The 72,089-nt window shown below is 42.5% G+C and overlaps 1 protein-coding gene and 1 non-coding gene across 2 annotated transcripts; both read right to left on the bottom strand.

The window, feature by feature from the left end:
- Positions 1–18,077: 18,077 nt before the first annotated feature.
- Positions 18,078–19,169, bottom strand: LOC127313200 (uncharacterized). The gene is made up of 3 exons (XR_011749568.1): positions 18,821–19,169; positions 18,580–18,730; positions 18,078–18,497 (listed from the first exon to the last, which is right to left on the bottom strand). It is a non-coding gene; the product is annotated as an uncharacterized protein (transcript).
- Positions 19,170–20,533: 1,364 nt separating this feature from the next.
- On the bottom strand, positions 20,534–25,832 carry LOC127317428 (pyrophosphate--fructose 6-phosphate 1-phosphotransferase subunit beta). Its single transcript, XM_051347988.2, has 16 exons — positions 25,545–25,832; positions 25,255–25,410; positions 24,820–24,941; positions 24,600–24,653; positions 24,383–24,489; positions 23,806–23,911; positions 23,185–23,248; positions 22,580–22,668; positions 22,205–22,336; positions 21,956–22,126; positions 21,760–21,875; positions 21,572–21,683; positions 21,213–21,297; positions 21,004–21,048; positions 20,848–20,916; positions 20,534–20,766 (listed from the first exon to the last, which is right to left on the bottom strand). The coding sequence occupies exons 1-16, from the start codon at positions 25,729–25,731 to the stop codon at positions 20,690–20,692; spliced, it is 1,692 nt and encodes a 563-aa protein (XP_051203948.1). The 5' UTR covers positions 25,732–25,832; the 3' UTR covers positions 20,534–20,689.
- Between the last annotated feature and the right edge of the window lie 46,257 nt (positions 25,833–72,089).

Consider the following 72,089-nt stretch of genomic DNA (forward strand, 5'->3'; position numbering starts at 1 on the left):
CAAGAGGGTGTAGAGTCTAGCATCTATCTATTTATTCTGTTATGTGATCAATGTTGAGAGTGTCCACTAGTGAAAGTATGATCCCTAGGCCTTGTTTCCAATACTGCTATCGCTACTTGTTTACTGTTCTACTGCATCTGTACTGTCCGCAATATTACCACCATCAACCACACGCCAGTCCTGGATAGCAAAGCACTTTTCTGGTGCTGTTATTACTACTCATACTTATTCATACCACTTGTATTTCACTATCTCTTCGCCGAACTAGTGCACCTATTAGGTGTGTTGGGGACACAAGAGACTTCTTGCTTTGTGGTTGCAGGGTTGCATGAGAGGGATATATTTGACCTCTTCCTCCCTGAGATCGATAAACCTTGGGTGATCCACTTAAGGGAAACTTGCTGTTGTTCTACAACCCTCTGCTCTTGGAGGCCCAACACTGTCTAAAAGAATAGAAGCTCCCGTAGACATCAGTATGTCTTTAGTTGCTACTATGGAGCTATGAATGAAAGAAGGTTCCATGATCACATGCTCTAACCTAGGGTTTAGGTTAGAAGCAATTTAGGGTTCACATGTAATAATGGAGCTAGGGTTCCTTATTGGATTAGGGTTTTAGGTTTCACATGAAATGATGGGGTGTAATGTCATCCACTATGGATTTAGGGTTTGCTATTTACTATATAGTCCTATGATTAATAACTTCAATTTAAAGTTGAAGTTATTAGTAACTTGTAAATAAAATAATATTTAATTTGGCATTTCATTCATTTTAAACAATTAATAATTAAGGTAATTATTAATCAGGGTTTAAATCTCTCTGATAATGATTTAACAAATAAATAAAATTAGTTTTAATGTTTTCTTTATTTATTTAATGGTTTTTTATTTAATTTGGAAATTTTTCCTAATTATTGAATTTTAATTGCACTTAGAATAAAAGAAAAGGTTTAAATAATGAGTTTTAAATAACTAAATTTTATTAAAAGTAAAAATTCCATATTACATTTTTCTTGGATAGATTTTATTTTTAGGAACATTTTGATATCTTATTTGTAATTTTCCGAGTTAAAATGAATTTTCTATGAATTTGTAAAGCTTAAACTATTTTCTGGATTTTTAATTAAATGGAATTATTAAACACACCCGGCCCTGTGCTACCCCAGACACAGACATGTGGGACCAGCATCCACGTCGGCTGCCACGCGGACGAAGACTGGTCAATTTGACCGGGCGTTTGACCTCGCCGACGGTTAAACGCCGGCGAGATAGCACGCGGTGGCGCCGCCGATTTCTGGCGCCCCTGGATACGCAGCTAGCACTACTCGAACCCCCTTGACACGCTGAAGCCGATGGTGCGCTCGCCTCTCTTAGGAAATCACCGGAACATCGCCGGCGACAACCATCTGCGGCGGCGGGCTCCGGCCAAACCTCTAAATTGAGCTACGATGGATGATTTGAGGAGATAAAGAATGCTACGGATGCGCAATCATACCCTGAGTCTTCTCAGATGGTCGGCGACGACGATTGTGGAGGAATACGTCGAGGATTTCGCTGATTCCGACGAGGTACTGCGGGAGGAGATGTTGAAATTGGGCTGGTTCCCAGATCCCCTGGATGCGTAGCTTGGCCAGAATGAGGAAGACGTCGAGGCGCACCTCCTCGATCTAACCCTGGGCTCCGGCATGGCTCCAGTCGTCGGATCCTTGCTCGACTCCGGCGGCCAGTAAGTGGGGATTGTGAGAGATTGAGAGGGTTTGGGGAAGGATGGAGTGGCTTCGCAGAACAACGAGTTCACGGAGATCGTTCTGGCCTATTTATAGCTCTCGGTGTTCATGGTGATGGCGGTACGACGGCGGCGACTGGCCGGGATGCTCGGCTATGTTGCTGCTCATTTTGGGCATGAATCTTAGCGATGCCGGATAAGGTGGACGCGATGGAGATTACGGGCAGCTTTGGCTTGGTCTCTGGCGTTCGGGGCATCCATATCCTCGACGAGGAGGTGGCCGGCGAACTCGAGCACGTCTTCGCCGTGGCGTTCATGCGCAGGAGGAAGAAGACGAGGCCCTCCTGTGAAGCAGTATGCTGGGTCGACGTTTGGGCTGCGGCCTGGGCCGCGTTGGGCTGTGTTGCGGGGCTGTGGCTTGGGCTGCTGGGCAGGCTGCTGCTGGGCTCCTCGAATCTGCCAGGTAAGCCCTCCTTTCTCTTCCTTTTCTATATTTATTGTTTTTCTGTTTTCTAATTTGAATTCTGTTTTGAATTCTCTTTTGCAGGTTTTTCTTATTTCAAGTTGATGGAAACTAATAAAAATTGTTAATAGTAATATTGTTGGATTAGGGTTCTATATGTGTGTATTAACACATAACACATAGTTAACAGTATTGGGTTGAGGATATATTTGATTTTATAATTCAACTATAAAAGGTTCTAAATTATTTTCCAAAAGGGCCTTACTAATTATGTAGTGATGGTTATTGTTTCATGTGGTATTTCTTTGTAAGAAATTATCTGCAAAGTAAAGCCAACTATTTGGTTTCTTATTTAGGATTATAGTTTTATGGGCATGATTTCATGTGCCCCAATATTTATAAATATTGGAGATTATGTTTGGTTTGTTCCCATGGCTATTGGTATTACCTTCTTAAGTCTTGGATTTGAATGATTAGGGTAGATCTTACTCCACTCAGGAGAATTTTATTTGTTTGAGAAAGTAGTTGGGTGTGCCTAAACATACATGGGTTGAAACTCAAATGTGGACTAGGTTTTAATTGTGATCACCCAAGTGATACATAAACTAGAATTAAGATATGGTTTAGTGTTTAACTTGTGATTATCAAGTAATTCACAAGTTAGTTTGAGATATGGTTATAGGTTCCATATGTGATTTAACACCATATTACTTTAGCTAGAGTTGCTCTTCCTCGCCACACATAGGATGGTTCAATCCAAGATCATTTGGATTGATATAAGGCTGGACTAGACAAAGGTTTGTTACTATTCAGTTGTCTCTCTAATTGTCATATGGGAAATGGTTTAGGTTTTCTCATAGTTCCCCTATGATTTTATGTGTTGGATAATATCTACTTATCCTATTAGGACTTACTTATCCTCACATACCTCAAGAGCATGATCATGGATTAGACATGATCAACTTGTTCTTAATATTTCTACCTCAAGTTCTTAGGGTTTATGATCATCACTCAATTTATAATGATCAAAGTTTGGCTTCCAAAGGATCTCTCATTAAATGGAATTCTCACTTCCATGATCAAGCATTGTCTTGATCAATTAAGATATAGCACTTCTATTTTACTTTCTAGGATGGGACTTCTATGGTTGCCTCATTAGTTTATATCCCAGGAAAATGTCTGAGATAATTACTTAGGGTTTTACTTAAGAAATGTTGATATACTCATCTGGGTATATGGATAGTTCTCTCCCTCCAATTTCAAGTGTTGCCTCAACTAACTTGAGTGTAGCACCAAAGCTTGAGCTTTCTCTCATAGGAATAGTTATTCTAGGGTTTATGGTGTGTTCACAATATCTCAATAGGTATCTAGTCTAAAACTCCACTTGGTTATCTTGATTGAATTAATCTCCTCCTTACTTTATCAATTCATGGATATAGTCTTGTTCCATTTGATATTAGGTTATCTCACCCCTCCAAGGTGAAATGGTTTACAACCTAATACTTTAGTTCAAGATTTGTTATTGGTTCTTAAATAGGTAAATCTAGAATTGGTAAGAATGGTCTCTCTCATTTGGGAAGGTCTTTAATACTAACCTGAGGTTAGGCTCTATAGAGATTGATGTGATCATCAATACCTATGTTTAACATAAATGGTTTCTCTCTCTAGGGATTGTCTTGAATAACATCCTAGGGTTTCTCTTAGGGATGGTAATTTGGATACATGGATGCATATCCAAGTTTTAGCTCAAAGTTTGTCATTGCTTCTCTTATAATTATAATAGAACTCTCACTCTAGGTTTGATGCATAATAATTTGGAATAGAGAATAATTATATTCCTTAGTTGGATCTCCTTGTCTTATTTCCAAAATTAAAGTAGAATGGATATCATAGGGTTTATGATAAGGGCATGGATTAGTTTAGGACATGGAGAGGATAAGTGAAGAATAGTTTCTCCAATTGTTGTTACTTGATTTCCAATTAAATGGATGTTCATATGTTATGGAAAGGAATATCATGTTGTGATCTTTAATAAGATCAAGTAGTTGATCTTTGATTAATAAGTTCTTGTGTTGATTTTACTTCCATTTGATCTAACCCCTTAGATCAAATCATCTCTACCCAAAACAAGGTTTTAACAAAGTCACATTGAGGTTTATAGCGCTTGACTTGATGAGCTACTTCAATTCCACCAAGGTCAAGTGAAACTTCAGTTACTGTGACTGTTTTACTTTAAAGCGCGAAAATTCCCCAGATTTTCTATGCATGAATGCAATGCACACATCTGTTTCCTATATTTTTGTAACCCCATTACCTGGGATATTACAGGTGGGTTTAAACTTTGTGTCTTGGTGGGTACACTCCCCTGTCACCGGTCTAGCCTTCCCCCATGCCCGTACCACCAGCTTTTGGCCCTAGGGTCCCATCCCTCGGTACCTAGAGGGATTCCTCGCGCCCTCAGGTCATCCTCCATCTTCTGCCACTTAGGCTTAGAAAGGCGGTATCCTCCTGGCCCCATAATATGATTGTACTGCTTCTTAGCCGCATTTGCCTTATTTTTATCCGATATGGCCTTGAATTCCTCTGATTTCTTTTGCCTCACAAATTCGGGCCAATCATCTTTCAGCTTCTCATACTGTCCGGTGAAATCCGGAGTCTTCCCCTTCTCGACGTATTGAGCCGCTAAATTTTTCTTGTATGTGCGGAATGTTGTGGCCAGCCTCCTCCTCTTACGTCCCTCCGGATCATCGTTACCGAATTCATCTTTTTTGTGGTATTCCGGAGGTAGAACGAAATGCTCCATAAGCGTTCTCCAGCATTCATTTTTCTTTCTCTTGCTGACAAAACTGGAACCAACACGTGCCTTCACTGGCTCATGCCATTCCTGGACGGTGATCGGGACGCTGTCTCTAACAACGACTCCGCATTGGTTGATGAACTTGGTGTACGCCTCTTCGGGCTCCAGCGGCTTGCCTTTTGGACTGATAACATCAATGGTATATATCACTCCTTGTTTCAGCGTCTTGGTTTTGCCACGCTTTGTCTTCACCGATTTTTTCGACGATCCGCTGGCCGAGGGCTAAAATAAGAAAGAGAGTCGAGTTAATACACATATTTATTGAAATCGGTAAATTTGTATCAACAGAGGCTCAATGTATATATATACCTCGCCGGAGGTGGTGATTGCTAATTGCTTATCAACATCGCCGGAGGTGTTTGTCGACGGTTCACCTCCATCAACAGTACCCGTTCCTTCGTCATCACATCGCTGACGACCTTCATCTTCACCGCCAAGGTTCAGATAAGAAGAGATATCGTCTTCTTCATCTTCTTGGGGCGGCGGCACATAAAGAATGTCGCCGTTTCTGATGCCGAAAATATGTGCCTCGGCTTCCGGATTATAGTTATCCCTAATCGGGTCGGCTCTATCGTCCGCCATATGTGTCACTCCTGAAAACATGTAGTAAAAACTAATTAATTGTGTATATGCCAGCATTATATCACATCTCTTCTACATATAAAGAGAGAGGGCGACGAGGGAGGCGAGAGGGGGGACGCGTATTAGATGTGTATATGCGGACGATCGACCTCGCCTCGCAGTGACCGCGTGACCGAGAGACCGGTGGCGGTGGCGAAAGGGCGATGGCGGTGACGGTGGCGGTGCCGATCCTCTCTCTCGTAAAAAAACAAAAAAAAACCCGCGCGTATACGGAGGGGGCGGCGAGGGCCTCTCGCCGCCCCCTCCGTATACACGCGGGGTCGGTGGCGAAAGGGCGGTGGCGGTGACGGTGGCGGTCGCGGTGCCTATCCTCTCTCGCCGCCCCCTCCGTATACACGCGGGGTCGGTGGCGAAAGGGCGGTGACGGTGGCGGTGGCGGTCCCTCCTTTCTCTCTCTTTCTCTCTGGCGCGCGAGAGGGTCGCGCGGCGCCCCCTCCGTATACACGCGGGGTCGATCGGTGCCCCCTCCTTAACATATATTGTTTTGTTAATAGTGTAGCTCACATCAAGTTTTACTTTTTTTTGTTAATTATCAAGTTTTACTTTTTTTTGTTAATTTACACCGTTTTTGTTAAACTAATTAACTAGTTAAAATTAAAAAGAAAAAAAAACACAAAGAAAAGAAAAAAAATCCGGCCCGGCGCCCCTCTGCTCAGACGTGCGCGCATGCGCGGCGTGCGCGTCGTCCGCGGGCGCGTGCGGAGGCGCGTCTGGCGGCGCGCCGCGCAAGGGGCGACATCGCGGCGGCGCGGGAAGAAAAACGGCGGACGGCGGCCCTCTCCCGTACGTGCGGACGCGCGGCTGCAGCGTGTCGTCCGGCGGCGCGTACGGAGGCGCGTCGGGCGGCGGCGCGTCTAGCGGCGCGTCTGGCGGCGCGTGCGGAGGCGCGTGCGGGAGGCGCGTACGGGCGGCGTCTCGCGGCGGTGGGAAGAACTTAACACGGCGCGGCCGACGCGCGCGGCGAGAGAGCTAGACGACGACGTACGGGAGGCGCGTGCGGGCGGCGACAGACGATGGCGAGGCGAGGCGAGGCGGCGACAGACGACGGTAGCGAGGCGACAGACGGCGGCGGCGAGGCGTCGGCGTTTTCGAGAGACTGGATCGAGGAAGAAGAAGGGGAAACACGCCAGGACCGCGCGCGAAATATATAGGCAGGGGCCTTTAGTCGCGGTTCGGTTGGCCAAGCGCGACTAAAGGGGTACCTTTAGTCGCGGTTGGCCAACCCAACTGCGACTAAAAGTCTTTTCGGCGAATTCCAGATTCTTTTAATTTCTGAATCTTCAAAATACAAATAATATATGAAAAAAATCAGAAAAATAAAACTAATTCATTTCTGAATCTTCAAAATACAAATAATATATGAAAAAATTCAGAAAAATAAAACTAATTCATTTCTGAATCTTTAAAATACAAATAATATATCAAAAAATTCAGAAAAATAAAACTAATTCAATTCAAAATCTTAAAAATACAAATAATATATCAAGAAATTCAGAAAAATAAAACTAATTCAATTCAAAATCTTAAAAATACAAATAATATATCAAGAAATTCAGAAAAATAAAACTAATTCAATTCAATATGTTAAAAATACAAATAATATATCAAAAAATTCAGAAAAATAAAACTAATTCAATTCAAAATTCTAAAAATACAAATCTATACCTAATAATAAAGAAAATAAGGTTTCTTGTTGGTCCAACACTTTTTTGGACCGATTTGCCCTTCCACCAATCTAAGTATTACCAGGAATACCACCAGTAAATTAAAAACAAAAACCCAAATCCTCTGTCACACGTTTTGGTTGGGCTTCTTTTCTCGTGAACAAAAATATCTCCGTCCTTTTGCTACGTACTCTGCCCGTTCTCCTCCAGAGTCGAGATCCCGATTAGAACTCCTTCAGTCGTGACCTACTCGAACTGTACATCGACTTGATCAGGAGCGTAACCTATCTATCTATACCTAATAATAAAGGAGCTAACGTTTCCTTGGTTTGGTCCGTCGCTTTGCGTTAAGATTTCTGCCAAAACTTTCGTCAACAACATTTTTTTGTACCGTTTTACCCTCCCACTAAATCACATAATACTGCCCCTGCCACCAAGGTACCGATTCGTTGACTAAGCCACCGAACCCTGCCCCGCCCTCTCCTCCCGGTGCTTTGGGGCGATGGGCGCGCGTGGGATGCGGGGAGCAGGACGGCGATAGCGAGCAGGTCGGAGTACGCGCTCCTACACGTCAAGCTCCAATCACAGCTACTCACAGCCCTCCTGGCCTGCCCGCGTTCGGATCCACAGTCTCGATTCCGTTCGCGACGCCATCCCCTACCTCCGCGAGCAGAGCCGGAGAGGCCCCGGCCATCTCCCATTTGCCTGGCCGACGCGCCAGTCCTCGCCACGCTCCACCGGCCCCGACGAAGGGGCCGCTCCAGGCGAGCCACTACGAGACCCGCGCGCCGCTCCAGCAATTCACGCGCGCCGCCATGGCTGATTTGGCTACTCGGCGCCCCTAGGTCGGCGAGCGCAGTCGCAAGATCAAATGCGTGCGGCGGCTACGAATGGCTCTCCCGTGTCGGGCAGTGCGTGGAGAGGAGCAGGCCGGGGCCTATCGAGATGCGGGCCGCTCACCTTCGTTGGTCTAGGCGCTCGCATGCGTCAAGCAGCCTTCCGCCGTGACGTTGCTATGCTCCCAGCTCTGCTCTCCTCCTCGCGCGTGTACTTGGTCCGCTGACTTTTCTTGCTCCTTGACGTTTGTTGATTAGTTTGTGCCTATGGAGGTGATTGCCATCCGATTCCTAGCTGATTGCGTGGAGATGACTACAAGTGCAAAGAATTGATTTGCAATGTCTTTTTGAATAGATTTATTGGAAGTCTGGAACGCATTTGGTACCTTTGCACTATATAATTGGCGATCTACAAAAAAAAAATTGAATAGATTGCTAAGTTTATTTATGTGCAATTATTAATTTATAAGTAGAATACAGAATAACGAAATGTCAATAATAAAAGGAAAAAAATAAAATATACAAAATGAACATGTCCGCAAACAATTTGGGAGTGTCATTCGGGCACGGGGCTAAGTTTTTGCAGACTCATTTCCGAACACCACCAAATAGATTAAATAAGACAAAAAAGGGAGGGATGCCCATTGGAATTGCTCTAATATTGGATGGAACTACCACTCTTTGGATTCTGAATTTTGCGTTGAAATCTTAATTTTTTTTACCAATCATTGAATATTGAAATGATGATGTTGAATTATTCTTATCAATCCATCTCCTACTCCATTAAATCATCACAGATGAGCGTTCGAGTTTTTGTGTCTCCTGATGCAACGCACAGGCACATTTCCTAGTACCTAATAATAAAAGCAAAAGTGTTTCCGTGGTTTGGTTTGGTTTGGTCGTCGCAAAATCGCAGCCGTTCGCTCGTAAAATCGCGTCCGTCCGTCCATGTTAGGTGTCGTACGTCCGTCTCTGCCTATGCTCGTTTAGCGTCGGTCATCGCGGAGGCCGTGTTCTATTAGAATTGTTTCGTCCATCTAACGTGAGAACCGTGTCCTACTAGAACAGAAACAAATTAGGCATCAGGTATAAACATACACGCTGTACACGGCCTTCCCAAAGAAGCATACGACGTGAGTTTGTTTCGTCTTGAACTCTCTCCCGACAGCAAATTCAGTCCACGTGAAAGAAATTCAGAGGTGATCTCATGCCAACGCCTGTCTGGTCATTGTTTTCCGTCCGTCATCATCAATAGCAAAAATTCAGTTTGGGAACTCGGCGATCAGTGCATGCGTTGTTTCCGGAAATCTACCAAACAATCGTAGGCTGTAAGAGCATCTCCAGCCGTTGGCCCCTCCAGGCCGAAATCCGGCGCTAAATAGCGTCGGATGGATGTAAAAATTAGTCTGGAGAGGCCTATTTTTCCAGCCGCGAGCCCAGGATGGATGTAAGTAGTTTGATGTAATACGGCGAATTCAGACAAAATTAGGCGAAGCAAGTTCAAACATAAACGAAATTTAATGATATTTAACATATAGAGGCGAGTTCGTACAAAAAAAGGGCGAATTCGTACATATATTTGAATTCGCCAAGGGATAACTTAAACTTAAACTAAAACCGGCCTCCTACATGCCGAAATGATGGTAGAAGGCCGTGTAGTCGCCACCGTCATCGTCGTCGCTCGAGCCGACGTCGTCCTGGGGCGGCGGCGCCTCGTACTAGCGGCTCGTATCCTGGCCAGCGTCGTCGGCGCGTGGCGGCGACGACCGGGAGATGTCGTCGTCACTGCTCTCCTCGAGCTTGATCACCTCCCTGGGCGCGGCATTCCTTCCGGCGGCTGGTGTGGCTGCGCGGGCGGTGAGTTGACGCGCGGCGGCCAGATCCAGAAGCTGACTCTGCTGCTCCGCCTCCTAGCGCTCCCAGTCGCACCTGGACCACTCCAGTGCGGCGTCGATGGGGAGGCTGTTGTCGGCGGGCACCAGGTCCTTCAGTGACCTGGCGATCGCCTCCGCCACCGCGGCGTCCTCCGCGCGCTTCGCCTCCTCCTCGGCGAGCTGGTTGGCGGCGGCCGCGGCGGCCTCCTTCTTCGCCGACTTCCTCTTCCGCCCGCGCTGTGGAGAGGAGGGTCGGTCGCAGATGACGAGGGCGCCGCTGCTGCGCCCTCTGGTCGGCGGTGGAGACGCCGGTTCCTTCTTGACGAAGGCCGGTGTCGACGGAGACGCCGGCTCCTTCTTAACGAAGACCGACGTCGACCCGCTGGACCTGGACGCCGACCTTGACCCAAACGAGGAGGAGGACGGCGCCATCCACCTCGGCAGCCAGGAGCTACCGCACCGGCGCGACACAGTAGCTGCCTCCGGCGGCGGCATTTGCAGGACGGGGGAATTCCCGCCCTCGATGTGCGCGAGCACATTCGGGAGGGTGCGGCCAGGCGCGCTCCACCACCGGCGGCGACCGGCGGCGACCGGCGGCGTTGTTCCTTGCCGGAGGAGGAGGGCCATCATACGCGGTGAGTTCGCGCTCGTACCTGCGCCGGAAGAACTCGGTCCATGAGTCGTATGCGTCGGGGAAGAAGAGCGGCTCCGCGCGCTGCTCGTCGGTGAAAGTGGCGAGCACGGCGTCGATCTCCGCCTCCAGGGCAGCCCGACCCATTGGTGGCGGCGGGATCGACATGCCGCCCGCGCTTAGTCTCCATCCTCCCGGCGCGCGGAAGTTCGGTGGCGCCGGGTAGCCCGCGCTGTGGAGGAGCCATCCCTCCCATTGGTGGAGAGAGCGGCGGCCGAAGCCATTGTTGGCCGCACCGTCGTTCGCCATTGCTTGATCGCCGCTGGTTCGTTCGAGATCGCGGAAGATTTGGGGGAAAGCGAGCAAGGTGAATGTGGGGCAGGCACGGTAGTTCGGCGATAAATAGAGGTAGGCGTGCGTGATACCGAGGCAACGGCATTAACTCGCCGCGTGGAAGCTACGCGGCCGGCGAATACTGACCGGCGGCAGGCTTTTACAGCGCGCGGAAGACGATGCGATGAGGATGACGATCGGTGTCTCTCGCCGACAAGTTGGGGCCACCAGACGCGCGAGAAGTTTTCTCGGCGTTTCCCGCGCTTACGTTTCGTCCGGAGTCCCGAGCGCTCCCCGGGGGGCCGGGGATGGCCTGGGCTCTCCGGACGGATGAAAGGCCTATTCCGGACGAAAACGAGGAACCAGGGACGCGACTGGGCCGTTTTCGTCCATCCGGATGATAAAACGCGGTCCTGGGGGTCTCGTCGGGGAGACGGCTGGGATGCTCTAACAAGTAGGAGCCTATGTCTGGATGACGATTCATTTATACAATCCAATGAAGAAAGGCAATAATCAAGATCAACGGAAGACTAGGACTCGCAGGAGGTGAGGAAAGACGAAGCGGCAATGCCAGCCCTAGAACAGTTCCCAAAGTCCCAGGCGGCGGCACCCGCCGACCCGCGAGAGCGTTCCAGCCGCGAGCCTCTGCACACTCGCGCCCACACAAGTCTGGCAAGCTTATGATGGCCACCATCTAGGCCCCACGGTTTAACAACGCCAGGAATGGGGCCCGGACATTGAACCTGCTCCCGATGGTGGAAGACGACTAGACGAGTAGGCGTCAACAGCTTCTGAGGTTGCCCATGCTCGAAGCCGCCGACGCTGCCTCTGCCACTGGTCCGGTCGCAGCCGCCCGGGTTGGGAACTCATCACGTTATCTCTCTGTATGTTCACTTGAACTTGGTGCATGTTGTGTTAGTAAAGGTCGCATCTTCTATGTACATGTTCTGTTACCTACGTCATGGCATGACATTGTAGTGTTAACTAAGTTCGATCCTGGTGTATTGTTCGGCTGCTCTCACGTACGAGTTGCAGATTCTTCTATCTTCGCTCCATAGTGTCTACTGAATCTAGGTGAGTTTGGTTCTGAACATGTACTGACAATATCGCGTACCGGCGTGCAACTCCTCCTATTTTCCCCCTGTTGCTGGTACACTGGGTTCCGTCGTTACCACCACCATTTTTGGACTTGACTCTCCTGAGGAGGAGAACACCGTGCGAGCGACAAGCTTGGTAGCCTGCGAGCAGACCCCCGGCGAGTACAACCCCGACGCATCCGAGACGAGCTTGTCCATCGCTTAGGAACACTGTCCGACGACTTGCATCCACTGTCCTGCTCACCATCATTACCACGGAGGGCGGTCGTCAACGTTCTGTGCTTACCACATCGTCATAGAAGGTCCTCATGATCTGACCCTCCCGCTCGTCCCCGCCACTGGTACCGGAGGGGCAGTTGTGGTCGTTTAGTTGTTCAACCCGTAGCAACGCACGGGCATGCTTACTAGTAATATATCAAAAAAATTAGAAAAATAAAACTAATTCAATTCAAAATCTTAAAAATACAAATAATATATCAAAAAATTAAGAAAAGTAAAACTAATTCAATTCAAAATGTTAAAAATACAAATAGTATATCAAAAAATTCAGAAAAATAGAACTAATTCAATTCAAAATGTTAAAAATACAAATAATATATCAAAAAAATCAGAAAAATCCAATGTCTTCCCTCATCTGTCTTCCTGCCCCCCGCTTCCCACCAGTTCTTCCCGGTCACCTATGTCTTCCCACAAGTTCTCCCCGGCCCGTCTTCCCGCTAGTTCTTTCCCGCCTATGTCTTCCCGCCATTTCTTCACGCCTCTGTCTTCTCGCCTCTGTCTTTCATGGGTTTGCAGGAAAAAATCCCGAGGAGCAACTTCCGAAGATGCCGTAGGGCGTGTGCACCGACGACATCTTCGAGAAGTTGCGCCACGGGAGATTTTCCAACCCTTTACCCAACACTGTGAGAGGAGATGGAGTCTTTCATGGGCATGCAGGAAAATTTTCCCGAGGAGCAACTTCCGAAGATGTCGTAGGACGTGTGCACCGACGACATCTTCGAGAAGTTGCGCCACGGGAGATTTTCCAACCCTTTACTCCATCCATGGGGATGAAACTCTCCCTACCTGGTAGGTTGGCTTGTTGGTCTGCTTGCCAAGGCGTATCGATGCTCCTTTTATAGGCACGGCGCCGCTGCTGCTTTGTCTTGTTCCTCCGACAGGGCGTCGTGCGCTACATGCTTTATCTCATCGAGCAGTGCGTCCACCCACGCGTCCTTATCCTGCCGACAGCTTTAGTCACGGTTCCACCCTCCAGCCGGGACTAAAGCTTACCCAAACATCCTTATCCCACCGACAGTTTTCTTAGATGACACAAAAACCACATTTAGTCCCGGTTGCACCCACCAGCCGGGACTAAAGCTTACCCAGACGTGCTTATCCCACCGACAGTTTTGTTAGATGATACAAAACCACCTTTAGTCCCGGTTGCACCCACCAGCCGGGACTAAAGCTTACCCAAACGTCCTTATCCCGCCATTTCTTCCCTGTCTTCCCGCCTCTTTCTCCCCGCCTCCTGTCTTCCCGCTCCCATTTTCCCGCCATTTCTCACTACATATATGTAGCCCGGCTTGGCCAGCATTATCACATCTCTACAATCTCTCATCACTCTCTCATGGCTTCCACCGCACCCACTCTAACCTACCAGCAGGTGGAGGAGCTTTGCGCCTCGAACTACCCTTGCCCACCGGGCTACCGCATCCCCGCCGGCTGGAGCCTAAGCGCCGGAGGCGTGCCGGTCCCTCCCGTCCCTCAGGGTACTGCACGCCGGGCGGCCATCACAAACCACTACTACCTCGATCTCACGCCGGAGTAGCGGATGAATCCCCGCTGGCATCCCGATAACCAGCATACTTGGGACGCCTTCTTCATCAATCGGCGTGATAGGGCGCTCGCCAGGTATGAGGAGGACGGTCTGCCTCCTAGGAACTTCCATGAGGCCGGCCGTCGGCTATGGTGGTACGGCCGGACTCTACAGAGCGTCATGGACTACATCACGGCCGGCGATATCCCCCGCCTGCGCTACCCTCTGTTCGAGCCACGAGCGCCGCCCGACGACAGCGACGACGACAGCAGCGACGACAACGGCGGCAACTTAGAAGGCGACGACTACCAGTACAACAGCGGCGACTATGAAGACTATGAGTATGCATATTATACGCCTAGGCAGGAGTATGACTAAGTCACTCCAAATTTCATATGTATCATCAGTGGTATTTATGGCATGGCCAATCAATTTCGGCAATGCTAGATCCACCAAATCCCATGCAATTACGGCTCCTCTAGTCCTTTTCCTATTATACGCCTAGGCAGGAGTATGACTTAGTCACTCCAAATTTCATGTATCATCAGTGGTATCTCGAATCAATCGAATCATTCGAAAATGGACACCAAACACATCACAGATAATATAATTCACATGATCCATTCAACAAAGTTTGGTACAATAAATTATTACACGTCATTTCTTCCCTTGTGTCCCTGCTTGCTTACGATTGAGCCGTATCCATGGAGCATCCTCATCATTTAACTTAATGCTTGGGTCGGTGTTCACTTTGAAGGGCGGAATTTCACCAAACATATTATAATCTTCTGACATGTCTGTCTTGCCCTCCACTCCCACGATATTTCTTTTCCCTGAAAGAACAATGTGGCGCTTTGGATCATCGCATGATGTATTGATCGTTTTCTTATCTTTCTGTTTCCTCGGTTTGCTACTCATGTCCTTCACATAGAAAACCTGAGCGACATCTTTCGCTAGGACGAATGGTTCGTCAAGGTAACCAAGATTGTTGAAATCCACCATTGTCATTCCGTATTGCTGGTCCACCTTTACCCCACCTCCTGTTAGCTTGAACCATTTGCACCGGAACAAAGGGACCTTAAAGGAGGGTCCATAGTCAAGTTCCCATATCTCCTCTATGTAACCATAATATGTGACTTTTTGCCCATTCTCGGTTGCTGCATCAAAGCGGACACCACTGTTTTGGTTGGTGCTCTTTTTATCTTGGGCGATCGTGTAAAATGTATTCCCATTTATCTCGTACCCTTGGAAAGTCGTTATAGTCGAAGATGGTGTCTTGGCCAACATGTACAGCTGATCTACAACATGATCATCATTCATTAAATGTTTTCTCAACCAACTGCCGAAACCATTCCGGATGTCGGTCATTAGGGTCTTTCAAACGTTGCTGGTCCTGCCGTGCTTCCTTTGTATCATTTGTCTTTCCATACACGCCCAAGAAGCTTAGGAGGTTCACGCAAATATTCTTCGTAACATGCATCACATCGATTGCAGAGCGGACATCTAGGACTTTCCAATATTCTAGCTCCCAGAATATAGATTTCTTCTTCCACATGGGTGCGCGCCCGTCAGCTCCCTGCGGAACTGATTGTCCGCCAGGACCCTTTCCAAAGATGACTTTCAAATCCTTGACCATATCAAATACCTCAGCACCAGTACGTTCCGCAGGCTTCGGCCGGTGATCTGTCTTGCCGTTGTAATGCTTGCCTTTCTTTCTTACTGGATGAATTTTCGGAAGAAATCGACGATGCCCAAGGTACACGTTCTTCTTACAATTTGGCAAATATACACTTTCAGTCTCATGTAAGCAGTGCGTGCATGCATTGTATCCCTTATTTGACAGTCTGGAAAGGTTACTAAGAGCAGGCCAATCGTTGATGGTTACGAAAAGCAATGCTCGTAGGTCAAATTCCTCTTCTTTGTGCTCATCCCACACACGTACACCAGGTCTGCCCCACAACAGTAAAATTTCATCAACTAATGGCCTTAGGTACACATCGATGTCGTTGCCGGGTTGCTTTTGACCTTGGATGAGCATTGGCATCATAATGAACTTCCGCTTCATGCACAACCAAGGAGGAAGGTTGTAGATGCATAGAGTCACGGGCCAGGTGCTATGGCTGGAGCTCTGCTCGCCAAAAGGATTCATGCCATCTGTACTTAGACCAAATCTTATGTTCCTTGCGTCAGCTGCAAAATCTTTGAACTCTCTGTCGATCTTTCTCCATTGTGTTCCATCTGCGGGGTGTCTCAACTGCCCGTCCGACTTACGGTCCTCTTTGTGCCATCGCAACAACTTGGCATGCTCTTTTTTCCTGAACAGACGTTTCAACCGTGGTATTATAGGAGCATACCACATCACCTTGGCGGGAACCCTCTTCCTGGGTTTCTGGCCCTCAACATCGTCACCAGGGTCATCGCCTCTGATCTTATAACGCAATGCAGTGCATACCGGGCATTCATTCAAATTCTCGTATTCACCGCGGTAGAGGATGCAGTCGTTGATGCATGCATGTATCTTCAGAACCTCTAAACCTAGAGGGCAGACAACCTTCTTTGCTTCGTACGTACTGGCGGGCAACTCGTTATTCTTTGGAAACATATTCTTCAACATTTTCAGCAAGTTTTCAAATCCTGGGTCAGCTACACCTTCCTGTGCCTTCCATTTCAGCAAATCCAGTGTGCAGCCCAGCTTTTTCAGACCATTATCGCATCCGGGGTACAGCGACTTTTTGTGATCCTCTAACATGCGATCCAAATTCTCCCTCTCCTTTTCAGTTTCGCAGCTTCTCCGTGCATCAGCAATGGTCCGACCAAGATCATCAACGGGCTCATCACGTGCCTCTTCGTCACCTTCCCCTTCACCTTCCCCTTCACCTTCCCCACCTTCAGCATCCTCCATGAAAGTATCACCGAAATGATCAAGATAGTTGTCATCGATGAAATCATCCCCTTCTTCATCTTCTTCCATTATAACCCCTCTTTCTCCATGCTTGGTCCAACAATTATAGCTTGGCATGAAACCCTGCCAAAGCAGGTGCATGTGAACATCCCTTGAGGAAGAGTAACCCTTCTGATTCTAACAGGCAACACATGGACAGATAACAAAACCCCCCCTGCTTGTTCACATTAGCCACTACGAGGAAATCTTTCAAACCCGTAGTGAACTCGCCGGAGAGTCGGTTACCGTACATCCATTGCCGATTCATCTACATTATTATAATATAAAATATATAATTAACCATCATGCATTTGTTAAACTAATTAACTAACTACAAACAATAGAAATTAAATAATGAACTACACACATATGCATATTTTATCAATGACACATGAAAGGTTCAAGTTGCTAACCGCGATCGAGGAGGAAAAAATAAATGAGGAAGCTCAAGTGTGGCTCCGACACTTCATATCATGTTTGTTTCATGCTTTTGGGGCATTTCATCAAACACCTTGTGTGCATAAGATGAACCAAAAGCAAACCTAACACCCACTTGTGAAGTTTGTGAAGAGAATGGCTCCAAATGGCTAAGTGCTGGCTGCTGGATGGGTATATATAGGGGAGGGGCTTTAGTCGCGGTTGGCCTGGCAAACCGTGACTAAAGGTGCCCGAAGGCCTTTAGTCGCGGTTGGCCTGGCCAACCGCGACTAAAGCCCCTCACGTGCACCAGCTGGCCAGCGAGCGCCCTGGGCCCAGGCCTTTGGTCGCGGTTCTCCTCCCGAACCGCGGCTAAAGGTCCCATTAGTCACGGTTCCAAATATTTGGGGACTAATGGGGCTGGATGGAGGGCCCTTTTTCCACCAGTGATTTCAAAAGCCAAAGTAACCAAATACCACAATTAGTCTCGCTATATCCATCCAAAAGTTCAATGTCTACATTAAACATTTGATGGGTTCATTTCGTCTTGCCGGCGGAAGTCGATTTCATGAAGGATTAGGTTTTGGGAACTGAACTTAGACACGTCGTCTAATTGATCACACCTAGAAAGGTATACCACAAGTGTTTCCAAGACTATGTTATCGAGAGTTGCACTTCTACTCCCTACATCAAGAGTAATATTTAGAGGTTGTATACCACCGTTCTTGTAGTGTAGTAGAAATTATCAATGCTACCCTTCAGATCAGTAAAAAAAAAGGACATCCCACATCAAAGTGCTCACAGAAAAATAAACTACATATACAGCACTTAAGTTTGTGCACTATACAACATGTACGGTATCATTGATTCCACAGTGTGACAGTGGCTAGGTACAAAACAGATAGAATGAAAGAAAAGCTATCTACCAGTTATGATAGATATGGTCAAACTACTAGCACTGTATGGCTGAGTAGCAAGGGTTGCCTCTTCATTGCCTACACTTAAATTGAAATATGCTGGGTGCTTAGGCTCACTTAGGACCATAGTCTTGCTGCTTAGCATCGCAGCAACATCCAACATGGTCGGCCGATCAACTGCATTCTCTTGTACACACAACAGTGCAATGTTAAAGCACCTCATCACTTCCGTGGAGTGAATGGGAAGCAATGGCGCATCAACAAGTTCGATCCATCTACCCTCCTTAAATAATTGCCAAGCCTATATAAAAATTTATAACATAGTTAGATAGACCACCAATTAAACAAAAAAAATCATGTTGTTTAGATATCTGTGCACTCACATATCCAAGGAGATTGATGTAAGCTCCACATTGATGGTTACCAAAATTCCTTTTCCCGCTAAGGATCTCGAGAACTAAAACACCGAAGCTGAATACATCTGATTTGATTGAGAAGTGTCCCTGGGAAGCATACTCCGGAGCCATGTAGCCACTAAAACGATGTAACAATATACATCCAATTACTGTATGGTTGACATTTATTATAAGTGTTCAAAGACAGATCAATTGAATTGTAACTTACTATGTACCAACCACTCTTCTCGTAGTGTCACCTTCTGTGTTATCTGAGCAGAATATTTTTGCGAGTCCAAAATCTGAAATTTTAGGATTCATTTCATTGTCCAAGAGAATATTGCTTGGCTTAAGATCTCTATGTATCACGAGCAACCGAGAATGCTTATGAAGGTAAACAAGACCATGTGCTACTCCTTCAATTATTGCTACTTGTTTAGACCAATCCAGTAAAGCTCTTTTATTCCCATCTACACATCAATTACATATTAGTATAGCAGGAGAAAATGAACAAAAAAAATAGGCAATCGAAATATACTCAGAGATGTGAAAATAAATTATCAGTAATATTTAGTCGTTATGGTTCTTCAGCAGTATTTAAAGAAAAATAAGACATGAAAACATGTACCAAAAATGAAGAAATCCAGGCTTTTATTTGGCAAGTATTCATAGACCAATATTTTCTCCTCTTCCTGAGAGCAACACCCCAGCGAAAATAGGCACGCATGTTTTTGGATGTTCTTCCTTGAAAGGACCAATAGGGCTATCATCACCGGCTGGATTTTCTAGTATGGGCGACTGGAAATGCCTGGAAGTGTTCTTTCTTGTCAGCGAACACACAAAATATACGATGCCAACACTAGTTAGGTTTCCTTATTTTCCAATGTTTTAATTTGTGTCAACCATGGTTCAAACTATGCATGTTCTAAACTATGTCTTAGTTTGTGTAAACCATGTTCTGAATTATGTATTAATTTGTGGAATGTTTCTTCTCTATTGAAATAAAAAATGCAAAAAAAAGTATTTTAATGTTTAAAAAGTTTGGGACGGTGTTTGGGGGATGCGGCTGCGGAGCGACGTCCCCCAAACGCGACACGAACAATACACGTTCCCCAAACATTCGATCCGGCGCCGTTTGGGAGACGCTGTTGGAGATGTTCTTAGCTTCCTCCACCAATATGACCACTAAGAGCATGAGCTCATCCTCCTCGCTAGCACCTCCGCCACCCCTATCATATATTTTTATAAAGTGGATATATTAATATCAAGATAATATTAATTACACCCGGACTCCACACCAACAGGATATCGAGAGCCAGTCAAGATGTCAATAAAACAACTCTATCACACTTTAGCATCAAACACCAATGGTGGTAATACGATGGTAACAGTCTACAGTGAGGGGCTCAAACAACGACAGAAGGGGACGATGCACGACCCTGACGTTGTTAGATCCTACCACCGAGATCGGTCATGGGTTTTCGCCTCAATGTCTTCATCAAGGGTAGCCCACCCAGTTTTAGTTTTCACGTAATACCAAGCTAAATTTTCTTCACAAAGTGTGCTATGGCTCGAGGTCTCCACCTTGGCAAATACACGCTCAAGCTTATGCTAGGGCTTCAGGTCTGTTTCTTTCAGCCGGACGGAATTATGAGGGTCCAATGTAAATCTTTTTCATCTAGTAACTCATATTCCATATTACTACCTTTGTTCCAAAATTTTAGTATTTAAACCAAAACATATTTATATTTAGAAATGGAGGGTATACTTGTACCTTAGCAGCCCATGCTTCTTTACTAGAAACCATCTTTGGGATGCTAAAAGCCCAACTGCACACAGACAACCCCGACCTAGAACTGGAAACCATCTTTGGGATGCTAAATTTACAAGCATGTCAAGGTGGGCAAAACCAACCTAGGTGTAAATATAATTGGACCATACAAAAGCTAAAATCAGTTATTATTGCTACCATCCACTCCAGAAGCTCTTATTAAACATTCCACAATGTGGAGACTCAGCTCATGGAGCTTTTCGTCTCCACTCTCAAAACTGCAAGGACAGAAAAAATTAAAGAGGTGCACTCTACAACGCAGCATCTCTATATCTGAGCACCAAGCTCCAACATCAAGGTGTGGTTCGACGCATCGCTTCCAGGGCCGCTGAACTGGATGGGACCTGTGTGGTAAAAGAGACCAATGAGTTAATTTGGTTTCTTTAGCTGTTATAGTTATTTCTGGCAATCTCCTCACTACATACCAGGGCTGATGTATCTGTTCTTGATGGCCCATTCATCTCGCATGGAAGCAAACTTCTTGAATGGTGCAGCTGAAAATTGAAGATTGAAGAAATAAGATTATCGTACATGGACATAAGTGGCCTAATTGTTAGTAAAGGAACAAAAAGTGTGCATACCATCAAGTTCCACCATAGCCTTCTTGATCACTGGCTTGAACTTGCCTGTTCACAGAGAGAACGTATGAGGTTAAATTGTGACACTATTAGTACAGGAATATAAGAAGATAAATTTATAACCTTTCTCAACAAGTCAAAAAAGCTTTGTTGCAAATAATCTTCATGTTGAAGGAAGAAAACCCCTAAATGCAAAAAAAGAAGAAAATTACCATGTCGCCTCTCAACATCCATCAACGCAGTCAATGGAGTTCCTCCAACGGTCCATTCTTCCACAGGAGCAGCAAGGTTACCAACCTAAGTCAGCAGAAAAAAACAAAGGTAAAACTCAAATCATGGAACATTATCATATTCTGCTTCATTTGTTTAACTTCTATGCCATAACCCCAGTGCCGAATATGAGGTGGAAACTGGAAGGAATTTATGACAGAGATTGCATGATTGAGAAATGGGTCAATACAGAATTGAGAAGGTATAAACAATGTAAATACGCCTCCAGAAAGACAGTTAATCTGGGTTCAATGCACAAGCATCTATGAAGTAATGTGACACGAAAATACAGCAAGCATACCGAAGAAATAAGTCCTGTCTTTCCAAATTGGAGAAGAGCCCCAGCACCATAGCCTAATGCATAGCAGTAGCTAGAATCAAAATTGGTAGGAAGGCCGCATCTTCCTTCATATCTGCAATATTAAATAGCAACAGCAATGAGAGAGTGTTGGTTAACTTGGAAAATGGGAATATATTATATATACTTACCCAAAGAAGTGAGACTGGCCTCTGAAATGTGCAGAGTATTTCCCTGCAGCTCTTCTCTTCTCCAATTCAGTTTCAACCATGGCAATAAGCATCTTCTCAGTTTCAATTTTCGCAACCTAAAAACAGAATATTCAACGTTAGTCAGTTCCACAGAACTATACAAAGGTAATGGTTCAACAATTTTCCCTATTTATACCTGAACATTGCCATGTGGATCTCTTTCAAGCAAAAGCTGCTCCTGAATGGTGTTAGGCAGGAAGTCAAACAGTTGCCTAGATTCTGGTTGAAGCTTGCTTTTCCAAGCACCTGCCTCATCAACAACATCATGTGCCAAAATTTCATTCAATTCTGCAATGAGCTTTTGAACCTGTAGAAGACATATAATGGTATTGGTAACACAGCCGGTGAAAATAAAATGCAAAAAAGCGTAAAAAATATGTCAAACCTCTGGAATGAAATCAATAAGTCCCTCTGGGATAAGGATAACTCCATAGTTGTAACCAAGTTCTGCACGTTTGCAGATAACATCGGTAATGTAGTCTGTGACTTGCTTGAGTGTTTCCTTCTTCTCAGCAACCTACATGAATGCATCAAAAATAATGAAACAAATTATTGACAGACATTTCACCAAAATAGATTATGCAACCTATAGTTCCAGAAACTTTATCTTAGAACAAAACAGTGTGAGCTACATACATGACCTGAAGTTTGGTAGAAAAAGATGAAACTCAAGAGTGCATTACATTAAATATGGGTAATCTAACTAGAAAAAGGCTGGAACAAGATGGTGCTAGTTCAACTTAGAATGAGTGTTCCTAACCTCTTCGCCAATGAGTGAAACGTTAGGGTGTGTTTGCAGAGCACACTCTAATGTAATGTGAGAAGCAGCACGCCCCATAAGCCTCACAACTGAATGGACATAACAAAGACATGTTAGGGAGTGGATAAAAAATAATATAAATGTAATAAAATGGATCATCTAACTGTTTGCAGTATCAAACATTCATGAGAATATTGGTATCATGGATTATGTAGGCTTCCAGTGTGCCATACAGCGCTGCCATGAGAATGTTGGCATTGTAGATATGGCTTAGAAGATAGAAAGGATCGATTCAACCAAATGTTACAACACCAAACAAGTTTCTCAAAAGTAATTATGATTAAAAAATGCTGAAGTTGCAGTTACGGGGTTTATGTATGTTGTAGAGCTTTACGGGGCTGTTTGTGAATGTCAAGAATCTGACAACTCTGTTCTAAATTTAATTAAGACAATGAATAACTGAATACAGTCTGATTTTAGGGTTATGTGCTTCAACAGTACTGGTAAATTTTGGTTGTTGGCACTTAGCAACCATGACAACTTCATCTATTTACCTATTTTCGACTCTTGGGCACTTTGTGTAAACAACTGATAGAGAAACTTACAGTGGTAGTATTTGCCTGTTGACCGAGCATCAGTCATCACATTGCCAATCATTTCAGAGTATATCTGCAAAGTAGAATATAGATTGTCATGACATCATACTAGATCTCCATATGGGTGAAATGTTCTAATTTCACGCAGAGAATGACATGAGCAAGAAATGACCTACTCCGGTAGCTTGGGGAACTTTGGTGTACATATTCAATACATGCTGATGCACGGGATACCGGCAGTATTGGGATAGTTCGGTTTTCAAATATAAATAAAATAAATCCAAGTGGAAATCCTTTCATTTCAAGAACAAGCCAAGACAAGATCCATGCACACACTACAACCCTAGCAACAGTCTTCTCATGCTCCATAGTTGTCTATCCAATCTAACTGATCTGATAAAATGTTATAGTAGTTCTGGTCTACTGAAAGCATGATTTTTTATTTGGTTGACTATCATTTACTAATTTACATGAGTGCAATAGATTTTAAGATCGGTCCACTTTGTTAGTAAGTTATATTTTATCTTTCCACCCCTTAATGTGTCGCTGCATCAGTGTAATATAAATTGAGCAATCTATTCTATAATTTGCAGATGAGGGATTGATGGATAAGAACAGAACAACAAATACCTTGCAAGCAGTGTCAAATCCAAAGCTTGTTGGGACCTCCTTGCATTTAAGATCTCCATCAATGGTCTTGGGGCAACCAATAACACGAGTCTTCAAATTCCTTCCCCTGTGACGTAAAAAAATCATGACTTAGAAACTATTGTCAGCAGATACTCTGTTTCATATTATAAGGTGTGAATGCAAATCTATTGATGTTTTTCCTTGTTTGCCCTTACTTTCTCACAAACTGATGCTGGTATTTAAGTATGTGTAACATGGTCATTTGATCTTCTCTATCTCTTAGTTTTATAAGCGCCTAAATCTTTGTGCCCACTCAGAATATGCATTATAATTTGGAACGGAGGAAGCAAATATCAATGTAGCATAGAAGGTAACAACTAAAATCCATATTGAGCTCTTACTAGTTTGTTATGGCCTAATAATTCAAGACAAAAATGTAGACAATCAAGAAAAGACGTTACAGCATTGTAGAATCAAAATAAAAAGATTTAACAGTACAAAGCTTCAGGTATTGATAGCAACCAAATAAAATCCTCTAGGTCAAGCAAAAGAACGAGTTATGGTTTTAGCAGCCAACCTGAAGTATTCACCAAGGAGGCATGCGTTAGTGTTTGAATCATCACCGCCAATGACAACAAGTCCATCGAGATCAAGTTTGGTGACCGTGTCTTCAGCTTGCTTGAACTGCAGAAACACCAAATAGAATTAAAATCACAAGATAACAAGATATCGAGTAAAGAAAGGGAATAGAGGATTCAGTAAGCATTTCCGCATAGGCGCACTGAAAGACAGACCTGCTCTGGTGTTTCAATCTTGTCCCTTCCACTGCAGATCATATCAAATCCACCCTGTTGAACAAAAAGAGGAAAGTTGAAAACGCATCACCAGAGAGTAATTAAAGGACGTTGTGGCCAACAGTACTTTCTTCCATGGTTTACACAAGAGTGAACACACTTTTGATTTTTGAAATTTCAAATAAGACATGCTCGGCAACAAAGGTTATGGGTGCCATACCTGGTTCCTGTAGGGGTAGACGAAATCCGCATTGAGCTCGACGTACTTGCCCTTCATGACCCCAGCTGGGCCTCCCTTGAATCCGTACATGGTGCTGCCCTTGGCACGTTCTTGCAGGTAATCTGGTCATGACAAATTAAAAGTCAACGGCAAGAAAACTTCAGGAGACCCCCTGAAAACAACACAGTCTGGCAAGATCTACGAGTGTGCAACTTCAGTGTCGAAGCTCAGTTAAAGATACACCAGTTTTAACTGAGTAACAAATATTTCACAGCCGTCCTCAGATCTTCCAGCACGGAAGAGAGACTAGCTATCACTCATATCAAACACACCACAATTCAACTAAAATCGTCTCTGCTAGAGTGCTATTGCTAAAACTGGGCTTCTGCGGATTTCATTAAGCGGACAGAGAGGTGTGAGATCAGACGCACTCACCAAAGATGCCGCAGATGACATTGTGGCCGCCTGGCGCCTGGCCGCCGGAGAGCACGACGCCGATCTTGAGCGGCTTGGTGGCGACCGGCTGGGCCGAGGGCACCACGGCCGCGGACGGCTGGCCGTACAGGTTGGGGAAGAGCTTGGCGATCTCCTCTGCAAAACAAACAGATCGGGCCCGGCCCAGCACCCGTCGTCAAATCTCGAGTTAAGCATGCAAATCCGGACCAGCCCGCGATGCGCGGGGAGGGCGAGATCCGGAGAGGAGGGCGTTCATTGGTGCCACTCACCGGGGTTGCCCGTGGCGGAGCTGGCGGCCCCGTCGGCGAGCGTGAAGTGGGAGCGGAGGACGGAGGGGAGGGGCAGCGCGTGCGCGATGCGGCTCGTCTGCACCTCGCTGTACACTGAGGCGAGGCGCCCGGGCGTCGGCCCGTTGGCCGAGGCCCCGTTGGAGGTGGCCACCGCGGCGGCCGCCATGCGATGCGATGCGCCGGCGAGGGTGGTGACGCGAGATTTGGAGGAATATGCTTTTGGGCGGAGAGACGGAGGCAGGTGAGTCGGGTGGGCGCCGGGCGTGTCGCGGCGGGGTTTTATGATGTGCGACGAGATCGATGTGGTCTGCTGGTGCGCTGCCCCTTTTGCGGGTTCGCCCCTAGGTTCGTGGCCGCCTGACCTAAACTTAGCAGACGGTATTGGAGTACCCTCCAAGAAGAACTCTCAACATCAGCTCCCTAGCAAGTTTTTACAAAGTTTGCACCTGCCGCCTACGATACATGAATTGTATGTTTCCTCCTTGAGTTAATCAATAGCATCAAACCACCACTTTTCAACTCAAATTTACCAAACACCACCACTTTACAATTTGTGGGACATAAAACCACCACATTTTGCTAAGATTTTTCAAAAAAAAAAAAAACATTAAACATGAATTGACACGAAATCTAGCAGGTGGGACCCACCATAAGATTAAAAAATAATGAACTCGCTGACGTGGAGAGAGGGGCCCGTTTGTCAGTCCAGTTTAAGAAATAAAAAAACAATATCATAAAATAGGGAGGCTCTCCCATGACCACAAACCGGAGCCTAAAACTGATCCGTGCAGGCTATGGCGCCGCCTCCCCTAGCCTCCGGCGTCGGACACCCCGCATCCAGCTGCAGGCCCACCTTGCCTCCCCCTCCAGCCCTCCAACCACGTCGTCATCTCCGTACATCATGCAGGTCGCGCAAGGCTCGCCACCGTAGGTGCTCCATGTGGACCCTCTGTCCACATGAGCAATTTCATTAGTTTTTTTGCCACATCGTCACTTACAGCGGGCCCAACTAGTCAGAAACAGTGTCAATTTGGGATCAAGTCGCCTTTAGTGTTTTCTGCTAACAACTTAACAAATTGTGGTGGTTTTTTGTCCTGTAAACGTAATGTGGTGGTGTTTGGTAAGTTTCAACTATAAAGTGGTGGTTTATGCTATTAACTCTTCCTCCTTTGATAGTTGAACACATGCTAGTGGCAAAAGCATTTGGAAAGATATGTGCATGTATTGAGAACCTTGTTGTGGATGGCTAGGAGGTTCGTTGTACCATCAGCTCACTAGAGTTTAAACCTCCCGTTTTAAGAGTTATGTGTTTCATAAAGTGAAATATCTTTTCGATACGAGATGCTGTTCCTATCGTTAGTGAGACATACGCGGTAACTTTGTCAATTTAAGACTCGATCCATCGGCTTGGTCTTTTGAAGATGTTTATAGAATAGGTAGGTAGGATGTGTACATGTATTTATAGAGGTGATGTATTTTTAGACAAAATGAATATATTAATATCGTGAAGATATCAATTACACCTAGCATCTGCAGCAATGCAGTGCTCTAATGGAAATACGAATGCATACAACTAAAAAGAACTATTACGGAAAAGAAAAATTCCGCTACACTAGTCTTCCTTGTAGCAGCTGACCGAAACCACCAAGACATCACCAGAAATCCATATTCCCCAAAAGCGACGCCTTAAAGAAGGGAATGGTGCACAAGCATCGGCATCACCCTGATCATAGATCATAAGTTTTCACCCATGAGAGAGTTCATGCTCACAAAACAATATCTTCAACAAGACCATTGACAGGCACAATCAATTAAGGTAAGACCTTAAATTTTCATCCTACAAGTTTAGGCTGTGAATTTCTCCTAGGTTGTCGCCACCACTTGTGATGCCGCTGCTCCAAGTTTAGAGGTGGGTGTATGTGGGTGTCTATTGTGTTTCTAGAAAATTGTGGACATATGGTTGATGCGACCAGAGACCTTCATGGCGTAGCTAATGCAAGTTTTAGTTTGACCAGAGACTTTCAGTATTTATTTTATTTCCCTTTTCCTAGAGGGCAAGCACAGAAATGGAAACCAATTGGATGGAGCTTGGAAAGAAATGTTTCGGCCGCGTTCACTAGGGTAACATGAATTGTATGTTTCCTCTTTTGATTGTTGAACACATGACGGTGGCAAAAGCATTTGGAAAGATATGTCGATGTTGGGAGAGCCTGGCCTTGAATGGCTAGGAGATTCCTTGTACCATCACCCCGCTAGAGTTTAAACCCCTGGTTCGACACCTTGTGTTTCATAAAGCAGGATGTTTTTCATTGTCTCATTAATAGTGAGACGTCTATCTTAACTTCGCTAATCTAAAACCTGACTAGTCGATTCAAACTTTTGAAGTTGTCCATGGAGTATGCCCATAGGGTGTGTAACATGTGTACTGTGCTTATAAGCGTGAGTGCATGTGTGTGTACGTGAGTATATGTATTCATACTGGGTATCTAAAACGAAACGGTACGGTAGGAGAGACCTGGACGAGGCGATTCTAAGGCGGCGCTAAGAACCCATCTAGGGTTTCGTCTCTCTCGCCGACGACGCTGCTGGTCCGCTCCGCCTCCGATGGCCTTAGGGCCTTGAGGTGTGGCGGACGGCAGCCTCTCGCCGGCGGGAAGGTTTTTGTTTTTTTGTTTAGCTTATTTTTCAGTGTCTTCTTCGGGATGGTGAGGCGACGGCTACATCGATGTCAGAGTAAGGTCCTCCCCACCCTATCCTCGCTCCGGTGGTGCGTCTAGCACCAGCGGAGGGCGCGTGGAGTCGTCTGTCCGGCGGATCTCCTGGGATCCGATCGGTTTCTATGTTCATTGGTGTGATTTCGGATCAGTCTCTTCTGATCTACAATTGTCATTATTGGCGACGGTTGCTGCTCTGGTGCGCTGGTTCTTTGAAGCCTTAGCACGACAACTTCCTGTATGTCTACTACAACAAGCTCTACTATGACAAGGTTTGCCTGACTCCAGTGATAGAGGGGCGAGGACTACGGCGCGCCTTCGGCTCGCGCTAGTGTTTGTAGTCATCGCTAGGTGGTCCAATAGCCTCTTTGTATTTTTTATTACTTTTAGGATTTTTTGTACTACTGTTGATGATTATTAATAGATCGGTCAAATTTTCGCAAAAAAATATTGGGTTTCTAAAAGAACTTGCCGACATGTGGTTGATACGACCAAAGACCTCATGACGTAACTAATGCAAGATTCAATTTGACCAGAGACTTTTCCGTATTCATTCAGTTCAAAAAAGGGGACTTTCGGTGTTTTTTTTTCCAAAATGGGAAGCACCAAAACGGAAATCAATTGGATGGAGCTTGGAGAAAAAAATGTTTCGTCCGCGTCCACTAGATCATACGATCGTGATTGCGTATATAGAGGTTTTGATGGGTACGTACATGCATTTGGCAGGACCTACGACGCCCACTCGCGTACGTTGTGGCGGCGTTTTTGTCGACCTTGGCCTGCCTGTCTCTTGCAACCTCGGCCGGCCGTGGTATTTCGGCTCCATGTCGCTGCCGATCTGCTGCTGCTGGTGGTTTTTCTGAGTGCGGCGGGTGGCCCCGACTTGACACTCTTCAAGCTCGACACTGATCCGATCTTTGGATAGTTCGATTGATTGGATCGGGGCGTCTTTGGTTACCTGTTTCGGATAGCCAGCCAGACCAGCCGCAAGGCAACATCGCCACCGGCTGTCCTTCGCTTTCATTACATGGACCTGGATTACCTCTAAAGATGTAGCAACAGAGCTTTTTCAGCTAGTTTTAGTTCGCGATTGAATCACGAGTTGTGCCGCCATCCACCTTCGGTCGCGCAGTCGCTCTGCACTATTCGCTGGCCGCATCAGCTGCCCAGTCGCGCCACAACATCGCCGGCCATCGATCAAGAACAAGAACACAACGGACGAGTTTGGTAGGTTGGGAGTCATTTGGCTCGGGTCGGCCAGCAAAAATCGGTCATTTGGTTGCATATAAAAGCTTCACGTTGTGGCTCAACCAATTCTCAAAGCACCTCTACGATAGGTCTGGAGAAACATCCGAACCGGCAGTTTCCAGCGAGCATGTCCTGTTGTCGTGCCATTTTACACGCTCTTGTGCAACGGTTGCACGCGTGGAGAAGCGAGAGACACCGCGTTGTCTTGGTCCTCGCTCCCCACTTCCAGGCACCGGTTCCCTCCTCTCTCCCCATTCACTCCTCTCATTGACAGTCACCGCCATGTCACATCAACCGCCGCCATGGCCTCCTCGCCTCCTCGCCTCCTCCGCCGCCTTCCTCTCCAGCGCCGACAGATCCAGCCGTCCGGTCGACGGCCACGAGGTCCAACGAGCGGCGCAGATCGATGTTGGTCGCGTGCCGATGTTGAATCGGCCGTCGCCTTTCGTGAATACGAGGCTCGCCGGCATGGTAACTCGCAGCGTCGCCGTCGTCGCTCTTCAAGCCGCCGGGATTTGACCGGGGGATCCCTCGACAACGGGGTTTTTTACCCCCTCCCCAGTAGGGTTTCCGACAGCGAGGGCGGTCGCAATGGCGGCAGGTGCACCGGGCTCCAGCGAGGGTTTCCTTGAAGAAGCTCGACTTGTCGAGAAGTTGTTTACGATAAAGTTCAAAGAGTTGACTACGATAAGATTAGATCTTCCGTAGCGATGCTTATAGTCTATGTGGATTATTCTAGTAATCGCTACATATTTCTTTTATGAGATATGCTAGTAGGATGGCAAAATACATTACTTAACAGAAGTGTGTATTAAAGCTGTATACAAGATACAACTGAGAGTTTTGCTAGTCCGTAGAATACTAAAAAGGTATACAAACTTCACTGGATGAAGTGAGTATCACGGAGTTGGAATCTTCACCGGATGAAATAGTCAAAGAGTTTTTGATTTCATCAAAAACGATGAAGATGCTTGCATTTGCAAGAAATTAAGTGGGAGTGCTGAGACATATTTATAATACTTTATGTAAATGACATATAGTTGATTATAAATAATGTAATCATGTGATTAGAAGATTTCATTGAGAATTAATTTCAATGAAAGAATATGAACTGAAACATATTTAGTGTCAAGATCTATGAAGATAGATTGAAACACATAATAAGTTTAAGTTAAAGTACATAGAATGAATATTGAAGTAGTTCAATATAAAAATATTAAGAAGGTGTTCTTTTCCATGTAAAGGTTTAAGAAGACTTGAGTGTATTTGACACTCGATGAGTAAAAACACATGAGTGATTTTAGATCACGAATAATATGTACAAAATTAGATGTCATGTGCTCTAAAGAGTTAGGAGCATATACCAGAATGATTCATGTGATGATCATTGGACGACAGTAAGAATATCCCTGAGTGCTTTAGAAGAACCAAGGATGTATATAGTTTTATATGGGGTAATGACAAACAAATCGCTGCAAAGATGTTGCACCGATATTAGTTTGGTCACATATAAAATCTCAATTAGGCTAAGTGTTGTTTGAAAGGTAGCACAATGAGCTAGAAGAAGTCTATGCTAGATTTAGATGAGTTTTAAATATTGTGACGGATTCTACAAACGAAGGTAGAGTATGTCATTGTTTTGACAATGACTGAGGATGTTAAGTTGAGAAGTTCTTTGAGAACTTGGTGTAGTTCCGATAGTGTCAGAACTTTGAAGCTATATTGTGTGTGACAATATTAGTGACATATTTCAGACCGCGGAATTAAAGTTCCACCAGAAGACTGAACATATATGATTAATGCCGACTCATTTGGAAAATGAGTGATGCATGAAGACGCAAATGAATTGCAAAATACATACGTTTCTGAGTGTGTCAGATTCGTTGACTGAAATCTCACCCATGAGCAAAACATGATAAGCACCAGAAGGCCAAGGTGTTATATCTTTACAAATGTAAACTAGATTATTGACTCTAGTGCAAGTGGGAGACTGTTGGAGATATGTCCGAGAGGCAATAATAAATTAGTTATTGTTATATCTTAGTGTTCATGATATATGTTTACACTCCATGCTATAATTGTATTGACCGGAAACATTAATACATGTGTGTTGTGTGAACAACCAGAGTCCCTAGTAAGCCTCTTTAACTAGCTTGTTGATTAATAGATGATCATGGTTTCCTGATCATGAACATAGGATGTTATTAATAACAAGATCATATCATTAGATGAATGATGTGATGGACACACCCAAATAAGCATAGCATAAGATCACGTCATTAAGTTCAATTTGCTATAAGATTTCGATACATAGTTACCTAGTCCTTCGACCATGAGATCATGTAAATCACTTATACCGGAAGGGTACTTTGATTACATCAAACGCCACTGCGTAAATGGGTGGTTATAAATATGGGATTAAGTATTCGGAAAGTATGAGTTGAGGCATATGGATCAAGAGTGGGATTTGTCCATCCCGATGACGGATAGATATACTCTGGGCCCTCTCGGTGGAATATCGTCTGATTAGCTTGCTGATACGTCCAAAACGTATCTACTTTCCCGAACACTTTTGCTATTGTTTTGCCTCTAATTTGTGTATTTTGGATGCAACTAACACGGACTAACACTGTTTTCAGCAGAACTGTTCTGGTGTCTCGTTTTTGTGCAGAAATCCAACTTTCAGGAAAATCCTCGGAATTTATGCAGAAGGTCCTATTTTCCCAGAATATTGGCGGAGCCAGAAGGGTAAGCCAGGTGGGGGCCCGAGGGCCCCACACCATAGGCCGGCGCGGCCCAGGAGGGGCCCACGCGGCCCTATGGTGTGGTGGCCTCGGTTAGCCCCCGACGCCCTCCTTCGAACTATTTATTGCCTTCGACCTAAAAACGCACGAAGAAAAGTCGAAGTCGCCAGAAAGCCTCCAGAACGCCGCCACATCGCGAAACTCCGTCTCGGGAGCCAGAAGTCTCCGTTCTGGCACTCCGTCGGGATGGGGAATTGGAGGAGATCATCGCCATCATCACCACCGACGCCTCTCCATCAACCAGCCATGTTTCCCCCATCCATGTGTGAGCAATTCCCCCGCTGTAGGCCGAAGGGGATGGTAGGGATTGGATGAGATTGGTCATGTAATAGCATAAGATTGTTAGGGCATAGTGCCTAGTGTCCGTAATTGGTACTTTGATGATATTGTTGCAACTTGCTATGCTTAATGCTTGTCACTAGGGCCCGAGAGCCATGATCTCAGATCTGAACATGTTATTATTTCATCATGATATTCATTGTTTATGGTCTTACCTGCAAGTTGTATACACATGTCGCTGTCCGGAACCAATGGCCCCGAAGTGACAAGAATCGGGACAACCGGAGGGGATGGTAGTGATGTGAGGATCACATGTGTTCACGGAGTGTTAATGCTTTGCTCCGGTACTCTATTAAAAGGAGTACCTTAATATCCAGTAGATTCCCTTGAGGCCCGGCTGCCACCGGCTGGTAGGACAAAAGATGGTGTGCAAGTTTCTCATTGCGAGCACGTACGACTATAATTGGAACACATGCCTATTGATTGCTTTGTACTTGGACACCGTTTTATTATTATCTGCAAATGCCCTGCTATGATTGTTACATGAGTTTCTCTCATCCATGCAACGCCCGTTATCCGTCCCCGTGCCTACAGTATTTTAATCCTGCTGTTTACTATAATCACTACTGCTTGTCTGTTACTCACTGCTTTGTTATTTCACTATCGCCATCTGCTATAAACTCACATTATCGATAAACTCTTGCGAGCAAGTCTGTTTCCAGGTGCAGCTAAATTGACAACTCCGCTATTAAGGCTTTCAAGTAATCTTTGTCTCCCCTTGTGTCGAATCAATAAATTGGGTTATACTACCCGCGAAGACTGCTGCGATCCCCTATACTTGTGGGTCATCAAGACTGTTTTCTGGCGCCGTTGCCAGGGAGCATAGCTTTATTTGGAAGTTCACTTGGATTGATATTGTTCGCTGCAAATTCTCCATCATGGGTAAACCTCGCGATTCTAAAGTCACCATATTACCATCCACTACAAGAAAAGGTACAACTCTGAGTACCTCTGCTACTCTTGATTCACCATCTGTGATAAGTCAACTTGTTTCACCGCCACAAGCTTCACTTGCTGGTACTACTGCTGAATCTGAAAATTCTCATAATATTGATAATGTTTCTGCTGTGCTTGATGATAGTGGTTCATTGGGATCCTTTCTAGATGCTACAATTGCTAGGTCTAGGCAAATTGAAAATGCTGAAACTCCTAATGAAAATGCCACTACACCTGTTAATTCACCTGAACTTGATTATTCTAGTGATGATCCTGATGAGGATTATGTGGAGCTTAATGATGATTTTATTAATAGATGTAATGCTACTGCTGATGCAAGTAAAATTAAAAAGTTTCTCACACAATATACTGTTAGACATAAGTTATCTCCTGATCCTAAATTTGCCACATCTCCTATATGCATTAAGGATAAAGATTATGATTTTTCTCTTGATCTATCTCATATAGCTATTGTAGAGAAAGCACCCTTCTGTGGTACTGAAAAAGAAAGTGCTGTATAGCACATGATTGAACTTTCTTCTATGAGTAGCTTGTTTTCTGATGATACAAGATGCGTACTTACTTTGTCATTAAAAATTTTCCTTTCTCATTAAAGGATGATGCTAAAACTTGGTATAATAATTTGCCTCCTGGTTCTATTAAAAGTCCAGCTGATTTGCGTGATGTTTTCTTTCGGAAATACTTTCCTGCTAGTGCTCAACATATTGCTCTACAGAAAATTTACAGGTTTGACCAGGGAGATGAAGAGAAATTGCCTGAGGCATGGGCAAGATTTTGTTCTCTTATCACAGCTCGACCTGGACATGATTTAGAAAAGAATGATTTACTTGATATATTTTATAGTGGACTAACCATTGAATCTAGAGCATATTTGGATAGTTGTGCTGGTTGTGTTTTCAGGAAAAGAACTCTGCATTTAAGTCAAGAATTATTGGCTAGAATAAGCCGGAATCATGATGATTGGAATACACCTGGACCAACTCCAACGCCAATATTGAAGAAGAGGGGTTTAATTGAATTGAATGATGAAGATATGAGGGAAGCTAAGAAGTCTCTCAATGAGAAAGGTATTAAATCCGAAGATGTGAAGAATCTACCTCCCATAGAGGATATATGTGAGATAATTCCCCCTTCACCCATGATTGAGGTAAACTCCCTTCAACGCTTTACTAGGGAAGATATTCCGTATTCAAAACCTCCTGCGCAATGCTTAGATGAGTTTGATAATTATATTGTTAAGTAAGAAAATTTTAATATGAGAGTAGAGAATCATCTAATGGAAAATTCTCAAGCTATTAGCAATTTGCATGATATTGTGGAGAGAACCTCCAATGATGTTAAGATGCTTGTTAAACATTTTCAAATGATTCAAACTCAAATTGATCAACTCACTAAAGTGCAAAATGACTTGCTAAATAATAATTCTAAAGAGAAACATGCTTATGAAGTAACAACTAGAGGTGGTGTCTCTACCCAGGATCCTCTATATCCTGAAGGGCATCCCAAAAGAATTGAACAAGATTCTCAACGCATTGAACCTAGTGCTCCTTCTAAGAAGAAAAAGAAGAAGAAACATAAAAATGTTGTAGAATCCTCTGAACCTGTTAATGATCCTAATAGTATTTCTATTTCCGATGCTGAAACTGAAAGTGGTAATGAACATGATAATGGTAATGATAATGATAAGAATGATGCTTCTGATAAAGAAGAAGTTGAAGATGAACTTGAAAAGCATGCTAAAAATAAAAAGTATACTAAAGAAGATTTTATTGCTAAGAAACATGGTAATGAAAGAGAACCTTGGGTGCAAAAGCAAATGCCTTTTCCTGCTAAGAAACTAAAATCAAAGGAAGAAGAACATTATAATAAATTTTGCGATTGGATGAAACCTTTATTCTTGCAAATCCCTTTGACTGATGCTATTAAATTGCCTCCTTATTCAAAGTATATGAAAGATATTGTTACTAACAAAAGAAAAATCCCCAATGAGGAAATTTCCACTATGCTTGCTAATTACTCTTTCAATGGCAAAGTGCCGAAGAAGCTGGGCGACCCAGGTATACCTACTATTCCTTGTTCTATTAAGAATAATTATGTTAAAACTGCTTTATGTGATTTGGGAGCCGGTGTTAGTGTTATGCCTTTTTCTCTTTATAAGAGACTTTATTTAGATAAGTTGATACCTACTGATATATCTTTGCAAATGGCTGATAAATCTACTGCTATTCCTGTTGGTATATGTGAGGATGTTCCTGTTCAAGTTACTAATAACTGCTTGATATTAACTGATTTTGTTGTGTTGGAAATGCCTGAAGATGATAATATGTCTATTATTCTTGGGAGACCTTTTCTTAACACTGCAGGGGCTGTTATTGATTGCAATAAAGGAAAGGTTACTTTCAATGTTGATGATAAGGAGCATACCGTTTATTTCCCCAAGAGGATTGATAAAGTATGTGGAGTCAATACTATTTCTAATGTAAGAACTATCAAAGTTGGAACTATCGATTGTCCTATATATGAGCATAAAGAAGGATATCAAAATCTTATGATTGGATCCATATCAATACAATTCAAGGTAGCATGATTGATTTGAGGTTTATTTCTTCATATGCTATGTAAAATTTATTTGGTGGCAAGATTGATCAACCTTGTTAACAAATACCTTTTATATGCATAGAGGAGGTAAACAACATCTCTTTCTCCCTCCACTTGCCTTATTTGCTGTAGCACTTTTGATTTGCAAAGTTTCTTAGTTAATTAGAGACTTCAAAAAATTTCCTGGCCAGTAATAATAAATTTAATACCCAGAAATGTGCATTTTTCAAAGTTTTCAAAAATTCACAAAAATTATACCGTTGGTCCTATTTTTCGAAAATGCACCTGGGAGCACCTGGAGATGACCTGTGGGGCACCCCAGGGTGGCACCCCACAGGCCGGCGCGGCCTGGAAGGGGGGCGCGCCACCCTGGCGTGTGGGCCCCCCTTTGCCCCACTTTAGCATCTCTTTCTCCCAGACTCTTCTCTCTCCCGAAAAAATCAACATCAGCTTCCTCTCACTCGCGTTTTTGCTCAAGAGCTCAGGATTTTTCGATCTCTTTGCTCAGCCCAGATTTCTGTCTGAAATTTGGCACATTTGCTCTCCGGTATGTGACTCCTCCGATTATCCAAGTAGAATTTTGTTTGGTTGAGTATATCTTGAATATTTTGCTGCTGTAGGTAACATGTTTAGAGAGCTTGCATGCTTGTTCTAAGTTGTATAAACTAGTTTTGATGCATGATTAGTACTCTAGCAAGTTCATATAGTAGTTCCCCTTGATTATATGTCACCAAATCAAATTTTATATTGTATGTTGAAAAATTTCAGAAAATGGAGTGGAATAGATATCAACTAAACCAACAAGAATTGGAGGTGCAACAAGTCATGAGAGTGAACCGTGAAGAGGGAGTATAACCCTCTTACTACCCGTGCGCAGATTTCATGAGAAGCGCAGGAATATTGGAAGATGTTCAGAATCTAATTTCTCGTGCAGGGTTGAATGATTTTGTTGATGGAGAACCATGCCAATATGGAAAATTGACTATGTCTGTTGTGCAGGATTTTAAGTTCAATTGGTCGCGATCTAACCCCACGGTTCAGTATAAGATTTATAATAAAACTATCAACTTGCCATTCAATGATTTTTGTACAACAATTAGAGTACCGCAATGGGGATCGTGCGAGAAGATAAGGGGATCGCCGCGTGAGCTCTTAAGCCTCTTCGAGATGATTTGTTATGGAAGGAGTTTCTCAGAGTATGGTGGTAAAATTACTAGCATTCAACTCCCAGCTATCCGCTACTTTGCTTATTTCATTACTAAATGCGTTCTTGCTAGAAAGAGTGGTGGTAAACTATCTATCCAGGATTTAGCTTTTCTAGCTGCTGCACTGCAAGGTAGTAAAACTTATAATTTGGGGGCATTGATAGCTTATAGACTTGCTACTAACCGTGAGAAAGGTGGAATTTGTGGAGGTCTCATCGCCTCTCGTTTACTAGCTTTGCATAATGTAGAACCTCATCATCTTGATATTCAACTTTCCATAGAAAAACTTGACATAGTCTCTATGATTAAACATGAATTTGTTTCTGATTCATCTAATTTGGGTAACCTGTTCTACAAGATGACATTTTATAAGAAAGTTTGGAGAATAACTAAGAAAACTGAAAAACTAGTAAGATTGCCTGCGCCTGTTCTATTTAACCTTGATTCCAGGGAGGATTGGTCAGTCACAGAAGGTGCACTGAATGCACATATAGAGGGAGGAGGCCATCATGCAAGAGACAACACGGAGGAGGCCGAGGAACACCTCGACTCATCACCCGATGCAGCAAGTTCCTCGCATCATCATGCTGGGCATGTGGAGCCTCCACGCTTTTCTTCTGCACAGGAACCTTACTATGATTACGCCATGCATTATCCACCGGCGAGGAACAGCGACCCTCGTTGGGGTTGAACTCCACTTAGGCCAAAAGCCTAAGCTTGGGGGGAGGTATACCGGCATCACTCATTCTTTGCATATTATGGTTGCTGGATACTTGTATATACTTGTTTAGTTTGTTTGAGTGGTTTTCTAATGAGAGGGAGATGATATTTGGGGAAGTGCTGCCTGAAAACAGATTCTGGACTGTTACCAAAAAAATTCCCAAAAATAGCCAGAACAGTATTTTGCGAAGCCAATTTTTGTGCATGTTCCCCAGGTTGTTATCTAACTTTCATTAGTTGAACACTTTTCGATTTGAGCAGTGGAAGAATTTCTTAAAAATCGAGTACTGTACTGCTGTCAAGTTTGACGAATTTCTGCTCCTTTGTGTTTATGTGAGTCTTCTAGTTTGCTATTTCTTGTTTTTGCTTTGTTTCTTTCCCAAAACACAAAAAGACCAAAAATATTTCTGTTGTTTCTCTTCATCATTTGTTTGTTTTGGTTTCTTGCATTTGTTTCGCTTTATTTGCTATCGTTGGTTTGCTACAAGAAAACCCAAAAAGATTTTGCTTTGTTTGCTTGTTTCCTTTTCTTCTTGTTTCTAATTTGAAAACACCAAAAATATTTGTTATTCTTCTTTGGTTTGTAAAGTTCATCTTGAGTTCAATGGTCTTCGGTGGCTGGAGCGTGGTTTTCATTTCATATTATCCAAGCTACACAAGTGAAAGGCAATAATGACGATCTACGACAATTGGATTGTGGTGAGAGGCTGGTATGAACTCTATTTGTTTTCATTTTTGTACATATACTCATCCATGTGAGCATGCTTAGTTGGTTCATGTGAGGTATATGTCATTTGAGAAAGTCTAGTAGTTCATGATCTCTCATGTTTAGCCCCAATTTATTAATATGAGTAGCATGTCATGGATGTTTGCTTGCATTGTTTTATTCATAAGTAGGTATGGCATTGTGGTATCCTCCTCTGAATAATTCATTTATATCGACTTGGCACATGCTCACGCATGCATATGACTGAACAAAAGTCAATTAAGCCTTGATGATTTATATTGCTTCAGAGTTCTTGTATCATCTTTATGCCTCCGTTAATTTATTTTGCCGCAAGCATGATTATGATAGTTACTGCTCTCTTGATTTGTCGCTCCCCAATCTATTGCTAGCCTTCACTAGTACTGAGCGGGAACGCTGCTCGTGCTTCCAAACACCTGAAAACCAAGTTGTTCCAAAGTGTCCACCATAAATACCTATGCATGGCATTTCAAACCATTCCAAGTAAATTCTCATGCGCTACCTTTAAAACCTTCAAAATGCTTCTCAATTTGTATTAATGTTTCATAGCTCATGAGGAAGTATGTGGTGTTTAACTTTCAACCTTGTCATTTACTCTTGACGGACTTTCATTATGGACTAGTGGCACATCCGCTTATCCGATAATTTTGCAAAAAGAGCTGGCAATGGGATTCCCAGTCCCGAATTAATTAACCTAAATAGACACTCCTCCATGGTATGTGATTGTTGGACGGCACCCGAAGGATTCGGTTAGCCATGGCTTGTGTAAGCAAAGGTTGGGGGGAGTGTCATCATAATAAAACTAAAATAAAAAGGCACTCCTTCATGGTATGAGATTGTTGGCAGGCATCCGAGGATTCGGTTAGCCATGGTTTGTGAAAGAAAGGTTGGAAGGAGTGCCGCATAAACATAAAAAATAATTCATGGGAGCCGCTCTTGGGAGTCCGGTTGGCGAGGTAGTTGGTGTACCCATTACCATTCGTTGACAACAACAAACACCTCTCAAAATAATTTTACTCCTGTTTTAAAAATGAAAAGCTCTAGCGCATGTTAATCCCTGCTTCCCTCTGCGAAGGGTCAATCTTTTACTTTTATGTTGTGTCTCCATTCTTTCTTTGAGCACTATCTTGAGAGCACAACTGTCATTCTTAGTATAATATGCTTGTCCCAAAATATGATTGATTGCGGTATAACTTTGATGCTTTTATCTTTGACAATCACTATTTCTAGTATTTCTATGAACTTCAGAGGTGCCTGAGCATTTATGTTTTGCTAATCAAATATGGGCAAGCGAGATACCACTTTATCATACTCTCTTATGAACATTGCAATCCTGCTTATAGACATGATTCATGATGCTTATTATTAATTGTTGGTACCTCTCCATGATTGACATAGCTGTTAGATGATCTTATTTGTATGCATCTCATTATGAACTGCCTAAGTGTTAGCCATAGCATGAGAATATATGCATCATATGAGCAAATGTGTTCGTGAAAGTTCTTTTATCGCTCAGTTGTTAACTGAATTGCTTGAGGACAAGCAATAAGCTAAGCTTGGGGGGAGTTGATACGTCCAAAACGTATCTACTTTCCCGAACACTTTTGCTATTGTTTTGCCTCTAATTTGTGTATTTTGGATGCAACTAACACGGACTAACGCTGTTTTTAGCAGAACTGTTCTGGTGTCTCGTTTTTGTGCAGAAATCCAACTTTCAGGAAAATCCTCGGAATTTATGCAGAAGGTCCTATTTTCCCAGAATATTGGCGGAGCCAGAAGGGCAAGCCAGGTGGGGGCCCGAGGGCCCCACACCATAGGCCGGCGCGGTCCAGGAGGGGCCCGCGCGGCCCTATGGTGTGGCGGCCTCGGTCAGCCCCCGACGCCCTCCTTCGGACTATTTATTGCCTTCGACCTAAAAACGCACGAAGAAAAGTCGAAGTCGCCAGAAAGCCTCCAGAACGCCGCCACATCGCGAAACTCCATCTCGGGAGCCAGAAGTCTCCGTTCTGGCACTCCGCCGGGACGGGGAATTGGAGGAGATCATCGCCATCATCACCACCGACGCCTCTCCATCAATCAGCCATGTTTCCCCCATCCATGTGTGAGTAATTCCCCCGCTGTAGGCCGAAGGGGATGGTAGGGATTGGATGAGATTGGTCATGTAATAGCATAAGATTGTTAGGGCATAGTGCCAAGTGTCCGTAATTGGTACTTTGATGATATTGTTGCAACTTGCTATGCTTAATGCTTGTCACTAGGGCCCTAGTGCCATGATCTCAGATCTGAACATGTTATTATTTCATCATGATATTCATTGTTTATGGTCTTACCTGCAAGTTGTATACACATGTCGCTGTCCGGAACCAATGGCCCCGAAGTGACAAGAATCGGGACAACCGGAGGGGATGGTAGTGATGTGAGGATCACATGTGTTCACGGAGTGTTAATGCTTTGCTCCGGTACTCTATTAAAAGGAGTACCTTAATATCCAGTAGATTCCCTTGAGGCCCGGCTGCCACCGGCTGGTAGGACAAAAGATGTTGTGCAAGTTTCTCATTGCGAGCACGTACGACTATAATTGGAACACATGCCTATTGATTGCTTTGTACTTGGACACCGTTTTATTATTATCTGCAAATGCCCTGCTATGATTGTTACATGAGTTTCTCTCATCCATGCAACGCCCATTATCCGTCCCCGTGCCTACAGTATTTTAATCCTGCTGTTTACTATAATCACTACTGCTGTCTCTGTTACTCTGCTGCTGTTATTTCACTACTGCTACTGCTATAAAACTGTTACTACTGATAAACTCTTGCGAGCAAGTCTGTTTCCAGGTGCAGCTGAATTGACAACTCCGCTGTTAAGGCTTTCAAGTAATCTTTGTCTCCCCTTGTGTCGAATCAATAAATTGGGTTATACTATCCGCGAAGACTGCTGCGATCCCCTATACTTGTGGGTCATCACTTGCAAGCATGTGACTGGTTCACAAGAGATGATATGCCACGGTACGAGTAAAGAGTACTTGTCGGAGACGAGGTTGAACAAGATATGGATATACCGATGATCGAACCTCGGACAAGTAAAATATCGCGTGACAAAGGGAATCAGTATCGTATGTAAACGGTTCAATCGATCACTAAGTTATCGTTGAATATGTGGGAACCATTACGGATCTCCAGATCCCGCTATTGGTTATTGGTCGGAGAGGAGTCTCGACCATGTCTACATAGTTCACGAACCGTAGGGTGACACACTTAAGGTTTGATGTCGTTTTAAGTAGATATGGAATATGGAATGGAGTTCGAATATTGTTCGGAGTCTCAGATGGGATCCAGGACATCACGAGGAGGTCCGGAATGGTCCGGAGAATAAGATTCATATAGGAAGTCACTTTCCAAGTTTGGAAATGATCCGGTGCATTTATGGAAGGCGCTAGAATAATGTAGAACTTCCCGGAAGAAATCACCATGGAAGGTGGAGTCCCGGTTGGACTCCACCAACCCTAACCAGCTGATGTCTACGGGTGCTTCTATTCTTGTAGACAGTGTTGGGCCTCCAAGAGCAGAGGTTTGTAGAACAGCAGCAAGTTTTCCTTAAGTGGATCACCCAAGGTTTATCGAACTCAGGGAGGAAGAGGTCAAAGATATCCCTCTCAAGCAACCCTGCAACCACAAAGCAAGAAGTCTCTTGTGTCCCCAACACACCTAATAGGTGCACTAGTTCGGCGAAGAGATAGTGAAATACAGGTGGTATGAATAAGTATGAACAGTATTAACGGCGCCAGAAAAGTGCTTTGCTGCCCAGGACTGGCGTGTGGATGATGGTGGTAATATTGCAGACAGTACAGATGCAGTAGAATAGTAAACAAGCAGCGATAGCAGTATTTAGGAACAAGGCCTAGGGATCATACTTTCACTAGTGGACACTCTCAACATTGATCACATAACAGAATAAATAAATAGATGCTAGACTCTACACTCTCTTGTTGGATGATGAACACCACTAACTGTGTAGGATTACAAGAACCCTCAATGCCGGAGTTAACAAGCTCCACAATATTTGATGTTCATATTTAAATAACCTTAGAGTGCATGACATATCAACATAACCAAACCAAGTACTAACATAGCATGCACACTGTCACCATCACACTATGAAGGAGGCATAGATCACATCAATACTATCATAGCAATAGTTAACTTCATAATCTACAATAGATCACAATCATAGTCTACGCCAAGTACTACACGATGCACACACTGTCACCTTTACACCGTGCAGGAGGAATAAACTACTTTAATAACATCACTAGAGTAGCACACAGATAAATTGTGATACAAAACACATTGCAATCATAAAGAGATATAAATAAGCACTTCACTATACCATTCATAACAGTGAATAAGTATTCTGTGAAATATAGCCTAAGAGACCCACACGGTGCACACACTGTCACCTTTACACACGTGGGACAAGGAGTCTCCGGAGATCACATAAGTAAAATTCACTTGACTAGCATAATGACATCTAGATTACAAGCATCATCATATGAATCTCAATCATGTAAGGCAGCTCATGAGATTATTGTATTGAAGTACATAGGAGAGAGATTAACCACATAGCTAGCGGTACAGCCCTTAGCCTTGATGGAGAACTACTCCCTTGATACGTCTCCGACGTATCGATAATTTCTTATGTTCCATGCCACATTATTGATGATATCTACATGTTTTATGCATACTTTATGTCATATTTATGTGTTTTCCGGAACTAACCTATTGACGAGATGCCGAAGGGCCGATTCTTTGTTTTCTGCTGTTTTTGGTTTCAGAAATCCTAGTAAGGAAATATTCTCGGAATCGGACGAAATCAACGCCCAGCATCTTAGGATCACGCGAAGCTTCCAGAACACCCGAGAGAGGCCAGAGGGGGGCCATAGGCCCACCAGACACTACCCTGGCGCGGCCAAGGGGGGCCCGCGCCCCCCCTGTTGTGTCGTCGCCTCGTTGACCTTCTTACGCCGCCCCTTCGCCTATTTAAGCCTCCTCGACCTAAATCTTCGGGATGAAAAAGCCACGGTATGAGAAACCTTCCAGAGCCGCTGCCATCGCGAAGCCAAGATCTGGGGGACAGGAGTCTCTGTTCCGACACGCCACCGGGACGGGGAAGTGCCCCCGGAAGGCTTCTCCATCGACACCACCACCATCTTCATCACCGCTTCTGTCTCCCATGAGGAGGGAGTAGTTCTCCATCGAGGCTCGGCGCTGTACCGGTAGCTATGTGGTTCATCTCTTCCCTATGTACTTCAATACAATAATCTCATGAGCTGCCTTACATGATTGAGATTCATATGATGATGCTTGTAATCTAGATGTCATTATGCTAGTCAAGTGGATTTTACTTATGTGATCTCTGGAGACTCCTTGTCCCACGTGTGTAAAGGTGACAGTGTGTGCACCGTGTGGGTCTCTTAGGCTATATTTCACAGAATACTTATTCACTGTTATGAAGAGCATAGTGAAGTGCTTATTTATATCTCTTTATGATTGCAATGTGTTTTGTATCACAATTTATCTGTGTGCTACTCTAGTGATGTTATTAAAGTAGTTTATTCCTCCTGCACGGTGTAATGGTGACAGTGTGTGCATCGTGTAGTACTTGGCGTAGGCTATGATTGTGATCTCTTGTAGATTATGAAGTTAACTATTGCTATGATAGTATTGATGTGATCTATGCCTCCTTTCGTAGCGTGAAGGTGACAGTGTGCATGCTATGTTAGTACTTGGTTTGGTTATGTTGATATGTCATGCACTCTAAGGTTATTTAAATATGAACATCGAATATTGTGGAGCTTGTTAACTCCGGCATTGAGGGTTAGTGTAATCCTACACAGTTAGTGGTGTTCATCATCCAACAAGAGGGTGTAGAGTCTAGCATCTATTTATTTATTCTGTTATGTGATCAATGTTGAGAGTGTCCACTAGTGAAAGTATGATCCCTAGGCCTTGTTCCTAAATACTGCTATCGCTGCTTGTTTACTGTTCTACTGCATCTGTACTGCCTGCAATATTACCACCATCAACCACACGCCAGCAAGCACTTTTCTGGCGCCGTTACTACTGCTCATATTTATTCATACCACCTGTATTTCACTATCTCTTCGCCGAACTAGTGCACCTATTAGGTGTGTTGGGGACACAAGAGACTTCTTGCTTTGTGGTTGCAGGGTTGCATGAGAGGGATATCTTTGACCTCTTCCTCCCTCAGTTCGATAAACCTTGGGTGATCCACTCAAGGGAAACTTGCTGCTGTTCTACAACCCTCTGCTCTTGGAGGCCCAACACTGTCTACAAGAATAGAAGCTCCCGTAGACATCAAGCACTTTTCTGGCGCCGTTGCCGGGGAGGAAAGGTAAAAGGCACTCATACTCCGGTTCCAGGTAACTAAGTACTTTTCTGGCGCCATTGTGTGTGTGCTCGAAGCTATTTCCTTTAGATCCTGCAATTGCATCTTTTTGTTTCTTGTTTACACTAGTTAGGCATAATGGAAAACAACAAAAATATGAGAGAACTTTATGAACTTTATCTTGAATTAGGACATGATGTGTTTGAAGAGAGAATTAAAAAACCCATGGAACTTTATATGCATGCTAATGGGAATGTTATTAATATGAATGCTTTGAACACTATTGTTGCTAATGCTATGGAAAATTCTAAGCTTGGGGAGGTCGGTTTTGATGAAAATGATCTCTTTAGCCCTCCGGGTATTGAGGAGAAAGTTTATGTTGATTATGATATGCCTCCTATTTATGATGATTATAATAATAGTAGCCTTTTGGTACCACCTGTTATGGAGGATAAATTTGATTATGAATACAATATGCCTCCTATATTTGATGATGAGAATAATAATAATAGCTACTTTGTTGAATTTGCTCCCACTACAACTAATAAAATTGACTATGCTTATGTTGGGAGTAGTAATAATTTTATGCATGAGACTCATGATAAGAATGCTTTATGTGATAGTTATATTGTTCAGTTTGCTCATGATGCTACTGAAAGTTATTATGAGAGAGGAAAATATGGTTGTAGAAATTTTTATGTTACTAAAACACCTCTCTATGTGCTAATTTTTTTGAAGCTATACTTGTTTTATCTTCCTATGCTTGTTACTTTGCTCTTCATGAACTTGTTTATTTACAAGATTCCTTTTCATAGGAAGCATGTTAGGCTTAAATGTGTTTTGAATTTGCTTCCTGATGCTCTCTTTTGCTTCAAATACTATTTCTTGCGAGTGCATCATTAAAACTGCTGAGCCCATCTTAATGGCTATAAAGATAGAACTTCTTGGGAGATAACCCATGTGTTTATTTTGCTACAGTAACTTTGTTTTATATTTGAGTCTTGGAAGTTGTTACTACTGTAGCAACCTCTCCTTATCTTAGTTTTGTTGCATTGTTGTGCCAAGTAAAGTCTTTGATAGTAGGGTTGATACTAGATTTGGATTACTGCGCAGAAACAGATTTCTTGCTGTCACGAATCTGGGCCTAATTCTCTGTAGGTAACTCAGAAAATTATGCCAATTTACGTGAGTGATACTCAGATATGTTCGCAACTTTCATTCAATTTGAGCATTTTCATTTGAGCAAGTCTGGTGCCTCTTAGAAATTCGTCTTTACAGACTGTTCTGTTTTTGACAGATTCTGCCTTTTATTTCGCATTGCCTCTTTTGCTGTGTTGAATGGATTTCTTTGTTCCATTAACTTTCAGAAGCTTTGTGCAATGTCCAGAAGTGTTAAGGATGATTGTGCCACCTCTGAACATGTGAATTTTTTATTGTGCACTAACCCTCTAATGAGTTTGTTTCGAGTTTGGTGTGGAGGAAGTTTTCAAGGGTCAAGAGAGGAGGATGATATACTACGATCAAGAAGAGTGAAAAGTCTAAGCTTGGGGATGCCCCGGTGGTTCATCCTTGCATATTTCAAGAAGACTCAAGCATCTAAGCTTGGGGATGCCCAAGGCATCCCCTTCTTCATCGACAAATTATCAGGTTCCTTCTCATGAAACTATATTTTTATTCGGTCACATCTTATGTACTTTACTTGGAGCGTCTGTGTGCTTTTGTTTTTGTTTTTGTTTGAATAAATGCTTGTGTGGGAGATAGACACGCTCCGCTGGTTCATATGAACACATGTGTTCTTAGCTTTTAATTTTCATGGCGAAGGTTGAAACTGCTTCGTTAATTGTTATATGGTTGGAAACGGGAAATGCTACATGTAGTAATTGGTATGATGTCTTGAATAATTTGATACTTGGCAATTGTTGTGCTCATGTTTAAGCTCTTGCATCATATACTTTGCACCTATTAATGAAGAAATACATAGAGCTTGCTAAAATTTGGTTTGCATAATTGGTCTCTCTAAGGTCTAGATAATTTCTAGTAAGAGTTTGAACAACAAGGAAGACGGTGTAGAGTCTTATAATGTTTACAATATGTCTTTTATGTGAGTTTTGCTGCACCGCTTCATACTTGTGTTTGTTTCAAATAACCTTGCTAGCCTAAAGCCTTGTATCGAGAGGGAATACTTCTCATGCATCCAAAATCCTTGAGCCAACCACTATGCCATTTGTGTCCACCATACCTACCTACTACATGGTATTTCTCCGCCATTCCAAAGTAAATTGCTTGAGTGCTACCTTTAAATTTCTATCCTCTACCTTTGCAATATATAGCTCATGGGACAAATAGCTTAAAAACTATTGTGGTATTGAATATGTACTTATGCACTTTATCTCTTATTAAGTTGCTTGTTGTGCGATAACCATGTTCCTGGGGACGCCATCAACTACTCTTTGTTGAATATCATGTGAGTTGCTATGCATGTTCGTCTTGTCTGAAGTAAGGGAGATTTACCGCTAGAATGGTTAGAGCATGCATAATGTTAGAGAAGAACATTGGGCCGCTAACTAAAGCCATGATCCATGGTGGAAGTTTCAGTTTTGGACAAATATCCTCAATCTCATATGAGAAAATTAATTGTTGTTGAATGCTTATGCATAAAAGAGGAGTCCATTATCTGTTGTCTATGTTGTCCCGATATGGATGTCTAAGTTGAGAATAATCAATAGCGAGAAATCCGATGCGAGCTTTCTCCTTAGACCTTTGTACAGGCGGCATAGAGGTACCCCTTTGTGACACTTGGTTAAAACATATGCATTGCGATGTTAATTCAGGTAATCCGAGCTAATTAGGACAAGGTGCGGGCACTATTAGTATACTATGCATGAGGCTTGCAACTTGTAGGATATAATTTACATGATGCATATGCTTTATTACTACCGTTGACAAAATTGTTTCTTGTTTTCAAAATCAAAGCTCTAGCACAAATATAGCAATCGATGCTTCCCTCTGCGAAGGGCCATTCTTTTACTTTTATGTTGAGTCAGTTCACCTATTTCTCTCCATCTCAAGAAGCAAACACTTGTGTGAACTGTGCATTGATTCCTACATACTTGCATATTGCACTTGTTATATTATTCTATGTTGACAACTATCCATGAGATATACATGTTACAAGTTGAAAGCAACCGCTGAAACTTAATCTTCCTTTATGTTGCTTCAATACCTTTACTTTGAATTATTGCTTTATGAGTTAACTCTTATGCAAGACTTATTGATGCTTATCTTGAAGTACTATTCATGAAAAGTCTTTGCTTTATGATTCATTTGTTTACTCATGTCATTTACCATTGTTTTGATCGCTGCATTCATTACATGTGTTTACAATAAGTATGATCAAGGTTATGATGGCATGTCACTCCAGAAATTATCTTTGTTATCGTTTACCTGCTCGGGACGAGCAGAAACTAAGCTTGGGGATGCTGATACGTCTCCGACGTATCGATAATTTCTTATGTTCCATGCCACATTATTGATAATATCTACATGTTGACCTTCTGACGTCGCCCCTTCGCCTATTTAAGCCTCCTCGACCTAAATCTTCGGGACGAAAAAGCCACGGTACGAGAAACCTTCCAGAGCCGCCGCCATCGCGAAGCCAAGATCTGGGGGACAAGAGTCTCTGTTCCGGCACGCCGCCGGGATGGGGAAGTGCCCCCGGAAGGCTTCTCCATCGACACCACCGCCATCTTCATCACCGCTGCTGTCTCCCATGAGGAGGGAGTAGTTCTCCATCGAGGCTCGGGGCTGTACCGGTAGCTATGTGGTTCATCTCTTCCCTATGTACTTCAATACAATAACCTCATGAGCTGCCTTACATGATTGAGATTCATATGATGATGCTTGTAATCTAGATGTCATTATGCTAGTCAAGTGGATTTTACTTATGTGATCTCCGGAGACTCCTTGTCCCACGTGTGTAAAGGTGACAGTGTGTGCACCGTGTGGGTCTCTTAGGCTATATTTCACAGAATACTTATTCACTGTTATGAAGAGCATAGTGAAGTGCTTATTTATATCTCTTTATGATTGCAATGTGTTTTGTATCACAATTTATCTGTGTGCTACTCTAGTGATGTTATTAAAGTAGTTTATTCCTCCTGCACGGTGTAATGGTGACAGTGTGTGCATCGTGTAGTACTTGGCGTAGGCTATGATTGTGATCTCTTGTAGATTATGAAGTTAACTATTGCTATGATAGTATTGATGTGATCTATGCCTCCTTTCGTAGCGTGAAGGTGACAGTGTGCATGCTATGTTAGTACTTGGTTTGGTTATGTTGATCTGTCATGCACTCTAAGGTTATTTAAATATGAACATCGAATATTGTGGAGCTTGTTAACTCCGGCATTGAGGGTTCGTGTAATCCTACACAATTAGTGGTGTTCATCATCCAACAAGAGGGTGTAGAGTCTAGCATCTATTTATTTATTCTGTTATGTGATCAATGTTGAGAGTGTCCACTAGTGAAAGTATGATCCCTAGGCCTTGTTCCTAAATACTGCTATCGCTGCTTGTTTACGGTTCTACTGCATCTGTAATGCCTGCAATATTACCACCATCAACCACACGCCAGCAAGCACTTTTCTGGCGCCGTTACTACTGCTCATACTTATTCATACCACCTGTATTGCACTATCTCTTCGCCGAACTAGTGCACCTATTAGGTGTGTTGGGGACACAAGAGACTTCTTGCTTTGTGGTTGCAGGGTTGCATGAGAGGGATATCTTTGACCTCTTCCTCCCTGAGTTCGATAAACCTTGGGTGATCCACTCAAGGGAAACTTGCTGCTGTTCTACAACCCTCTGCTCTTGGAGGCCCAATGATACGTCTCCGACGTATCGATAATTTCTTATGTTCCATGCCACATTATTGATGATATCTACATGTTTTATGCACACTTTATGTCGTATTTGTGCATTTTCTGGAACTAACCTATTAACAAGATGCCGAAGTGCCAGTTGCTGTTTTCTGTTGTTTTTGGTTTCAGAAATCCTAGTAAGGAAATATTCTCGGAATTGGACGAAATCAACGCCCAGGGTCCTATTTTGCCACGAAGCTTCCAGAAGACCGAAGAGTCAACGAAGTGGGGCCACGAGGTGGCGAGACCATAGGGCGGGGCGGCCCAAGCCCTGGCCGCGCCGACCTATGGTGTGGGCCCCTCGTGACGCCCCTTGACCTGCCCTTCCGCCTACAAATAGCCTTCATCGCGAAACCCCCAGTACCGAGAGCCACAATACGGAAAAACTTCCAGAGACGCCGCCGCCGCCAATCCCATCTCGGGGGATTCAGGAGATCGCCTCCGGCACCCTGCCGGAGAGGGGAATCATCTCCCGGAGGACTCTACGCCGCCATGGTCGCCTCCGGAGTGATGTGTGAGTAGTCTACCCCTGGACTATGGGTCCATAGCAGTAGCTAGATGGTTGTCTTCTCCTCATTGTGCTTAATTGTCGGGTCTTGTGAGCTGCCGAACATGATCAAGATCATCTATCTGTAATACTATATGTTGTGTTTGTTGGGATCCGATGAATAGAGAATACCATGTTATGTTGATTATCAATTTATATCTATGTGTTGTTTATGATCTTGCATGCTCTCCGTTATTAGTAGATGCTCTGGCCAAGTTGATGCTAGTAACTCCAAGAGGGAGTATTTATGCTCGATAGTGGGTTCATCTCTCCGTGAATCTGGGGGAGTGAGAGAAACCTCTAAGATTATGGATGTGCTGTTGCCACTAGGGATAAAACATTGATGCTATGTCCGAGGATGTAGTTATTGATTACATTACGCGCAATACTTAATGCAATTGTCTGTTGTTAGCAACTTAATACTGGAGGGGGTTCGGATGATAACCTGAAGGTGGACTTTTTAGGCATAGATGCATGCTGGATAGCGGTCTATGTACTTTGTCGTAATGCCCAATTAAATCTCACTATACTCATCATAATATGTATGTGCATGGTCATGCCCTCTTTATTTGTCAATTGCCCAACTGTAATTTGTTCACCCAACATGCTGTTTATCTTATGAGAGAGACACCTCTAGTGAACTGTGGACCCCGGTCCAATTCTCTATACTGAAATACAATCTACTGCAATATTGTTCTACTGTTTTCTGCAGACAATCATCATCCACACTATACATCTAATCCTTTGTTACAGCAAGCCGGTGAGATTGACAACCTCGCTGTTTCATTGGGGCAAAGTACTTGGTTTGTGTTGTGCAGGTTCCACGTTGGCGCCGGAATCCCTGGTGTTGCGCCGCACTACATCTCGCCGCCATCAACCTTCAACGTGCTTCTTGACTCCTACTGGTTCGATAAACCTTGGTTTCTAACTGAGGGAAACTTACTGCTGTACGCATCACACCTTCCACTTGGGGTTCCCAACGGTCGCGTGCTGTACGCGTGTGATACGTCTCCGACGTATCGATAATTTCTTATGTTCCATGCCACATTATTGATGATATCTACATGTTTTATGCACACTTTATGTCATATTCGTGCATTTTCTGGAACTAACCTATTAACAAGATGCCGAAGTGTCAGTTGCTGTTTTCTGTTGTTTTTGGTTTCAGAAATCCTAGTAAGGAAATATTCTCGGAATTGGACGAAATCAACGCCCAGGGTCCTATTTTGCCACGAAGCTTCCAGAAGACCGAAGAGTCAACGAAGTGGGGCCACGAGGTGGCCAAACCACAGGGCGGCGCGGCCCAAGCCCTGGCCGCGCCGACCTATGGTGTGGGCCCCTCGTGACGCCCCTTGACCTGCCCTTCCGCCTACAAATAGCCTTCGTCGCGAAACCCCCAGTACCGAGAGCCACGATACGGAAAACCTTCCAGAGACGCCGCCGCCGCCAATCCCATCACGGGGGATTCAGGAGATCGCCTCCGGCACCCTGCCGGAGAGGGGAATCATCTCCCGGAGGACTCTACGCCGCCATGGTCGCCTCCGGAGTGATGAGTGAGTAGTCTACCCCTGGACTATGGGTCCATAGCAGTAGCTAGATGGTTGTCTTCTCCTCATTGTGCTTAATTGTTGGGTCTTGTGAGCTGCCGAACATGATCAAGATCATCTATCTGTAATTCTATATGTTGTGTTTGTTGGGATCCGATGAATAGAGAATACCATGTTATGTTGATTATCAATTTATATCAATGTGTTGTTTATGATCTTGCATGCTCTCCGTTACTAGTAGATGCTCTGGCCAAGTAGATGCTTGTAACTCCAAGAGGGAGTATTTATGCTCGATAGTGGGTTCATGTCTCCGTGAATGGGGAAGTGACAGAAATCTCTAAGATTATGGATGTGCTGTTGCCACTAGGGATAAAACATTGGTGCTATGTTCAAGGATGTAGTTACTGATTACATTACGCGCAATACTTAATGCAATTGTCTGTTGTTAGCAACTTAATACTGGAGGGGGTTCGGATGATAACCTGAAGGTGGACTTTTTAGGCATAGATGCATGCTGGATAGCGGTCTATGTACTTTGTCGTAATGCCCAATTAAATCTCACTATACTCATCATAATATGTATGTGCATGGTCATGCCCTCTTTATTTGTCAATTGCCCAACTGTAATTTGTTCACCCAACATGCTGTTTATCTTATGGGAGAGACACCTCTAGTGAACTGTGGACCCCGGTCCAATTCTCTATACTGAAATACAATCTACTGCAATACTGTTCTACTGTTTTCAGCAAACAATCATCATCCACACTATACATCTAATCATTTGTTACAGCAAGCCGGTGAGATTGACAACCTCGCTGTTTCGTTGGGGCAAAGTACTTGGTTTGTGTTGTGCAGGTTCCACGTTGGCGCCGGAATCCCTGGTGTTGCGCCGCACTACATCTCGCCGCCATCAACCTTCAACGTGCTTCTTGGCTCCTACTGGTTCGATAAACCTTGGTTTCATACTGAGGGAAAACTTGCCGCTGTACGCATCACACCTTCCTCTTGGGGTTCCCAACGGACGCGTGCTGTACGCGTATCAAGCTCTTTTTCTGGCGCCGTTGCCGGGGAGATCAAGACACGCTGCAAGGGGAGTCTCCACATCCCAATCTCTTTACTTTGTTTTTGTCTTGCTTAGTTTTATTTAGTACTTTGTTTGCTGCACTAAATCAAAATACAAAAAAATTAGTTGCTAGTTTTACTTTATTTACTATCTTGTTTGCTATATCAAAAACACAAAAAAATTAGTTACTTGCATTTACTTTATCTAGTTTGTTTTATTTACTGTTGCTAAAATGGGTACTCCTGAAAATACTAAGTTGTGTGACTTCACAACCACAAATAATAATGATTTCTTATGCACACCTATTGCTCCACCTGCTACTACAGCAGAATTCTTTGAAATTAAACCTGCTTTACTAAATCTTGTTATGCGAGAGCAATTTTCTGGTGTTAGTTCTGATGATGCTGCTGCCCATCTCAATAATTTTGTTGAATTGTGTGAAATGCAAAAGTATAAAGATGTAGATGGTGACATTATAAAATTAAAATTGTTCCCTTTCTCATTAAGAGGAAGAGCTAAAGATTGGTTGCTATCTCTGCCTAAGAATAGTATTGATTCATGGACTAAATGCAAGGATGCTTTTATTGGTAGATATTATCCCCCTGCTAAAATTATATCTTTGAGGAGTAGCATAATGAATTTTAAACAATTGGATACTGAACATGTTGCACAAGCATGGGAAAGAATGAAATCTTTGGTTAAAAATTGCCCAACCCATGGACTGACTACTTGGATGATCATCCAAACCTTTTATGCAGGACTGAATTTTTCTTCGCGGAACCTATTGGATTCAGCTGCTGGAGGGACCTTTATGTCCATCACTCTTGGTGAAGCAACAAAGCTTCTTGATAATATGATGATCAACTACTCTGAATGGCACACGGAAAGAGCTCCACAAGATAAGAAGGTAAATTCTGTCAAAGAAACCTCTTCCTTGAGTGATAAGATTGATGCTATTATGTCTATGCTTGTGAATGATAGGACAAATGTTGATCCTAATAATGTTCCGTTAGCTTCATTGGTTGCACAAGAAGAACATGTTGATGTAAACTTCATTAAAAATAATAATTTCAACAACAATGCTTACCGGAACAATTCTAGTAACAACTATAGGCCATATCCTTATAATAATGGCAACAGCTATGGTAATTCTTATGGGAATTCTTACAACAATAATAGGAACACACCCCCTGGACTTGAAGCCATGCTTAAAGAATTTATTAGTACACAAACTGCTTTTAACAAATCTGTTGAAGAAAAGCTTGGGAAAATTGATATACTTGCTTCTAAAGTCGATAGTCTTGCTGCTGATGTTGATCTTTTGAAATCGAAAGTTATGCCTAATGAAAATCATCATAATAAAAATTTTACTACAGCAAATGCCATCCAAGTTAGAATTAATGAGAATATAAGATTGATGGCCGAATTGCGTGCTAGGTGGGAAAGAGAAGAAAATGAAAAAGAAGATAATATAGCTAAAGTTTGGACTATTACCACCACTAGTAATGCTAATGCTACACAAGTTGCTGCACCTCCTACTACTAATAATAAAAGAATTGGTGTTAGCAATGTTTCCACTTCTAATGCAAAGCGCGAAAAACTGCCCGAAACTGCTGAAACTGCGTGTGATAAAACTGCTGAAATTTTTTCCAACATTAGGGATGATGATCCCATTGCTTTAGATTATAATGGTTTGAATTTTGATGATTGCCACATCTCTGAAGTTATAAAGTTCTTACAAAAACTTGCTAAGAGTCCTAATGCTAGTGCTATAAATTTGGCTTTCACGAAACATATTACAAATGCTCTCATAAAAGCTAGAGAAGAGAAACTAGAGCGCGAAGCTTCTATTCCTAGGAAGCTAGAGGATGGTTGGGAGCCTATCATTAAGATGAAGGTCAAAGATTTTGATTGTAATTCTTTATGTGATCTTGGTGCAAGTATTTCTGTTATGCCTAAGAAAATCTATAATATGCTTGACTTGCCACCGCTGAAAAATTGTTATTTGGATGTTAATCTTGCTGATCATTCTACAAAGAAACCTTTGGGGAAAGTTGACAATGTTCGCATTACCGTTAACAATAACCTTGTCCCCGTTGATTTTGTTGTCTTGGATATTGAATGCAATGCATCTTGTCCCATTATATTGGGAAGACCTTTTCTTCGAACTGTTGGTGCTATCATTGATATGAAGGAAGGTAATATTAAATATCAATTTCCTCTCAAGAAAGGTATGGAACACTTCCCTAGAAAGAGAATGAAGTTACCTTTTGATTCTATTATTAGAACAAATTATGATGTTGACACTTCGTCTCTTGATAATACTTGATGCACACTTTCTGCGCCTAGCTGAAAGGCGTTAAAGAAAAGCGCTTATGGGAGACAACCCATGTTTTTACTACAGTACCTTTATTTTTATTTTGTGTCTTGGAAGTTGTTTACTACTGTAGCAACCTCCCCTTATCTTAGTTTAGTGTTTTGTTGTGCCAAGTAAAGTCAATGATAGTAAAGTTCATACTAGATTTGGATTACTGCACAGAAACAGATTTCTTTGCTGTCACGAATCTGGGGAAAATTCTCTGTAGGTAACTCAGAAAATTATGCCAATTTACGTGAGTGATCCACAGATATGTACGCAACTTTCATTCAATTTGAGAATTTTCATTTGAGCAAGTCTGGTGCCTCAATAAAATTCGTCAATACGAACTGTTCTGTTTTGACAGATTCTGCCTTTTATTTCGCATTGCCTGTTTTGTTATGTTTGATGGATATTTCGATTCCATTGACTCTCAGTAGTTTTGTGCAATGTCCAGAAGTGTTAAGAATGATTATGTCACCTCTGAACATGTATATTTTGATTGTGCACTAACCCTCTAATGAGTTGTTCTAAAGTTTGGTGTGGAGGAAGTTTTCAAGGATCAAGAGAGGGAGATGATACAATATGATCAAGGAGAGTGAAAGCTCTAAGTTTGGGGATGCCCCAGTGGTTCACCCCTGCATATATCAAGAAGACTCAAGCGTCTAAGCTTGGGGATGCCCAAGGCATCCCCTTCTTCATCGACAACATTATCAGGTTCCTCCCCTGAAACTATATTTTTATTCCATCACATCTTATGTGCTTTTCTTGGAGCGTCGGTTTGTTTTCGTTTTTGTTTTGTTTGAATAAAATGGATCCTAGCATTCTTTGTGTGGGAGAGAGACACGCTCCGCTGTAGCATATGGACAAGTATGTCCTTAGGCTCTACTCATAGTATTCATGGCGAAGTTTCTTCTTCGTTAAATTGTTATATGGTTGGAATTGGAAAATGCTACATGTAGTAATTGCTATAATGTCTTGGATAATGTGATACTTGGCAATTGTTGTGCTCATGTTTAAGCTCTTGCATCATATACTTTGCACCTATTAATGAAGAAATACATAGAGCATGCTAAAATTTGGTTTGCATATTTGGTCTCTCTAAAGTCTAGATAATTTCTAGTATTGAGTTTGAACAACAAGGAAGACGGTGTAGAGTCTTATAACGTTTTCAATATGTCTTTTATGTGAGTTTTGCTGCACCGGTTCATCCTTGTGTTTGTTTCAAATAACCTTGCTAGCCTAAACCTTGTATCGAGAGGGAATACTTCTCATGCATCCAAAATACTTGAGCCAACCACTATGCCATTTGTGTCCACCATACCTACCTACTACATGGTATTTCTCCGCCATTCCAAAGTAAATTGCTTGAGTGCTACCTTTAAATTTCCATTCTTCACCTTTACAATATATAGCTCATGGGACAAATAGCTTAAAAACTATTGTGGTATTGAATATGTACTTATGCACTTTATCTCTTATTAAGTTGCTTGTTGTGCGATAACCATGTTCCTGGGGACGCCATCAGCTACTCTTTGTTGAATATCATGTGAGTTGCTATGCATGTTCGTCTTGTCTGAAGTAAGGGCGATCTACCACCTTATGGTTAGAGCGTGCATATTGTTAGAGAAGAACATTGGGCCGCTAACTAAAGCCATGATCCATGGTGGAAGTTTCAGTTTTGGACATATATCCTCAATCTCATATGAGAAAATTAATTGTTGCTACATGCTTATGCATAAAAGAGGAGTCCATTATCTGTTGTCTATGTTGTCCCGGTATGGATGTCTAAGTTGAGAATAATCAATAGCGAGAAATCCAATGCGAGCTTTCTCCTTAGACCTTTGTACAGGCGGCATAGAGGTACCCCTTTGTGATACTTGGTTAAAACATGTGCATTGCGATAATCCCGGTAGTCCAAGCTAATTAGGACAAGGTGCGGGCACTATTAGTATACTATGCATGAGGCTTGCAACTTGTAAGATATAATCTACATAACACATATGCTTTATTACTACCGTTGACAAAATTGTTTCTTGTTTTCAAAATCAAAGCTCTAGCACAAATATAGCAATCGATGCTTTCCTCTTTGAAGGACCATTCTTTTACTTTTATGGTTGATTCAGTTCACCTATTTCTCTCCATCTCAAGAAGCAAACACTTGTGTGAACTGTGCATTGATTCCTACATACTTGCATATTGCACTTATTATATTACTCTATGTTGACAATATCCATGAGATATACATGTTACAAGTTGAAAGCAACCGCTGAAACTTAATCTTCCTTTGTGTTGCTTCAATGCTTCTACTATGAATTATTGCTTTATGAGTTAACTCTTATGCAAGACTTATTGATGCTTGTCTTGAAGTACTATTCATGAAAAGTCTTTGCTATATGATTCATTTGTTTACTCATGTCATTTACATTGTTTTGATCGCTGCATTCACTACATGTGCTTTACAATAGTATGATCAAGGTTATGATGGCATGTCACTCCAGAAATTATCTTTGTTTATCGTTTACCTGCTCGGGACGAGCAGGAACTAAGCTTGGGGATGCTGATACGTCTCCGACGTATCGATAATTTCTTATGTTCCATGCCACATTATTGATGATATCTACATGTTTTATGCACACTTTATGTCATATTCGTGCATTTTCTGGAACTAACCTATTAACAAGATGCCGAAGTGCCAGTTGCTGTTTTCTGCTGTTTTTGGTTTCAAAAATCCTAGTAAGGAAATATTCTCGGAATTGGACGAAATCAACGCCCAGGGTCCTATTTTGCCACGAAGCTTCCAGAAGACCGAAGAGTCAACGAAGTGGGGCCACGAGGTGGCCAAACCACAGGGCGGCGCGGCCCAAGCCCTGGCCGCGCCGACCTATGGTGTGGGCCCCTCGTGACGCCCCTTGACCTGCCCTTCCGCCTACAAATAGCCTTCGTCGCGAAACCCCCAGTACCGAGAGCCACGATAAGGAAAACCTTCCAGAGACGCCGCCGCCGCCAATCCCTTCTCGGGGGATTCAGGAGATCGCCTCCGGCACCCTGCCGGAGAGGGGAATCATCTCCCGGAGGACTCTACGCCGCCATGGTCGCCTCCGGAGTGATGAGTGAGTAGTCTACCCCTGGACTGTGGGTCCATAGCAGTAGCTAGATGGTTGTCTTCTCCTCATTGTGCTTAATTGTTGGGTCTTGTGAGCTGCCGAACATGATCAAGATCATCTATCTGTAATTCTATATGTTGTGTTTGTTGGGATCCGATGAATAGAGAATACCATGTTATGTTGATTATCAATTTATATCTATGTGTTGTTTATGATCTTGCATGCTCTCCGTTACTAGTAGATGCTCTGGCCAAGTAGATGCTTGTAACTCCAAGAGGGAGTATTTATGCTCGATAGTGGGTTCATGTCTCCGTGAATCTGGGGAAGCGACAGAAATCTCTAAGATTATGGATGTGCTGTTGCCACTAGGGATAAAACTTTGGTGCTATGTTCGAGGATGTAGTTACTGATTACATTACGCGCAATACTTAATGCAATTGTCTGTTGTTAGCAACTTAATACTGGAGGGGGTTCGGATGATAACCTGAAGGTGGACTTTTTAGGCATAGATGCATGCTGGATAGCGGTCTATGTACTTTGTCGTAATGCCCAATTAAATCTCACTATACTCATCATAATATGTATGTGCATGGTCATGCCCTCTTTATTTGTCAATTTCCCAACTGTAATTTGTTCACCCAACATGCTGTTTATCTTATGGGAGAGACACCTCTAGTGAACTGTGGACCCCGGTCCAATTCTCTATACTGAAATACAATCTACTGCAATATTGTTCTACTGTTTTCTGCAAACAATCATCATCCACACTATACATCTAATCCTTTGTTACAGCAAGCCGGTGAGATTGACAACCTCGCTGTTTCGTTGGGGCAAAGTACTTGGTTTGTGTTGTGCAGGTTCCACGTTGGCGCCGGAATCCCTGGTGTTGCGCCGCACTACATCTCGCCGCCATCAACCTTCAACGTGCTTCTTGGCTCCTACTGGTTCGATAAACCTTGGTTTCATACTGAGGGAAAACTTGCCGCTGTACGCATCACACCTTCCTCTTGGGGTTCCCAACGGACGCGTGCTGTACGCGTATCAGCGTGTCAAGCTAAATTTATGGCGCCGTTGCCGGGGAGATCAAGACACGTTGCAAGGGGAGTCTCCACATCCCAATCTCTTTACTTTGTTTTTGTCTTGCTTAGTTTTATTTACTACTTTGTTTGCTGCACTAAATCAAAATACAAAAAAATTAGTTGCTAGTTTTACTTTACTTGCTATCTTGTTTGCTATATCAAAAACACAAAAAAATTAGTTACTTGCATTTACTTTATCTAGTTTTCTTTATTTACTACTGCTAAAATGGGTACTCCTGAAAATACTAAGTTGTGTGACTTCACAACCACAAATAATAATGATTTCTTATGCACACCTATTGCTCTACCTGCTACTACAGCAGAATTCTTTGAAATTAAACCTTCTTTACTGAATCTTGTTATGCGAGAGCAATTTTCTGGTGTTAGTTCTGATGATGCTGCTGCCCATCTCAATAATTTTGTTGAATTGTGTGAAATGCAAAAGTATAAAGACGTAGATGGTGACATTATAAAATTAAAATTGTTCCCTTTCTCATTAAGAGGAAGAGCTAAAGATTGGTTGCTATCTCTGCCTAAGAATAGTATTGATTCATGGACTAAATGCAAGGATGCTTTTATTGGTAGATATTATCCCCCTGCTAAAATTATATCTTTGAGGAGTAGCATAATGAATTTTAAACAATTGGATACTGAGCATGTTGCACAAGCATGGGAAAGAATGAAATCTTTGGTTAAAAATTGCCCAACTCATGGACTGAGTACTTGGATGATCATCCAAACCTTTTATGCAGGACTGAATTTTTCTTCGCGGAACCTATTGGATTCAGCTGCTGGAGGTACCTTTATGTCCATCACTCTTGGTGAAGCAACAAAGCTTCTTGATAATATGATGATCAACTACTCTGAATGGCACACGGAAAGAGCTCCACAAGGTAAGAAGGTAAATTCTGTCGAAGAAACCTCTTCCTTGAGTGATAAGATTGATGCTATTATGTCTATGCTTGTTAATGATAGGACTAATGTTGATCCTAATAATGTTCCGTTAGCCTCATTGGTTGCTCAAGAAGAACATCTTGATGTAAACTTCATTAAAAATAATAATTTCAACAACAATGCTTACCGGAACAATTCTAGTAACAACTATAGGCCATATCCTTATAATAATGGCAACGACTATGGTAATTCTTATGGGAATACTTACAACAATAATAGGAATTCACCCCCTGGACTTGAAGCCATGCTTAAAGAATTTATTAGTACACAAACTGCTTTTAACAAATATGTTGAAGAAAAGTTTGGGAAAATTGATATACTTGCTTCTAAAGTCGATAGTCTTGCTGCTGATGTTGATCTTTTGAAATCAAAAGTTATGCCTAATGAAAATCATCATAATAAAATTGTTACTACAGCAAATGCCATCCAAGTTAGAATTAATGAGAATATAAGATTGATGGCCGAATTGCGTGCTAGGTGGGAAAGAGAAGAAAATGAAAAAGAAGATAATATAGCTAAAGTTTGGACTATCACCACCACTAATAATGCTAATGCTACACAAGTTGCTGCACCTCCTACTAATAATGATAAAAGAATTGGTGTTAGCAATGTTTCCACTTCTAATGCAAAGCGTGAAAAACTGCCCGAAACTGCTAAAACTGCTGAAACTGCCTGTGATAAAACTGCTGGAATTTTTTCCAACATTGGGGATGATGATCCCATTGCTTTAGATTATAATGGTTTGAATTTTGATGATTGCCACATCTCTGAAGTTATACAGTTCTTGCAAAAACTTTCTAAAAGTCCTAATGCTAGTGCTATAAATTTGGCTTTCACGAAACATACTCCCTCCGGTTCATATTAATTGACTCTAATATGGACGTATCTAGAACTAAAATGTGTCTAGATACATTCATATTGAAGTCAATTAATATGAATCGGAGGGAGTATTACAAATGCACTCATAAAAGCTAGAGAAGAGAAACTAGAGCGCGAAGCTTCTATTCCTAGGAAGCTAGAGGATGGTTGGGAGCCCATCATTAAGATGAAGGTCAATGATTTTGATTGTAATGCTTTATGTGATCTTGGTGCAAGTATTTCTGTTATGCCTAAGAAAATTTATAATATGCTTGACTTGCCACCATTGAAAAGTTGTTATTTGGATGATAATCTTGCTGATCATTCTACAAAGAAACCTTTGGGGAAAGTTCATAATGTTCGCATTACCGTTAACAATAACCTTGTCCCCGTTGATTTTGTTGTCTTGGATATTGAATGCAATGCATCTTGTCCCATTATATTGGGAAGACCTTTTCTTCGAACTGTTGGTGCTATCATTGATATGAAGGAAGGTAATATTAAATATCAATTTCCTCTCAAGAAAGGTATGGAACACTTCCCTAGAAAGAGAATGAAGTTACCTTTTGATTCTATCATTAGAACAAATTATGATGTTGATACCTCGTCTCTTGACAATACTTGATACACACTTTCTGCGCCTAGCTGAAAGGCGTTAAAGAAAAGCGCTTATGGGAGACAACCCATGTTTTTACTACAGTACTTTGTTTTTATTTTGTGTCTTGGAAGTTGTTTACTACTGTATCAACCTCTCCTTATCTTAGTTTAGTGTTTTGTTGTGCCAAGTAAAGTCGTTGATAGTAAAGTTTATACTAGATTTGGATTACTGCGCAGAAACAGATTTCTTTGCTGTCACGAATCTGGGCAAAATTCTCTGTAGGTAACTCAGAAAATTATGCCAATTTACGTGAGTGATCCTCAGATATGTACGCAACTTTCATTCAATTTGAGCATTTTCATTTGAGCAAGTCTGGTGCCTCAATAAAATTCGTCAATACGAACTGTTCTGTTTTGACAGATTCTGCCTTTTATTTCGCATTGCCTGTTTTGATATGTTCGATGGATATTTTGATTCCATTGACTTTCAGTAGCTTTGTGCAATGTCCAGAAGTGTTAAGAATGATTATGTCACCTCTGAACATATATATTTTGATTGTGCACTAACCCTCTAATGAGTTGTTCTAAGTTTGGTGTGGAGGAAGTTTTCAAGGATCAAGAGAGGGAGATGATACAACATGATCAAGGAGAGTGAAAGCTCTAAGCTTGGGGATGCCCCGGTGGTTCACCCCTGCATATATCAAGAAGACTCAAAGCGTCTAAGCTTGGGGATGCCCAAGGCATCCCCTTCTTCATCGACAACATTATCAGGTTCCTCCCCTGAAACTATATTTTTATTCCGTCACATCTTATGTGCTTTGCTTGGAGCGTCGGTTTGTTTTTGTTTTTGTTTTGTTTGAATAAAATGGATCCTAGCATTCATTGTGTGGGAGAGAGACACGCTCCGCTGTTGCATATGGACAAGTATGTCCTTAGGCTTTACTCATAATATTCATGGCGAAGTTTCTTCTTCGTTAAATTGTTATATGGTTGGAATTGGAAAATGCTACATGTAGTAATTGCTAAAATGTCTTGGATAATGTGATACTTGGCAATTATTGTGCTCATGTTTAAGCTCTTGCATCATATACTTTGCACCCATTAATGAAGAAATACATAGAGCATGCTAAAATTTGGTTTGCATATTTGGTCTCTCTAAGGTCTAGATAATTTCTAGTATTGAGTTTGAACAACAAGGAAGACGGTGTAGAGTCTTATAATATTTTCAATATGTCTTTTATGTGAGTTTTGCTGCACCGCTTCATCCTTGTGTTTTTTTCAAATAGCCTTGCTAGCCTAAACCTTGTATCGAGAGGGAATACTTCTCATGCATCCAAAATACTTGAGCCAACCACTATGCCATTTGTGTCCACCATACCTACCTACTACATGGTATTTCTCCGCCATTCCAAAGTAAATTGCTTGAGTGCTACCTTTAAATTTCCATTCTTCACCTTTACAATATATAGCTCATGGGACAAATAGCCTAAAAACTATTGTGGTATTGAATATGTACTTATGCACTTTATCTCTTATTAAGTTGCTTGTTGTGCGATAACCATGTTCCTAGGGACGCCATCAACTACTCTTTGTTGAATATCATGTGAGTTGCTATGCATGTTCGTCTTGTCTGAAGTAAGGGCGATCTACCACCTTATGGTTAGAGCGTGCATATTGTTAGAGAAGAACATTGGGCCGCTAACTAAAGCCATGATCCATGGTGGAAGTTTCAGTTTTGGACATATATCCTCAATCTCATATGAGAAAATTAATTGTTGCTACATGCCTATGCATAAAAGAGGAGTCCATTATCTGTTGTCTATGTTGTCCCGGTATGGATGTCTAAGTTGAGAATAATCAATAGCGAGAAATCCAATACGAGCTTTCTCCTTAGACCTTTGTACAGGCGGCATCCCGGTAGTCCAAGCTAATTAGGACAATGTGCGGGCACTATTAGTATACTATGCATAAGGCTTGCAACTTGTAAGAAATAATTTACATGATACATGTGCTTTATTACTACCGTTGACAAAATTGTTTCTTGTTTTCAAAATCAAAGCTCTAGCACAAATATAGCAATCGATGCTTTCCTCTTTGGAGGACCTTTCTTTTACTTTTATTGTTGAGTCAGTTCACCTATCTCTCTCCACCTCAAGAAGCAAACACTTGTGTGAACTGTGCATTGATTCCTAGATACTTGCATATTGCACTTGTTATATTACTCTATGTTGACAATATCCATGAGATATACATGTTACAAGTTGAAAGCAACCGCTGAAACTTAATCTTCCTTTGTGTTGCTTCAATGCTTCTAATATGAATTATTGCTTTATGAGTTAAACTCTTATGCAAGACTTATTGATGCTTGTCTTGAAGTACTATTCATGAAAAGTCTTTGCTATATGATTCATTTGTTTACTCATGTCATTTACATTGTTTGGATCGCTGCATTCATTACATATGCTTACAATAGTATGATCAAGGTTATGATGGCATGTCACTCCCGAAATTATCTTTGTTATCGTTTACCTGCTCGGGACGAGCAGAAACTAAGCTTGGGGATGCTGATACGTCTCCGACGTATCAATAATTTCTTATGTTCCATGCCACATTATTGATGATATCTACATGTTTTATGCACACTTTATGTCGTATTTGTGCATTTTCTGGAACTAACCTATTAACAAGATGCCGAAGTGCCAGTTGCTGTTTTCTGCTGTTTTTGGTTTCAGAAATCCTAGTAAGGAAATATTCTCGGAATTGGACGAAATCAACGCCCAGGATCCTATTTTGCCACGAAGCTTCCAGAAGACCGAAGAGTCAACGAAGTGGGGCCACGAGGTGGCGAGACCATAGGGCGGCGCGGCCCAAGCCCTGGCCGCGCCGACCTATGGTGTGGGCCCCTCGTGACGCCCCTTGACCTGCCCTTCCGCCTACAAATAGCCTTCGTCGCGAAACCCCCAGTACCGAGAGCCACGATACGGAAAACCTTCCAGAGACGCCGCCGCCGCCAATCCCATATCGGGGGATTCAGGAGATCGCCTCCGGCACCCTGCCGGAGAGGGGAATCATCTCTCGGAAGACTCTACGCCGCCATGGTCGCCTCCGGAGTGATGTGTGAGTAGTCTACCCCTGGACTATGGGTCCATAGCAGTAGCTAGATGGTTGTCTTCTCCTCATTGTGCTTAATTGTCGGGTCTTGTGAGCTGCCGAACATGATCAAGATCATCTATCTGTAATTCTATATGTTGTGTTTGTTGGGATCCGATGAATAGAGAATACCATGTTATGTTGATTATCAATTTATATCTATGTGTTGTTTATGATCTTGCATGCTCTCCGTTATTAGTAGATGCTCTGGCCAAGTTGATGCTAGTAACTCCAAGAGGGAGTATTTATGCTCGATAGTGGGTTCATGTCTCCGTGAATCTGGGGGAGTGAGAGAAACCTCTAAGATTATGGATGTGCTGTTGCCACTAGGGATAAAACATTGATGCTATGTCCGAGGATGTAGTTATTGATTACATTACGCGCAATACTTAATGCAATTGTCTGTTGTTAGCAACTTAATACTGGAGGGGGTTCGGATGATAACCTGAAGGTGGACTTTTTAGGCATAGATGCATGCTGGATAGCGGTCTATGTACTTTGTCGTAATGCCCAATTAAATCTCATTATACTCATCATAATATGTATGTGCATGGTCATGCCCTCTTTATTTGTCAATTGCCCAACTGTAATTTGTTCACCCAACATGCTGTTTATCTTATGGGAGAGACACCTCTAGTGAACTGTGGACCCCGGTCCAATTCTCTATACTGAAATACAATCTATCGCAACATCTGTTCTACTGTTTTCTGCAAACAATCATCATCCACACTATACATCTAATCCTTTGTTACAGCAAGCCGGTGAGATTGACAACCTCGCTGTTTCGTTGGGGCAAAGTACTTGGTTTGTGTTGTGCAGGTTCCACGTTGGCGCCGGAATCTCTGGTGTTGCGCCGCACTACATCTCGCCGCCATCAACCTTCAACGTGCTTCTTGACTCCTACTGGTTCGATAAACCTTGGTTTCTAACTGAGGGAAACTTACTGCTGTACGCATCACACCTTCCACTTGGGGTTCCCAACGGTCGCGTGCTGTACGCGTGTCACCCAACACTGTCTACAAGAATAGAAGCATCACTCATTTCCAAATGAGTTGGCATTAAATATGTTTGGTCTTCTGGTGGAACCTTAATTCCGCGGTCTGAAATATGTCACTAATATTGTCACACACAATATAGCTTCAAAGTTCTGACTCTGTCGGAACTACATCAAGTTCTAAAAGAACCTCTTGACTTAACATCCTTTGTCATTGTCAAAACAATGACATACTCTGCCTTCTTTTGTAGAATCCGTCACAATATTTAGAACTCTTCTAAATCTAGCATAGACAACTTCTAGCTCATTGTGCTACCTTTTAAACAACACTTAGTCTAATTGAGATTGAAATTTATTTTTATATGCGACCAAACTAATATCGGTGCAACACATTACATCGATTTGTTTGTCATTACACCATATAAAATTATATATATATCCTTGGATCTTCTAAAGTACTCAAGGATATTCCTACTGTTTGTCCAATAATCATCACATGAATTATTCTGGTATATGCTCCTAACTCTTTAGAGCACAAGATATCTGATTATGTACATATTATTTATGATCTAAAATCACTCATGTGTTTTTACTCATCGAGTGTCAGATACACTCAAGTCTTGTTAAACCTTCACATGACAAGAACATTTTCTTAGTATTTCTATATTGAACTACTTCAATATCCATTCTATGTACTTTGACTTAAACTTATTATGTGTTTCAATCTATCTTCATAGATCTTGACACTAAATTTGTTTCAGTCCATATCCTTTCATTGAAGTTAATTTCTCAATGAAACCTTTTTAATCAAGTATATAATTACATCATTTATAACCAACTATATGTCATCTACATAAAGTATTATAAATATGTCTCAGCGCTCCCACTTAATTTCTTGCAAATGCAAGCCTCTTCATCGTTTCTGATGAAATCAAAAACTCTTTGACTATTTCATCTGGTGAAGATTCCAACTCCGTGATACTCACTTCATCCAATTGAAGTTTGTATACCTATTTAGTATTCCACGGACTTGCAAAACAATTGGTTGTATCTTGTATACACCTTTGATACACACGTCTGATAAGTAATGTATTTTGCCATCCTACTAGCATATCTCATAAAAGAAATATGTAGTGATTACTAGAATAATCCACATAGACTATAAGCATTGCTACGGAAGATCTAATCTTATCGTAGTCAACTCTTTGAACTTTGTCGTAAACAACTTTTCGACAAGTCGAGCTTCTTCAAGGATATTTCATCCAAGTCCATCAATTTTATAGATCTATTTACTTTCAAAAAGTATTTATCTATCTTGGATTTCACGGCGTATAGCCATTTTAACGGAGTCAGGGCCCATCATAACTTCTTTGTTTGTAGTTGGTTTATCATTGTTCAAAATCAATCCTTTGTCCACAAATCATTTATTTGATCACAAAGTAAACCATACCTACAAGGTTCAATATGTACTTCGATCTCCATGGCTAAAACACTTTGTAGTCATGGGAGCCATGATCGTCGTGGCCGCTTCCGAAACCAATTTCGATGCTGCGCTACTCTGATCATTATGCTCAGGTTCATAAACCTTATCAAATTATATTGTCCTCCCACTCAAATACTTCACTAGAAACAATTTCTCGGAAATAAGAAACATTGACAAACACTTTTATCTTTGTCTCGTGGGAAGAATTCCCAATTAAATCTCTGGGATAACCAACAAAGACATTCATCCGATTTTGGTTGTAAACTCTTAGACCAAAATTTAAAGAAAAGAATATTAGGGTTTATACCCATACCATAACTTGTATGGTGTCATTTCAATGGATCATGATGATGCTCTATTCAGTGTAAAAGCGGTAGTCACTAAAGCATAATCCACAAAAATATAATGGCGTCATAATATTTTATCTCATCATTAATCCAACAAGGTTTGAATACATCTCTCGGATATTATATCATCATTATGATGCTCCAAGAAATGTGAGTTGTAGAACAATTTCATGACTCTCTTAGATGTTCGCTAAAATTCGTAATTCAAATATTTTCACCATGATCCAATCACAGATATTTGACTTTTCTATTACGATGATTTCCACTTCATGCTGAAATTTATTTGAATCCATTCAAATGTTTCAAACTTCTTCCTTATTGAATATATCCACATATATACTCAATTCATTGTTGAAAGTTTTCATGAAGTAGAAGAATCTCCCGCACACAACTATGCCTAGTGAACCACATACATCATCATGTATTTTTTCACTAAGTTTGTTGCCCGTTCAACTCTTGGCCTATGAACGGTATTTCAGTCATTCCTTTTAGAAGAGATTTGCAAGCGCCAAATGATTCATAAATCAAATGACTCCAATAATCCATTTGCATGGAGTTTCTTCATGCGTTCCTTTCCAACATGACCTAAATGGCGGTTCCACAAATAAGTGGGATTCAAATCATTTGCCTTACGGCATTTTAGCGTCAGTGTTATGTATGTGTGTTTCACCATTAAAATTTATAATAACTTATCCACGGTACATGGAGTAATGTCATAATTTGAACAACTCATTGTTTTTATTTGACAAGAGCAAAATAACAATTATTAAGTTCTTTATTATAAATTCTAAGGGCTAGATAGAATGCCAACGATGAACATAATAACACTTTATTTTTTGTTCCAGACGTGCATTCCTATCATATTCCTTGTCAATCACTTAGGCCATTGTATTCTTGTATTGTGTTGTTTTGTATGACACTTCATACCAACCAATATGATACAAATACCCAAGAATTTCATTGTGTGACCAAACGAGGAATACATCCATAACATGTATATCTTTTATATACACCTGAGCTAGACTTTCTAGTCTTTTCTTTCTTTCTACCAATAATCTTTTGTAGTTTCTCTTTTAGCTTTCCTCATTATTCAGAAAGACACTTCAACATCAATAACTTCTAGGTTTGTTGGTCAAATACCAATAACTTTGAGGTTCTTACTTTGAAGTTGATCATCATATGACAAGTGTTCCGGATTTCACTATTAGTAACCTTGTAATATGATGAACAATTTCACTCATAATTTTATCCATTGTATCATGATGACTTTCCGAGACCATGTCTGTGCATGTTAGACTCGTAAAGTTTTAACCTCAGTATTCGCATGTGCAAATCTGGCTTGCACCCGTTGTATGCACACGTAGAATCTATAACACCCGATCATCACGTGATGCTTCGATACGACGAGTCTTAGCAACGGTGCATACTAAGGACGATTACTTCATGGATATGCGAATATTGTTAGTGCCCCAATAGTTGGAGGATTGGTACGCCTTGCGTCTTCAACCTTCGTACATTCCCATAAAACTTATGAGTTTATGTAGTCTCACCAAATTGTATTCTATCATCTTGCAATAAGGTCTTAGATATCACATATATCTCATACCTTGATTATTTCTGAAAACTAAATTTTCAGCTCCTTACTTTTCAAACAGATTTGAACTTCAAGTTTCACGGAGACAAGATAACTTTAGGTACTAATTGAAACCATAGCTCTTTGAATCAACAATGTGAGGTTTACTAAAAGTTTGCAATACGACTTAATCAATTCTTGATTCTTTAAAAATACGGTACCAATCCGTAAAGTTTCTTATCAGATTTTAACAGTATTTCTATCTCAATTACAAGACTAACGCATAGTAGTAAACGGATGCCAATACTACAAAAATTAATTCAAAATACTACTCTGACTATGTTTATGATAATTAGTTCATGTTTTAATCTAATTACTAATGAACTCCCACTTAATACAACATCCCTCATAGTTGTTAAGTGGTACACGATCCACATCCACTACACCAAAACCGATCATCACGTGAGATGATGTAGCTTCAATGGTGAACATCAACATGTTGATCATATCATCCATATGACTCGTGTTCAACCTTTCGGTTTCCGTTGTCCCGAGGCCATGTCTGTACATGCTAGGCTCGTCAAGCAAACCCAAGTATTCCGCGTGTGCAACATGGCTTACACCCGTTGTATATGAACGTTGAATCTATCACATCCGATCATCACGAGATGCTTTGAAACGACGAACTTTGGCAACGGTGCATACGAGGGGAGAACACTTTATTATCTTGATATTAATGTGAGGGATCATCTCATAAAGGATTAACATCACATGCAATTCATATGTGATATGATATGGCCCTTTTGTCTTTGCGCCTTTGATCTTCATCTCCAAAGCACGGACATGATCTTCATCATCAACGGGCATGATCTCCATCATCGTCGGCGTAGCGTCAAGGTCCATGGCGCCGTCTTCATGGTTGTTCACCTCATGTAGCAACTATTACAACTACTTTGAAATACTACTCAACATGAAATTTAAAGACAACCATAAGGCTCCTGCCGGTTGCCACAATACAATAATGATCATCTCATACATATTCATCATCACATTATGGCCATATCACATCACCAAACCCTGCAAAAACAAGTTAGATGTCTCTAATTTGGTTTGCATATTTTACGTGGTTTAGGGTTTTCGAGTAAGATCTAATCTACCTACGAACATGAACCACAACGGTGATACTAGTGTTGTCAATAGAAGAGTAAATTGAATCTTCACTATAGTAGGAGAGACAGACACCCGCAAAGCCTCTTATGCAATACAAGTTGCATGTCGAACGAGGAACAAGTCTCATGAACGCGGTCATGTAAAGTTAGTCTGAGCGGCTTCATCCCACTATGCCACAAAGATGCAAAGTACTCAAACTAAAGACAACAAGAGCATCAACGCCCACAAAACCATTGTGTTCTACTCGTGCAACCATCTATGCATAGACACGGCTCTGATACCACTGTAGGGATTCGTTGCATAGAAAACAAAAAATTTCCTACCGGGAGAACGCAATCCAAGCCAAGATGCAATCTAGAAGACGGGAGCAACGAGGGGATGATCAAGACTAACCCTTGAAGATTTCCAAAGCCTATAAGAGTAGGCTCTTATTGCTGCGGTAGACGATCACTTGCCGCTTGCAAAAGCGCGTAGAAGATCTTGATCACGGTGCCACGATCGGGCAGCACCTCCGTACTCGGTCACACGTTCGGTGTTGATGAAGATGGCGTCCTTCTCCCCGTTCCAGCGGGCAGCGGAAGTAGTAGCTCCTCCTTGAATCCGGCAGCACGACAGCGTGGTGGCGGTGGTGATGGAGAACTCCGGCGGAGCTTCGCTAAGCGTGCGGGAGAGGTGGAGGAGAGAGGGGCGGCTAGGGTTTGGGAGAGGGGGTGGCCGGCCTCAAGGGGTGCGGCCAAGCTATGGCTCTGTGGTGGCCGGCCCCCTCCCCTATGCCCCTCATTATATAGGTGGAAGCCCCAAGAGTTGTAGTCCAAGTCTTCGAATAAGACCCCAACACCAAAACTTCCCAAAGGTGGGAAACCTACTCAAGGAGGGAGTCCTACCCAAGGTGGGACTCCCACCTTTTCCTTAGGTGGGGTGGCCGGCCACCATGGGTGGAATCCACCTGGGATTCCTTCCCCTTAGGGCTGGCCGGCCATGCTAGTGGAGTCCCTCCGGGACTCCACCTTCCATAGTGCCATTCTTCCAGACTTTTCTAGAA

Source organism: Lolium perenne, chromosome 7 (assembly GCF_019359855.2).
Source record: "Lolium perenne isolate Kyuss_39 chromosome 7, Kyuss_2.0, whole genome shotgun sequence".
Lineage (NCBI taxonomy): Eukaryota > Viridiplantae > Streptophyta > Magnoliopsida > Poales > Poaceae > Lolium > Lolium perenne.

Coding starts and splice junctions, on each gene's coding strand:
- LOC127317428 (XM_051347988.2), bottom strand. CDS start 25,731: ATGGCGGCCGCCGCGGTGGCCACCTCCAACGGGGCCTCGGCCAACGGG. Junction 22,127..22,204: donor TTATTGATTTCATTCCAGAG/GTTTGACATATT, acceptor TGTCTTCTACAG/GTTCAAAAGCTCATTGCAGA. Junction 20,767..20,847: donor GAACAGATACATCAGCCCTG/GTATGTAGTGAG, acceptor TTTACCACACAG/GTCCCATCCAGTTCAGCGGC.